Here is a 71,643-nt window from a genome sequence, read left to right as displayed (position 1 = left end):
CACAGCACACTTTAGATCAAAGCACACTGCAGCTAAATAGAATTAGAGTTCCCCTCTTTCCCAAAAGGACAACATTGAAGTGGTGTCCTCCAGAATCTCCCCATGCAGGGACCGCTGCTTTCTTCTTTCACATCCATCAAGTAAAAGAATCACAAGCAAAACCTTAAAATTTCCCTTGTGTCACAGAATATACTCCCAAGGAGAATAAAGCCGTTTACTAAACAGTAGGAACTCGCTTCTGTAGGATGCGTGTGGGAGACTCTGGTGACCTGGCTCACCTGGAAGCAGGTCCTGATGTCTTCGGAGCCTGCCACGGGGAGGGAAAGAGTGCGGGGCGCAGCAGGCAGAGCTTCCTGGAGAAGAGGAGAGGCTGCTGGCTCAGAGGGGCGGGACGCGGTTAAATCTGCTACTTGGACACAGGCGATCTCCAGGTTTCCACACGTGTGTCGCCCACCCCACCCCAGGTGGCAGCTCCTGGTGCCAGACTGGGTTCTGCTTCGGGACAGCTTGGGAAGGTTGCTGTCCGCTGAGGTAGATACAGACCAAGCACAGTAAGTCCAGTCACCCGCGAACGATGTCTGCATGGAAAATGCCCGGGTATACATACAACAAACTGTAAGGGTGAATGTCTTTGGACTGGATTACAAATACTTTTTTTTGAGACTGGGTCTCACTATGCAGTTCAAGCTAGCCTTGAGCTCACAACAATCCTCCTGCCTCAGCTTCCCGAGTGCTGGGATTATAGGCCGGAGCCACCACGCTCGGCTCAAATTTTTTTTTAGATTAACTAACACATAAAAATCTAAAAATTGTACACATTAATGAGGTACCACGTAACATTCTGATCCATGTATCCTAAGTTCCATAAACTTTCTGTTTCTTCTTTCCTTTTCAGTACTAGAGATTACCTGAATTCATGGCCTTTACATTGAGCTACATCCCTAACCCTTTTTAGTTTTTATTTTGAGATAAGGTCTTGCTAAGTCAATAAATTGCCCAGGCTAGGCTTGAACTCACAAGCTTCCTACCTCCCAGAGTGCTTGGATTACAGGCATGTGCCAATGCACCAAGCTTCCTTGAACATTTTAAGCCCCATTTTCCTCATAGATAAACAGGATAACAATATATTCCTTCCTTAGATGAGATAATCCATGCAAAATTCTGTGGATAATGCCTTGGACGTAGGTAGACACTGGTTGGGGTATAGAATGGTGGGATACTTACCTAGTGAGAGCAAGGCTCCACGTTCTGTTTCCACTACTGGAACAAGTATCCATTGGTAGACATGGGATAAAGAGTAAAAATTGTTGCTGTTTTTAATAGTGACGTGTGAGGGTTGTTGTCAGATCCTGAAAATGATCACCTTTTTCTACTCATTGTCAGGATGTGAAGACAGCATCTGGCTTCTTGTCTACATCTTCCAAAGAACAAACAGAGTAAATTCAGCTGAATTTTGTCCCAGTCCAGTTAAGCTTGTTAATTTGATTGGATTAAGAGTCCCCTGGAGAGGAGACTGGACATGGGGTACTACATTAATCAGTGGATTATGATGATGTCCACAGCTGAATGCACCATGAGGAGGTGGGGTCCAGTTGGAGGAGGTGGGTCACTGGAGCAGTGCCTTTGGAGAGCCCACCTGCCTGGTGTTCTTCCTTTGTGCTCTGCTTCCTGGCTACGCAGAAGTGAGCAGCTTCCCCCCCCCCCCCATACTATTCTTGCCTTGGAGGCAGCTAGCTGACCATGGACTGAAGCCTCTGACACTGTGAGCCTCCTATAAGTTATGCATGTCAGACATTGTCTCAGCAACAGGAAGACTGACTAATAGGTATCCTTAGCACCATAAATCATACCTGATATTGTCATTATAAAGAAAACATTTTTGAGTACTTACTGTATGTGAGTCCCTTAAGTTCTGTGTAAATTAAACACAGTTAACATGGCCTCCATGTTGTAGCTGGTTCAATTCAGGGCCCTAAAGCCCAAGTCTCTCAATCCTTAATTAAAAACATGCTAAGGATGGGCTATAATTAGGACTGTGCCCACATGTTCTTAATTCCCAGTGAAGAATATACATTGCATTTCAGAACGTCTACACCAGCCAGGGTGTTCTGATGTGGGGTTTGGGTTCCTTAGCGCTGTCATGTGACTGGGTTTTGATGTGGTTTTTTTGTTCCAGTAAGTTAAACTCAGGCATCTCGGAGGAGGCCCAGCCTGTCTCACTGAAGATGAATTCTGAGTGCAGCAGAAGGCTGAGTCTGCATGCCCACAGGCAGATGGGACCACAGACTGCCAGGGGTCAGCCAGCCAGAGGCCGTCGTACAATTGGGCCCCACTGCTCAGGGCTTGTGGCTGGCTTGGCTTCTAAAATGGTGGTGGTCCTCACAGCACTTTTCATCTTTGACCTTTTTGGTGGGAGAGGAAAAGTGTTCTGCGCTTTCAGTCTCTTGCTGGGGGCCACGGAGGAAATCTGGTAAGGATTCATGAACCATCCATGGTGCTCAGGGGAGACCGTCCCTGGGGTGCTGGCATTTGCTCATTTGATTAAGCAAATCCTTTATGCCTGTGGCAAAAGCAGAAGCAATGTAGTAGATATCACTAATGTTCACTGAAATCTGGTTCTCCTTTCCAGATGTGCAGAGGACCAGCAGTGGGGGTCTGGATGTGACCCCCTAAAGGTTCGTGGCTGGAAGTTGGGTGCACTATGGAATAGTGTTGTAAGGTTGAGACTGAGGCAGGAAGATGGTAAGGTTGAGCCCAGGCTGAGTTACTTAGCAAGACTCTGTCTCAAAATAAAAAAATTAAAAGTGAGCTGGGGGTGGAACTTAGTGCAAAAGCCCTGGGTTCAATCCTCAGTACAAACAAACAAACAAACAAAACCAGAAAAGAGGTTGACAGGTGGCAGACTGTTAAGAAGGAGAACTGATGCAAAGTACTTAGGGCACAGGGCACTACCCTGGGAAGGGACCAAGGCCCATCTTGTGGCAGAGAGTTTGGCCCAGGCCTTACCGAAGTTACCATGAGAACAGGCTGTTACACACAGGGCATCCGCCCGCTTGGTCTCTATGTTCTGCCAGTGCTGCTCCACCAGACGGGAACACAGAGGATACTTACTTGAATGCAACACCATGCTCCTTAGATTTTCCAGTCACCAGAATCATGCACTAAGCAGACTCCCATTTTCCTTTTTTCAAATAAAGCCTCTGGTGCTTTGTTATAGCAACAAAATGGCCTAAGACACAGCCCTACCCATCCTCTTACACTTGGATGGAGCCAGCCACTCCACATCAATGGAGAGTGAGTCAACTTGACATTTATCATGCTTAGGCTAATGTGAGGTAGGACTGAGCCACAAGTGAGAGATCAGGGTCTCTCCCAGGCATCCTGTGTTCTAGACCTTGCAAGTGCAGGTGGAATAGCTTCTGAGTGCCTGGACCCCTGAGTGACAGATGGAGCAGAAGGACCTAAAGCACACACAGCCCACTTCGACTAGCAATGGACATGTGGCAGAGGCACAAAATACACTTTCTTTGTGTACAACTTTGGAACCTGAGTTAACCTAACCCACTTTTTTTTTGGTACCAGGGATTGAACTCACGACCTTGTGCTTGCCAGGCAGGTGCTTATGCTGCTGAGCTAAATCCCCAACACCCAACTCACTCTTATGCAAGTGTATTGTTAACTTCAGGTGCATAGATGTTGGTCTGCAGATTCTCCACAGTACCTGTCTCTGGGAAAAACCAGGCTGTGGCTGTATGTAATGCAAGGGAGGAGCAGTTCCAAATTATCAAGTTCAAGGGGGCTGGAATATGAACTCTGTCCTGAGGTGGCTACTGGCAGAACACAGTTTTGAGGCCACACTCATTTGCCGAGGTGCTTGTCCCGGGAACCCCCAAGCAGGCCAACCCCGCTGCTGTGGGATGGTTTCTGGTGCACCTATTGAAAACATTCCAGATCCTCCTCACCTCAGCCAAAGAAGTGGCCGAGATAAGCTGAAAACAGTGTCGAAAATTCATTTGGAAAGTGAGGGGTGAATGGGTTTGGGAGAAACCAACTCTGCAGAATGAACTTGGGCAAAACAAGAGAAAAAGAAGGTAAACATAAAAGTCCACACTGCCTCAGATAAACACAGCATGGGCAATTGTGGAGCATGGGCATGTGGCAATCGCAGAGCAGCTTCCCGTGGAGTCCCATCTTCTTTCATGCTGCCCGCGTCTCCTAGGAGCCTGGGTTCCGCATATTCTCCGGCACTGTCCTTGGATCTTATGATTGACCGGTTCCTCTCCCCAGCCAGCTCGGCCAGTGCTGCCTCCTTCCTATCTCACCAGCAAAGGTTGGACCCCAAAGCCTGGCCATTGGCTCAGCCCCTGCATCAGCTGGTGGTGAGTGTCAGGTCCCAGACAATGAAAGTGACTCAGAGGTCATTTTGCAAGGACAGTGATGAGAGTTTATGATCTTATCCCATGGGAGGTAAGACCTGCTCAGCCTCCCTGAGGCTCTCAGCAGTGCACAATAAATTGTGAACACCCAACTACTAAAGGCAGAAAAGTCACATAAACTGGATGGGGAAGCACTGGAAAGGGAATGAGAGCCTTTTTCCTCCTGCCATCAGTGATGCTGTGGTGTGCAGTGACCGGAAGTCTGTTACCTTTTATCTCCTGTCTGGCTCCTCTGCAATGAAGTGGTATCAGCTGATAGCCGGGTGGTCGCATCACCACATTCCTCGGAGGGTCAGCTGTCTTCTCAGTGGAACCAGAAGCCAGAAGGGTGAAGAAGGAAGCTTCTCCTGCCTCCTTGGGCTGGGATTGCTGCAGTTTCTACTTCTGTGTAATACTGCCTCTGCAGAAATGCCCTGCTCTGAACCAGGCGAAGATGCAGAGCCCAGAATTCGGCCGTGCTGGCATGAAAGAGTTCACTGGGACCAAACTCTTTTGCCGCTTTGCAAATATCTATGCTAAATTCTCTCCAGGTTTTTAATGTTTACAAGATAATTACCTTCAAAGTCAAGAAGGTGCCATTTCTCTTATGGAAAACCTCTAGAGAATGAGCTCTTGTTACAAAATGACTTAAATTACTCTGCTTCCTCTATCCAAATGGCTGTGCCAGATAGAATAGCTGGTTCCCAGGTAGCTGGTGTAAAATAATTAAACCAGATGTCAACATGGCGAATCCATTTAAACAAAGATGCGTTCAAAATGCAAATATATTTTTACTTTGAATACAAAACACTTTAAAAAAATGCCTTTGCTTTTAAAGCAGAAGACAGATTTCCTCCCCCCTCCTCCTTCTCCTACTCTAATTAAATAAAGAATTTGGAAAGGGTGAATAGCATCGGTTGAAATGTATGCCAAGAAATGATGAGTGGTTCCCTACCTTTTAAATCCATACTAATGACACTAGAGTGTACTTTAACTGTGATTGCCAGATGTCACTTCCACACTCCATGAAGCAAAATAAAGCTCCACCTTCTGAAATGTATCAAAGCTGCATTTTTTTCAAACACTGTCTTCCCAAAGGTCAGTCCTCCAAGGATCACCGGGAGCCGGAAGTGGGAGCCTGACCTTTAGCCAGCTCCACCTATTACTATGCCCCAGGTCGAGGGTGGTCTTGGTACACACCACTGTGAATTACACCTTGTGGCTGGAAAATGGATCCTTGACTTTAGGTTGGCTCCATGCTGAGTGGTCTTCTTTCCTTCCTGCAAGCAACAGGTATCTTCCTCCATAGATGCATGTAGTCTCTGAAAGATTAAAACTTCACAAACAAACAACAAAGAGGGAGAGGGGCTGGGAAGCCAGGCCCATCCTCCTCATACACCAGATGAAGGGATGTTGACTCTACGTCTTTGCTCTTTCTGTCCAGGCCCTGACTGGGTTCTGTTCTGTAAAGGAGCATGAAAAAGCCAGGGATTCTAAATGAGCTCACATGATAAAGGCTCGTCCTTGCTGTCTGAAGCATCAGGCCTGATTGAAGGGTGCCAGGAACTCTGCTCCATCTTGTCAGTTTTCCATCTGCACTCTCCACCCCAGGCTCTGAGATTGATGGGCAGGGGAAGAAAGCGGGCTTCAGGAGCGTCTTGAGGTCAAGTAAGAATTTGTTTCTGTCCCGCCTTTCAGAGCTCTGCTCTCTAATGGACCATCCATACTAATGACTCAGTGCCACTCAGCCACTCACAGTTTTATAACTGACCAGGCTCCTTTACCTCCCATTCCACCAAACTCCACTCCCACCCTATTGATTGCCCTAACCAAAATAAATAACGAATGTGCAAAGCTTGACAGTGATTTTATCCAGAGTGCCTGCTGCCCATTTTTGGAGTCTGGGCCCAGGTAGAGAATTCTAAGGCTTCACTTTTTTTCAAGGGATTATTTGAACATCCCCATGGCAAGTAAATCACGGAAGCCAGGTGTGTTAGTCAGCTTTCTGTCACTGTAGCAAAATATCTGAGATAACTAGTTTAAAAAGAAAAAAGGTTCATTTTGGCTCATGGTTTTAGAGGTTCAGTCCATAACCAGGTGGACCCATTGCTTTTAGGCCCCTAGATGAGTATGTAGTAGATGACAATGACAAGGAACATGTAGAAGAATGAACTGCTCCCCTCAAGGCTAGGGAGCAACAGGGAAAGGAAGTGTCCTTTAACCTTCCTGAAAGTACACCCCTGAGGAGCTAAGGACCTCCTCGTGGGCTCTCCCTACTTCCTAAAGCCTCTACCACCTCTCAGTTCACTATCCTGGGGATCTTGGGGACATTCAACATCCAAACTATAGTACTGTACAAATCAGATTTATACAGGGTGCTATTCTGAGGCACAGTAAAACCATTTCCAAGGAACTGAATGTTCATTTTGACCATCACACATCAGCGAAGTATGGATTTCAATACACTATATGAATAATGATAGTGGCTAATACTTTTCTCCTGAAAATTATTTATACTTACAAAATAGTTTTACATGAATCATCTCTTTCTGTTTTCAAAACCCTATGGTAGGTAGGTAGAATGTAGATTATTATTTGTAGTAACTGTAGTCAGAAAATTGGGACTTTTTGAAAGTTAAGAAGCTTGTCTTAGGGCTGGGGATATGACTCAGTGGCACAGTACCTGTCTGGGAAATGCAAGGTCCTGAGTTCAATTCTCAGTACAAAAAAAAAAAAAAAGAAGTTTGCCTTGTGTAACAGAACTAATTAGCATCAGGTGTAGGATTCAAGCCAAAACTTCAATACTTCTCTCCACCCTCTCCCAAATGCTATCTCTAAAAAGATTTCCTTTTTTGAAAACTTCATAATTTATAAATTGTTTTAGTGTTTAGTTTATTTGATGAAAGTAATAAATAGCTAACATTTATTGAGTCATTACTAAGTTGAGTCATTACTAAGTTGAGTCATTGTGTTGAATAGCAAGCACTTAAGACAAATTATCTGATTGATGAGATAAGTATAATTATTCCCATTTTTACGGATGAGAAGATTCAGGCACAGAGAACTTTCGTAACCTCACATACCCTCAGCAAGCAAATAGTGGAGCAAGAATTGAAAAGTCAGCCTGACACCAGAGAGCTGCTCGTAGGGCTCTGCAGCTTGCATCCTTACCTCCGTCTGTGAAGTGGCGGTTCTTGAGTTCTTTAACTGATCGCTGAAAACCAGTAAGTGCAGTTGCTGGTGGACAGAGCCATTTAGATCTATGTTGACTGTGTCAGGTAAGCAGTCAATTCCCAGATAACCAAAAAAATGCTGATCACTCCTCTTTATGTGCTGTTCTTCCCTGCAATCCTCCACCCATCACAGCCCTCCCGTCCTGTCATCTGATTATTTTAGCCACAAAGAGATTGCCCTTCTTCCTACTCTACAATACCAAAAGAACTTTGAGCTCTGTTTCCTTCACTTGCTGTAGTCCTTATTTCTTTGCTTATGTACAAAAGATCTTACTTTCTTTTCTCCTGGTGCCACTACACAGCCTAGCCAGATAACTGGACAAGGCCTTTCCAGCTTTAGATATCTTCTGTATTATAGTTTATCTTGTTCCCCCAAAGCACAGCAATCCTTATAAGGATCCCTGCTGCGGACTACTGGGCTGTCATAGCAAGCCCTGACTCTTAGATTCTCCATTCTTTCGCCTCCCCCCATCAAGCTGGTCTCTTCACAGTCCCCAACATATGTCTACTTCATGGTGGCCAAGAAGGAGGAGGAAGAGGAAGGGGGCAGAGGAGAAGGAGGAGGAGGAGGAAGGAGCCAGGTTCCATTATCTTCAAGAGCCCACCCCTACTCACCTAACCTGTTCCCATAAGACTGCCACCCCCCAGTAGCATCACAAGCTGAGACTAAGCCTTTAGCATATGGGTCTTTGGTTGGGGCTGGGGTAGGGAGGGAGTGGGTGTCTAAGATCCAAATGGTAACAGCTTCCTTCTTGGATTCTCACTGTTTCTGTAGAAGGTGCCACAGAGTTTAGGGGTTCATGCTATCTTCTGGTTGTCTCAGTGTTAAGCTGATCTCCACTAAGAAAGCGGATCCGCTTCTGTGGTAGAATTGTCTGCCATCTTCTTGATCAGCTAAGGAAGCCATTTGTGTTGGTTACTTTTCTTTCATTCCTGAGACAAAATACTAGGCGCCCAAAATGAAGAAAGGAAAGGTTTATTTGGCTCACAGTTGTGGAGCTTTCAGTCCATAATCAGCCGGCTCCACATCAGAACAGCAGCGCAGAGGAGCAATAGTTCACGGTGGTGGAAGACAGCAAAAGCAGAAGAGCGAAAGAGAGGGCAAGAGAAGACTCTTTCTGTCCCTATATTACATGTAGGTTACCCACCCTCGGGTGGGCATAGCACTCACACCCATGATTCCAGCACTGGACCATGAATCAGTCACAAACTAGAAGCCCACCCCAGGGGCTGTATGAGGCTTTAGGGGGACATCCAGACACAAACCATAACCCCATTGCTTTGATTTGTTTCCCAGGTCATGGTGGCTGGTTTTTCTCAGCAGGTAGAACAGTAGGGCAGGGATGGGGATGAAGGGTCCTCTGCATGGAAGACCACAGAGAGTGGAATCTGATTAGAGTCTGGGAAGTAATACATTAAAGTGGAAAGTAGCTCAAGATGGATGCCTCAGAATAATTCATGAAACAGTTTTACCAAAAGAGAAGCTGCTGGAGGCTACTAAGTAAGCATCATTTGGAATCAGCATGGGAAATAGTCATTCATCAGAGGTAAAGTTGCTCCAGGCCAATTTCTGAGCAACTAGCACTTTGGAAACATAATAATGAAGTTAGTGTATAAGTGCAAACATTTGAAAGGTATATCAGACTTTCCCAACTGCGTTTTCAAGTACTATCTTAGGAATCAAATTCTTTTGAGACGAAAGGAGCGCTGACGGTCATCTGTTGAAATAATGATAATGTTTTCTGAAGAAGAATATACTTCACCCTTCGGTGTTTCATTGACTGATCTACCCCTTCCCCCAGCCCATTCTGCCAAAGACGTGTCTCACCTTATAGATTTTCACCTGTGCACCTGCACGTTCCTGCAGCATGAACGTGCGCATGTACCTGCACAAATACACGAAGGTGAAAAGCGTTAACGCTGAGGTCCTCCCAGCCACAATGGCCTTCCCCTCACTTTGGTTCTCTTCTCTCTCACCCCTTCTCTCTCTCCCTTTTTTTCTTTTTTGTAGACACAGTAGTTGCAACAGCTAGGTTTTATTGAAAGAGAAATAGGATTACTCTAAATTTCTTTAGCTCCCATGTAACAAAACAAGAAACAAAGCCTGTGGGCTGAAGGGAGCACTCAGATCATAGAATTACTTCCAGGCCTGCCAGCACGGGCCCTGTCTGTGGCCACTCGGCTGGGCGGCTAGGTGCTTTAGGATAGGGGGAGAATGATAAATCCTAGAGGCAGGAAGCCTCGAGTTCCTGGTCCCCTGGGATCACGAAAAGGAGAACGGAGACCGAAGCTAGAGAGATACTGCTCTCAAGTTTGTCTCTGGCCTGTGCAGAGGGGAAAGTGTGTGTGAGGTTCAAATCGTCCTGGAATCCTTTCCCGTTTGGTATTGAAAGCTCTGTATGGAAACGGGCTTGCCGCGCCAGGCCGGCAGTGGCCACATCAGAGTAACCTCCTTGGTGCTGTGTGGTTAACAGTGGAAGGCCTGAGTTCAGCTTTCCCAAGCTACCCTCAGTTCCTGTGTGGTGTGGCAGGGACTCAGGCTCTCCTGCGCATCCTCCGTGGGGTAGGGACCAGACACTGGCTGCGGGTGGCTGGAAGACTTCCCAGAATGGGATGGCTGTGGTGGGCAAGGTGGTGCCAGGCCAAGGGCTACAAAGCGAACTTCCAGAGAGCTGACCACACTGGGACTGCAGCCAGACCCTAAGGGCCCGTAGGACCGAAGGGGAACCAGGGGAAGGGGTTCCTTTAGGTAGAAAAGAGGCTGGGCTCTAATTGAGCCAGGAGAGCAAACATACCTCAGGCCACTCAACCATTGTCTCCAGCAGCAATGCCAAGGGCTGAAGGCACCTGCTGCCCATCAGTGGTCGCCAATCCAAGAATAAGCTCAGCTCCACACCCTCCCACAGACATGATGAAGATCCGGAAAATGCTAGGCTCTTCTTCTCCTGATGTGCCCGGGTACCACATTGGTGAGAAAAGGGAAGGAGAGAGATGTCTGGAACTCTGGGCACTGCTCCAAAGGAGACCGAGTTAGTTGAAGAAAAATTGTTCCAGAGCATGGGAATGGACCGAAATTGGACGGCAGGAGTGAATTTAGTTTTTCACATAACTGTGGAATGAATGGGGGTTCATGGGGTAAAGCAGAGCATTTCTTCAACTCCTCCATGATCCATTTCCACAGCAGGGCTAGTGTCAGTGACCCAGTATGTGCCTAATCTGCTTTCTGAGTGCAGGGAAAGGCTCACCTGGAGCAGGCACCAGCGCAAAGACAAGCAGAGTGATCTTGCCATCCCCACCTTACACACGCAGAAACCAAGGTGCAGCCACGGTCTGGAGTAAGGCCACAGCAGGAGCTCAAACCATCCATCCCAGCGCACCTCCTGCAGAGCTGTGAGTCTCTCCAGCAACTCCACAGGGATGGCCGTGAAACCGTGGCAAAAGAAACCAAATGTGAGGGTCCGGGGGGTCCCTCTGTTAGCTGAGCTCTGCAGCCCCACCCTCCTCATGTCTCCAGTCTTTTCAAAGGAAAATCCTATGGCCGGAGACACTCCTCTGGCATGGTCACAGCTGGGTGTGGTGAGACCCGTGTTGCACTACATCAAAGGTTTGCAGTGGTACAGAGCTGATGGGACAGTGGCTCAACCAAGTGCTTCTTTTCCTTTCTTTTTTCTTCCAAGTATCACCTACAACAGAAAGCTTTATTGGCTGCAATTCTCATCCATCTGCAAAAACACATTAAAAAGAGAAAGAGGTTGGCAACTGACTGTAAGCTCCCAGCCACACACACACCCCAGAGTGTTCCTTACCTGACTTTAACCAGATGCTGGGCTCAGCTTCTCTCTCCCCTACATGCTTAGCGTGTTAAAGACAGAAGAAATACAAGGAATGCTTGTTATGCTGTGGACTCTCTCCCGTCTCCCCCACCCCTCATCCCAGGACCGGATATACAAGTTCCAGAAGAAGAATATACATCCCCAGAGTCTGAAATCAAATCTGGAATTCATATCCTCTGTAAATGTACTTTATTAAAAGCAGGAATTGAGAAAGGTTTTAGAATTATTATATTGGAGAGCTTGATTGTATGTATAGAGGACGTAGAATTAAGGATAATTTTAGACATGTTTTGCAGGCAGCTAACTGGATGAATGAAAAAACTGGGCACTTTGGCATCAATCCTATCCCAACAACTTTAAAACAGCCCTTGAACCCAGTTGGAAAAGGAAAGAAAACAGGAGACTGTAGTGCGGTTCATTCATCCGTAATTATCATAACCAGGAGAACTGAAATTCTTCTTTTTTTTTCTTTTAAATACTAGGGATTGAACCAAGGCCTCATGCGTGCTAGGCAACACTCTCCCCCTAAGCTCCACCTCTAGCCCTTTTTTCATTTTCAGTGCTGAGACAGGGTCTTGCTAATTTGCCCAGGATGGTCTTGAACTTTCAATTCTCCTGCCTCAGCCTCTCAAAGTGCTAGGATTGCAGGTATGCACCACTATACTAGGTTTAAATTAAAATTTTTGCAGAAACATATACTAGGTAAAAATTCCAGGCATCCCACTGTTGGTTTGAGGTTAATCTCTGTAAAATCTGCAGGCTGACATTTATGGTATTTCAGCCTTTATGATCTTGCAACCTGTGCCTGCCACCTGTGTCCTGGGTGGACCAATGAGAGTTTGTGTGTGCAAGCATCTGGGTGCTCCTGCGTGCACCAGCAGCTGCAGTATTGATTGAGGACCAGAATTAGAAACAATCGAAGCTACAGGAGAGAAGTGGGCTGGGCCACACTAACTACACCGGATGAGCTTGCAGCCTGTAATGCTGGGGGCTTTCTGGTCTAGAACCCTTAATTCCCTCAATGCTCGGGGGATTTTTATACCAGTCAACTGACTCTGAACAGCTCCCTTCACCCCCCAGGCTTAGCATCCTTGGTGCCGAATAAATACCATCGCAGCTCACAGTACTTCTCTGATGAAAACCATCATTTCCTGGGGATCAGCCAACTCCACAGCAGGAGCAAAGTGATTATGGGATTCACATTCTGATAATAAAAGAAGAGTTAAGCCATTTAACCCATCAGAGAAAGGCAGGGGCCTCTCGTGACCCAGAAGAAACTCTTGGACTCTGAGAGGTCCCAGAAGAACAGAGAGGGCGTCAGTACTTCTGAGCTCATGTGAGAGGAGCTGTGATGGCGTTTGCTGGAAGGCTCTGAGGGGAAGGCCTGGAATGCTTGAGCCAAGGCTCCAGGGAGGCCACGGGCTGGCAGCCCGCCACTGTCGAGTTCGAGCTGTCACCTGTTCTCCCTTACACTCCGTTCCTAGGCAATGCTTGTCCTATGGCTTTGTCTGCAAAGGACGTGTGGAAAGGCACCGCGAACACGTGGCTGACTTTTCATGTTTGCTGCTCTGCTAAAACTTCTGAGTTATCATCTTAATTACAGAAGCCATAAAGGAGATTGGAAATCACCCCTTGGTGGCTCCCAGGAAAAACAACAAGGGGATCATTTTCTGTGTCCTTGTCTCCTGGAGAGAGTGGGCTTGTCCCTCCTCCCGAGCTGCTCTTCCCTCCGCAGGCTCTGGCCTCCGGAGAAGCCCTGCAGGAAGGGTGGCTGCTCGCAGTGTTTGTCCATAAACTCTTACGCAACTGCATTCTGATGGGCCAGAAAAGGTCATGTGGCTCAAATGGAAAAGATGTGTGTTTTGTGGCTAGCAAGGGTCCCTGAGACTCTGCCAGGTAGCCACATTGACTGAGTTCCCTTCAGAAGAGAGACCGCTCGCCCGCAGCCAGCAAGAAGCAGCCCAGGTTGTTGAGTACAAATCAGTGCAGTCCAGAGAGCCCCGGCCCTGGCTTGTGGCAGGAACCCAACAGCGTACTGGTACTTCCCTCGGAAATGTCTCTCGGAGGGCACCAACCAGCCAGTGGATACGCCTACATGAAAAGCTGCCTTCCAGAGTTCTCAGGCTCCTGGTCGGAGAGTCACAGGGGGCCTGCTGGTTACCAGCTCGCTCAGGGCTGTGTTTGTCATTATGACTTCAGCTGGGCCTCTGGGTCTCCTCCTCACTTCGGCTCAGTCATCCTGTTTATTTATACTTGGGGAAAACTTACAAAATGCATCGAAACCAGCAGCCTCTGAAGGACTAGAAAGAACTGGGCTGACATCCACTGAGGAGGGTGAGGGGAGCTGTAGTCCAGGATCCCGAGGCTCAGTCTGCTGCTGAGGCCTGCACCCCACACCAAAATGCAGCTGGCCACTCTCCCTTGGATGGACGTTCTCATCTGCTGGTGTTTTTCCTTTTTTGTTGTGGTGTAATTATATTTTATAGAACAAAATGCACAGATCTTAAGCATACCATAATGGAAAGAATTTTGACAGTATGTATGTGTGTGTGCACGTGCGTGAGTGTATGATCAAAAACTATGGTGAATGTTCATATTTTTAAAAATTTATTATAGTAAAAGCGATGTTGCCACTCATCCTCCCCAAATACTCCCCCCCCCCACTTCAAACACACTTATCCTGTCATTTTTACCACTTTCTGGAGGTCTCCTTTCATGTCTTCCCGTTGTGCCTTGATGTGCTGACTCAATTTAAAATGTGCACCTTGGCGAGGTGTGGTGGCACATGCCTGTAATCCCAGCACTTGGGAGGCAGAGGCAGGAGAATCATTGTGAGTTTGAGAATAGCCTGGGCTACACAGTGAGCTCAAGACCAGCCTGAACTGGGTGGTGAGACCCAGTCTCAAAAAAAGAAGCAAAAAACAAACACAGTTTACCTTTGACACTGGGGAAGAGCCAGAAGTTGCACAGTGTCAGATCCAGTGATGGGCACACTACAGAGGAAGACATGCCACCATGCTTTTTGGGCCTGCCTTTCCATTGGATGGACTGGACAGCTGAGTCCGCTGTATTTTTATTTTATCTCATAAAGACACTTTTAACAGAGGACACCCGGAACTGCTTCAGATCATGGGAAGAATGATGGGAAAAGGGCTCAGAAATGAGAGGGAGTTCTGAGGAAGAATGAGGCCATGTGTCTTTTGCTGTAATAAAGTTTTTAAAATTTAAATATACACCATATATTTTGACCATACGTCATACATTCATTTAACCTCACCTGACCCAGGACTAAAGACCCTCACCAGTACCCCCTTGCCCTGCTGCTGCCTGTATTTAAGGAACTGAGTGAGCTCCCGCTTCAGCTGGAGCTTCTGTCACTCTGTGGTCCCCATCTGCAAAAGCTACAGCCTTTCATCCCTTTAGCCACCCTTGCCACATCTGGGTGATGGGACTCGTGCTGACCCCATTGCCTTTTTAAAAAAAGTTATCAGCTTGCAGTTCAGAGGGGTTAAGCAATTTGCTCTTGGCCACACAGCAGTAAGGAATGGTTTGCTGGCTTGAAACCAGCCGATGCAGAAAACATTTACCCTCAGTGCTCTTTGATCTGCTCAGGGTTTGTTCACAACTCAGACATGAACATTTTCAGGAGGGCGCCAGAGTGAGTGTGATCAGCATGCCGGGGCAGGAGGAGCAGGTTTCCAAGAACACCTCCGTTCAGGTCAGACTCGCACAGACCCCTATGTCAAGGCTGCTCTCCCTGGAGTTACCCTTGCCTGGCAAGCTTGGACAAATGCTGTCTCCTCACACTGTGTCCCCTTTACATATCCCATACACAGGTGAGCACAATGCCAACCGCATCTTTCACATGCCCTGGAATCAGCCAGACCACACCAGCTTCAGGCCCGCACTTGGACAAAGGAAGTAGGTGACATTCAGCAGTTTCCAGGGGTCCACACTACCAGCACCCTCCATCCCTCCCGAGAACCCCCTGCCCCAGCCTCCTCCTCCTTCCAGCACCTCAGCCAGTCTCCAGGGTATTGGTGCCTTTGGACCACAGTCCTATCATCCACCCTGCGTGTCTAATTGCTCGTCCTTTCCTGAATTGTGCACTAATCTGTAGATAGCTGTGTTTGTGTCCATTTAATGCAGCACACAGGATGAACACACAGCCAAACACACCTTCTGCTGAGAACCCCTGTGCAGCTCTGCAAGGGAGTCCACACTCCACCGGGGAGTGCGTGGGCACCCGAGGTGGGCTCCTGAGCACCTTTCTGGCTGTCTTTGTTTTGCCTTCCTGAGCCATCTTCACACCTCTCTGGCTCTGCTCTCTCTGCTTGGACAAGCCCTGCCCTTGGTCTGGTTGGGGAACACCTCACAGTGAAGGTTCCTTCCCTCAGAGGCATCTCAGCCTCTCGTAGCCTTCGCCTCCTAACAGATTCATGTTTTGTGGCCGCATCTCCTCTCCCTAACTAGGCCAGCAGCCATGTACCCTCAGAGCGCAGGCAGCCAGGGCAGATTCGCCACCCACACTTTCTGCTGAGATCATGTACCAGCAAAACTGTGCACTGAGTGGTTCCCCTATGCCAGGCACTGAAAGTGTTTTTTTCCCCTAGTGGCTTGCTTTGCATGGAAATATATTTTTCCCTAATAATGATTATTTAGCAGGTCTTTGGGTCTGAACAGGGCTTTAGAAGGTGCAACAAAATTATTATTATCATCATTATCATTATCTTGATTTTGCTGTGCTAGGGAACTCGATTCAGAGCTTCACACTTGCTAAACAAGTGCTCCTCCACTGAGTGACACCCCCATGTTAATTTTGGGTGTGGTCTGTGAGAGTCAGCAAGGGCAAATCGCCTCTCATTGATTCAGGGGTGACACTTCCCTGGCAAGCAAACTGAGGGAGGCATTGCTGGTTCATTCATCTCAGTGGGATTTTTTTTCATAGATTATTTTTGTTCTGAGCTTTAAAAATGTCGACTATTTAAAGGACAACTTCATTTATTTTGTTGATCGCACTCTCATTATATATGAAAATGTAAATAAAAGGTCAACCAGAAAAAAACTTATTCTAGATATACAAATGATTTGCTTTAAAATTTGTTTTTAAGCAAACTCTCAAGTCTGCATCTGCTCACTCCCAGGCACCCACATGCCACGGCATGGGAGGAATGGGCCTAGGGAAGGCGGAACCAGGCTCCCCTAGATTTATGATGCAGGACAGAATGGAGGCGTCAGGACAGAAAGGAGAGGCAGCCTTTTACCCATCACTGGGGAGTTCTGGCATCTCTCAGGAGACAACTAGCTTAAAGCCAACAACATTTACTTTCTATTCATTAATCTCTTAGTCAGGATGGGAGCAGAGACAGGGAATTCTGCTCAAGCCAAGCACAAAGTGCAACAGGACTTTGCCATCTTCTAAGGGGCCATCATTCACTCACTTGCCTCCATCAGCCCTTAGGAGGATTAAACACTACAAGACAGATAGCTTCAGGTTCAAACGGCTGCAAATCTGAGAGTGACGATGCACCCCACTGTGAGATCCTGGTGGGAGAGAAAGAAGCTTGCTGGAAGGGGCCCTGTGGGGGGGCACAGGGGCCAGTGGTGATCCTGCTGCTGGTCTCAGGTGACTCCAGAGCCAGGCTGCAAGGAGGCACACAACTCTGCCTGACTCAGAGCCCAGAATAAAAACAGAATTAAGTGACAAACCAGCACAGCAAGGCCGATAACTAAGAAAGAGCCTCAGCATTGTTTCTTAGCTTCTTAAAGAGAACAGTGGGAGCTGGGCAAGGTGGTGCATACCTGTCATCTCAGCACTGGGGGAGGCTGAGGCAGGAGGATTGCAAATTCCAGCTCAGGGTGGACAATCTATCAGCTTAAAAGACCCTGTTCCGAAATTTAAAGAAAAATAAAAAGGACTGGGTATATAGCTAGCTCAGTGCAAAGGCCCAGGGAAAGAGAGTGGGGCAAAGAGTGGAGGGGCATGTCCTCTGAAATTAGATGGAAAGGCCTAGAGTGAAGTTTGACAGCTTTGTTTGAACCACCCCCCTGTGCCTAGTGACCCTTCCCCACCTCAGGTCTTCACCCCTTCCCATCTCGGCTTTGCATTGCTCCCAAGGCCTCTGCCCTCTGACCCTCTCAGGAGGGATCAGATGCAGCCGCTCACACCTCTGTGTAAACAGCAGTCCTCTGGCATCTCCCAGGTATCCTGTGTGAGCCACTGACCCTCAGCGTAAAAGTCTCCTGTCTATCACAGGGATGGCAGGTGGGCCAGGAAGTGAGCTGTTTTTTTTAAAATCGTGTGTGCGTGTGTGTGTGTGTGTGTGTGTGTGTGTGTGTGTGTGATAAAAATCACATTTTGAGGGAGGTACTTCCATAAAACATAAAGCGTATTTATTTGCATCGCCTTGGTTGCGGTGCTGGGGATCAAACCCAGGACCTCACGCTCTGCAGCAGCGCTCCAGGTGCGGCCCCACCTGTCTCCCTTAGTCTTCTGTGAGCTTAGTCTTGGCTTAGTCTTCCATGTGCGCCTCACAACCAGTCTCAAATGACCTCCAGCTTGTTCTCCTCACAACAGAGAGAAATACCTTGAGAGAGGACCAATTCTCCTGCCCTGACGCCCCTCCTCAGGCTGTTCTGGGAGAGCCCTTCCCTGTCATCTGGTGTTTCCACTCCTGTCCATTTTCTTTTCTTCTTTTTTTCACTGTGTTTGTGGAGTCAGTGTCCCATGAACTTTGAAGAAAAGAGACATGACCATAAAGTTCTTGAGACCTTGACTGTAAATATTCAGTATCCTCTCCTGGAGAGAGTTTGGCTGATGTGAAATCTTAAACTGTAAATAATGTACCCTCAGAATTTTGAAGGTTTTGCCACATTATGTTGAAACTTTTGGGGTTGATAGTGAAAAATGCAAAGCTATTCTGATACCTGCTAATTTGCACAGAACTTCCTCTCAAAATGCATTGGGTCTTTTTCTTGAGCTCCACGTCCTGAAATTTCAGGATGATGTACTTGCTGCCACTCTGCCTTGATCATCTGTGACGGGCAGTAAAGCTTTCTGCCAGGAGACAGCCCTGGAGTAGCAGAACTTGAATTATTTCATTTATGACCCCCTCCTCCTGTTACTCTGTTCTTCTATTTATTTGATGTTGAATCCCATGGATTTGTCTCTAATTTTTTCTTACTTCTCCTTTCTTTTTCTTCTACTGTTTCCTTATTCCTTCTTTTTATTTTTCTCAGTGATGTCTTCATGTCTGTTTTCCAACTGCTCTATTAAAAATTTCTTCTTATTATTTTTAATTTCTGGGATCTCTTACAGTTTTCACAATGTCCCTCACATGAAATGACCTGTAGTTTCCAGAGTGTGGTATCTCATCTTGGACCTCAGAATCTACCACAGGGCGCACTGTGTGCTGGGGGCTGATGCGCAGGACCCTCTGAGAAAGTGGGGGGACTCATTTGCAAGGGGGGGAGAAGGTCTCACCTGCTGCCTGGGAGCAAAGATTGCTCACAACCCAGAGCATGCTGCGGCCTCCATTTATTACTAACTGGCCATGAGGGCCAGCAAGGATAGAGTATGATGGCTTTGATAAGACCAGTACCATGAGTTCTAACTTACAATCCATTCATAAGATGAAAATGAAGGAGTAAGTTCTGTGTCAGTACCCCCTCTCCTCTCCGGGCACCTTCTCATCTTACCCAGGATGCTCCCGGAGGTTTGGTCCTCCCAGAGCTGGAGCAGACAGGATGAGGCTCCCACTGACAAGGAGGGAAGCGCTCTGTGCTTCACAACGCCAACTTGGCGAACCACCCACCAGCTGGGCAGTAACAACTGGCCGCACATATTGCCAGTGAGATGGGCACGACCTTGTGAGTGGGAATCTAGAGACCGTGATTTTAACCTAGACTCTGCCACTAACTAGTTAAGTGACCTTGAGTAATTCCGTTCTGTTCCATTAACATTTATTGTACACTTCCTCTGAATGTGCCTGGGGTTGCAAGTACCAAAGTGGAGGAGATACATTTCCTGTCCTTCAGTTGCTTGTAATTTAGCTAGAAAGACGCAGAAAGCGAAACAGCAGTTTTCTACAATCACTCTGAAGGTAATCCAGGAGTCAGGCATCATGCTTTCTGGGAACTGAGACAGAAAGTTCTCGAATTTAAGCCCAGTCACTGCAAAGACCTGGGATTCAGTGCCCAGTGCCTTGTTTCCTTGCAAATTGTGCCTGACTGGCATAGCTCAACTGTAAAATAAGTTTTGTCTTTTTGTTTTATTTTATTGATATGATTATTTTGAGACAGGATCTTGCTACAATGCCCAGTCTGCCCTTAAATTCCTGAGGTACCATAAGATAGGGCCAAATCTATCTAAGCAGATACCAGGCATCTAAAAGAAATTTGCAGCCAGGCATGGAGGTACATGGCTGTGGTCCCAGCACTAGAGAGGCCGAGGCAGGAAGATCACTAGAAGTTCGAAGTCAGCCTGGATGAAAGAAGAAAGAAGAAAGAAAGAAAGATTAACTTACTTCAAGGGAAACAACCAACAGAGTGAAGAGACAACCTACAGAATGGGAAAAAGGTTTTGCCAGCTACGGCCTGGACAGAGGACTAATATGTAGAATATACAAAGAACTCCAAAAATTAGACCTCTCCCAAAACAAAAAACCCAATCAAAAAATGGGCATTGGAAATGAATAGATATTTCTCAGAAGACGTACAAATGACCAATAAAAATGTTCAACATCTAATGGCCATTAGAGAAATACAGATTAAAACAACGAGATTCCATCTCATTCCAGAAAAAATGGCTCTCATTAAGAAATCCAATAAATGCTGACAAGGCTGGGCAAGGCAGTAGGGGGCACTCTTCTGCATTGTGGGAATGCTAACTAGTGCCAGCTCTACGCAAATCAGTATGGCGGGTCCTCAAAAAACTATAACTGGAAAGCCCATTCAATCCAGCTATTCCTCCTCTGGGTTTCTTCCCTAAAGAGTTAAAGGCATTACATAACAGTGATCCATGCGTACCCATGTCTATAGCAGTACAACTCATAATAGCTAAATCTTGGAAGCAGCCTGTATGTGCCTCAGCAGATGAATAGATAAAGAAAATGTACTACCATGCCATATAGAAGGATAAATTCGAGTCATCTGTAGGAAAATGGATGCACCTTGAGACCATAATGTTAAGTGAAATAAACCAGGCACACATGCTTAAATATCACATGGCTTCTTAGATGAGAAATCCAAACGATAAAGAGCAAAATAAAGGCTGGAAAATAGGAAACAAAGAGATAGATCTGCATCTCAAGTAGATCAGAAATGCAAGATTCCTCCCCATCCACCTTCTAGATATTAATCAGGTTGAAAGTGCACCAGAAAAATCTACGAACCCTTAGCAAGCAGACTGGTCAGTGGTATCATCTGCACCATGTGGGCTGCTGCTGTGGTTTTAGTGGGTGACAGCTCATTTCCAGCAGCAAGAGCCTGGCCATTATAGTCTCCGGGTCGGCTCTGACTCAAGCTGGGTTGACGATGGCTGTGCTGGTCAAACTGAGGCAATCCTGCTCATTCCCATGAGCCCCTGGGTCCCACACCTCTTGGATCTGTAGTTGGGTCTTGCCTTCTTATCACTCATTAGACACTCTGTCCAACACAATCCCACCCAAAAGGGAGAAATGAAAGAATATGGAGAGGAAGGAAAAGAGCAAAAGTGGGAAAGGGAGGAGATGATTACTTCACAGGGGAGGAAAGGTGCCGAGAGTTCCGGTGATGCTTCTGTTTGCCCAGGGCACTAGGACCCAGGTGGTGGAAGGCAGGAGTGAGGGCATGGATAGTTCTGGGGCATGTTGGGGAGATGACCAGTGATGGGGTGTGATGGGAGAGCAAATCTGGGGAACAATGGTAGCCTCTGAGCACAAGAAGCAAGGCTAGACAACAGGATACAGTGGTAAAGCAGACCTGGCGGGTGGAGCGGTGTGGCAGACTGACCAGCGACCTCCCCCGGTCCTAACTCTGTAGCCATGTGGACCCTGCCTCGCATGGCTGAAAAGGGCTTGGTTAACTTAAGGACCTTGCCAGGGGAGTTGTCCTGGGTGATATGCACTAAAGTCAGTGTCAAGGAAGATGTGACACCATAAAAGAAGGCCAAGTACCAGCAGAGGCAGAGACCAGAGTGGTGTGGTCCTGAGCCAAGGAAAGCCAGCAGCCACCAGGAGCCGAGAAAGACAAGGGTTTCCTTCCGGAGGTCCAGGACACCCTGACTCCAGCTCGGTGGTACTCACTCTGGGTTTCTGACCTCCAGAACTGTGAGAAGAGGAATTTCTGTTGGTTTAAGCCATTCCACTCTGTGGTCTGTTCCAGCAGCTGTAGGAAACTAACACCGTGGGTCAGGAAGAGTGTGGCAGAGGGGATTTCCAGAGTTCTGCATCACAGGCGGAAGACTGCTCTGGGTAAGAACAGGGTCTGATGGTAGCCTCGTGGCTGCTGAAAGTGGACCTTGTTCTTTTTTGTTTTATTTTATTTTTCAGGCAAGAAGGCTGACTTGCAGAGTCATTAGGAACCACATTGAACACAGAAATGGGTTCTGAAGTCTCGCGTGTTGGTCTAAAGTCTCAAGTGCAGATGGCACATTGAGCTCAATGAGCACAATGAGCGGGGGCCCTGGGGAGGATGCAGTCTGTGTGGAGAGCAGGCGTAACTGTCTGTAACAAGCACCAGCTCTTTTGCCTAATCCAAGCTGCGTGCGTGTTTTGGAAAGGGCGAGGTGAAGGTCTCAGTGTTCAGGGATGGGGTCTCATCAGGTGCAGCCAGCAGCCCTGCTGTGATGGGGAACACGCAGGGAAGGAGGGGCCGGGATGCAGGGGAGTTTACTGGCCATGCAAGTGGGAATCACAGAGGGTACTGCAAATGGTGTCAGAAAGGGAGTCTGAGACTCTCTGACCAGGCCAAATTCTCGCAGCAAAGCCGTGAAATCCTGCTGCACAAACATACAGATTTTATAACATTGAAAACAACAATAACAACAACAAAAACTCTTTTAAGATGCATGGACAACAACCACAAAAAACAGCCTAATTAAAAATGGGCAGGGAACTCAGTAGACATTTCTCTAAAAAAGATAGACTGCCAATAAACATGTAAGAAGAACAAAAGTAGTCATTGGGGAAATGCAAACCCAAACCACAGAGAGACACCATTATATCCATTAGAATGGTTGCTATCACAAAATGAAGGGAAAAACCCACAAAAACAATAGTTCCTGGTGAGTGTGTGAAGAAATGCACTGCTGGTGGGATATGAAAAAACAGTGTGGCAGGTTTTCAAAAAATTAAACCTAGATTACTCCAGAGGCAGGAAGATGCCGATTTCCAGCCCAATCTGGGCAACCATCTCAAAATGAAAAATAAAAAAGGGCTGGAGATCAAGCTCAATATGAAAGCCCTAAGTTGGATCCCCAGTACCACAGAAATTAATTAATAATGAAAAGCAGGGACTCAGAGAGAAGGATCCATAGACCATGTTGCTCCATTATTCACAACACTGGAAACATGGTGGTGACCCAAGTGTCTATCAGCAGACAAGTCACTGAACAAATTATGGCACATACACACACAGCGGAATAGCCGACCTTAGACAGGGAGGAAATGCTAACATATGCTGCCGCCCAGAAGAACCCCGAAGATGCTTTGCTAAGTGAAATAAGGCAGCTGATATGGAACAACCGTGTCTGATTCTACTTTCATGAGGCCCTGGAGTGGTGAGGTGGAAGGGTGGTTACCAGGGCTAGAGGAGAAGACGGGAGGCTAGGGCTGTGCACTGCTCAATGAGTAAAGACTCAGTTTTCATGATGAAAGAGCTCTGTGGGTGCTGGTCATGAGAGTTGCTCAACCCTCTGCAAGTGCTTGTATCACTGGACCATATGTTTAAAAAACGGGTGAGGTAGTCAATTTGGGGTTATGTCTATTTTTACCACAATTTAAAAAATAAATTTAACCAAGGAAGTACTGCATGGAAAACTTGCAAAGTGGAAGAAAAAATTCCCCCCACTCATGTTGAAGTGGAGAAGAAGCCAGAGAAGCAGGCTGTGGACTTCATGGGGACACATCCACGTTGGGGGTGGCCAAGGTGTGGGTCTCTCCATCTATGAGGCAGGAGATGAGCTCAGCCTGCATGAAAGGAGGGTTGCAGTTGAGTCTTCTACCTGCAGCTGAGCTGCTCCTAGTGAAGCCAGAGTGCGGCCCTCTCCACCCTGGGCCTAAGTGGGACAATATGCCCCCAGGAGAAACCAAAAGGCCCACCATGTGGATGGCACACACACTGAGTCCAAATACCAAGGAAGTAACACAAAATCAACCCGTGGGCAGCGATACCCCCGGGATATCTGGAAGAAGGAAATACAAAGCCACTTTTAAATGAAACTCCAACACTTCAGGCCATGGAGAATTCCCACAGGAAAATATAAAGCCCAGCTGACAATAAAAATGGTGACTACAGAGAGCTATAATCTACCACTGACAGTAGTCAGCAGTCAAAATAAACAGCAGGATCAAACTCTTCAGAACCTCACATAGAATCATTAGAGATGCACAATTAGTATTTTAAAATGACTTTTAAAATCAAAGCTATTCCTAAGAATTGTTCACTATTTTTATTTCTTTTTTGGGTACCTTATTTTTAAAAGAATTTTTTAAAAAAATCTAGAATGAACCGGAGAGAAAGTCTAGAAATAAAAGACGTGGTCAGTAACATTAAAAGCCCTGTAAGTTAAATAGCAAATCAGACCCATGCAGGGCAGAGAATGAGTGGAGCGGAAGAAAGCTCTGGGGAGACAGCCCAGCGCGCTCCACGGAGGACAAAGAGGCTGAGCAGACAGAGACAGCTGAGCAACAGGGGACCGAGCGACAAACCCCGACACAGGCCTCACAGGACTACCAAGTGGGGAAAACAGTAAGAAGAAACACCCTAAAACCTAATATCTGGGTTGAAAATGAGGGCCTTGCTAATTACTGAGCAAATGCCTTAGCTTTTCTGTGACCCACATTCCCTAGCTGTCAAGTGGGTATAGGGTTGTGCTATGAGAATTAAATGACAGCACAGAGTCAAAGCCCATCACACGGGAAGTGGCAATATCTATGCTATTATTCCTGTGAATGGAAATTACCCCCCAGTGGTAAGACACTCAAATCACTGTTTAAAGAATCATAGCGAGTCTCACGGAAGATAAATAATTAACACACATCTAGACACACTGCACCAAACTGCAAGATGTTAAAGATAGAAATAAATAATCTTTAAAACAGCCTGAAAGGAAAGACAGGTTGCTGTGAAGAAAATAATTAGGTGTCCAGCCAGGATCTTTCTAAATAGCCATGGAAGAGGCCGGAAGAGAAAGGAAAGCACCTTCCAAGTGCGGAGGGACCGTAACCACCACACACTGCCATCTGCCACTGAAGGAGACATGTGCGTGCATATTTTTCAAAGTCAGAGCAAATATTTGCTACTCACAAACTCTTCCCCCAAGAACCGCTGTGGGGTAAGTGAAAGGCAATGGTGAGAAAAGAGGAGGCTTTTGTTAGGGGAGGCGAGAGAAGAGAAGAATCCAAACCTAGAGTTGAGTGGCAGGGAGAGAGGAACGGTGGCCAGAGGAGCTTCCGCTGTGGGCCATCACTGTGGACTGGGAGGAGACTGGGCTGAGGAGGGTACGGAGCAAACCCGCTCTGGAAAGCTCGTTAGAATTTGGGGAGGGGACCCACAGTGCCTCTCCCGGGGGTCCTGGAGGAACTGACTAGCTTTGGGGCCTCAGTGTCCTCATCCGAAGGGCAAGGTCGCATTTAATGACTTCTAAGCTCCCTGTGCCCTAGACGTTTTGGAAGAGGAGAGGGCAGCCAGACGTGCGGGGACTTCTGAAACTTCGAAAGATGGGCTCGGTCCATACCCCAGCCACTGATACTGGGCATCTACAAGGAGAGGACCAAAGTGGAGAAGGGTCTAAGCACAGAACAGACATAAACAGCAGGGGCAGAGGATAGGGAAGTGCTGGGAAGCCACATCCTGCCTTCTAGACTGCTTTCCAAAGAGTGAGTTTGACAGAAATCCAAACATGCCTTGTCTCGGCACTTTCCCTTTAATTTTCAAATTGATGTACACTTAAGGGAAATTTAAGCCATGTGGCTCCGAATCACGTACAACAAACTTGATGCTGGGAGTCTTTGTGAGCTTGGAACAACTTGTCACAAGATGCTCTTTTCAAAAATTGTTAATTTTTCTGTTTCTAGTTTGGATTTCTCTACCCAAGCTCCAAGATTTTTGCCAGATCCTACCAACCTGCTGGAGGAGGACTCAAATTCCTCCTGTTTCTTGGTGTCCCAAGACAGCTCTTCGGAGCCATGGGGGCATGGGGCCTGGTTCTGTCACAGAAATAACGCAGTCCCTTATGCTAGCACATCCAAGTGTCATCCCCAGCACAACAGCTGCATTTCAGACAGGGCTGGCAGGCAGCACTCCGGAGACCATGTTTCCTTAGGTGGGAAGCAGGCTCCGCCCGACCTCACAGTAGCAAGCATCATAGGAGGGCTCCTTGTGAGCCCCTTGCCCCTGTCCCCAAGACCCCAAAGGACTGAGCCGGACGAGTCTTCCTTCCACGCTCTAGAGCTCCGCTGCTGAACAGCATATGGCCCCAGCCGAGTCATCCAGCCACAGTCTGTGGTTATCATTTCCCGGAATCCTAGCCAGTCTGAGGCACGAGGCAAAAGGTGTCCCTGTAAAATACATCTTCTTTCATTAATGCTGAAGCTGATTTTGCTCAAGGGTGGCCTGGACCAAAAGAAAGAGTCAAATCTTGCTGCATAGAAAGAACTATGGGATCTAAAGGGGATCCGCAACTTGGCAGGGTTTCTACCAAGCCTGCCCTCTTTCAGAGTCTGAGTTACTTGGAGTAACTGCCTCTGTGGCATAATTTGAGGAGCAACTTCTCCGAAATAGTGTGTCCCCTAATCCATCTGCTCTTCCACAGCTGTCAGTAACAATCCCATTTGTGTTGTTTGCTGGGAAAGAAGGAGATGTCCAGAATATTCTCAATGATCAAGGACCTCAAGTCCAGAACAGCTCAGTGTAGCTGATTAGAGCAAAAAGCTGTAAGGTGACAGGGCCTTTCTGCTAACAGAAAGCTTTCTGGTATGGTATTGGACTCTGGCTCTGCCCTCTTTCTCTGCCTTAGCTCTTCATCTTGAGTTTGGTGACAACCGTCTGCCTCACTGTGAGACTATGATCAGGATTTAGAATGCACATGTGTGTCCGGGCAGATTCTGCAATACTGGGGCGGTCTGGACGGCTAAGAGCCAAGCTTGGAGGACAGAGGAGGACAGGAGGACAGAGAGGACAGGGCTCCAGCGGTGGCCTGCTGCCAGGCCAAGCTTCTTCTTGATGATGCTTGAGAACCCAGAAAGGACTGAATTTTGGGGTCTCTTTTTGATATGCCCCCCAAGCCTGGCAGATGCAGCCCTGAGTCCTGGCGGGTTTTCTCAGAAAGTGGCTGGGCAGGACTGTAGCATTTTAACAAAGAACTATTCTACCTCAAGTGTAAATTTACTGACTCCAAGGACAGGAAGCCCTCTCACCCTCACTTGGGGCACCTTTCCTTTGGCTTCATAAAAAACCTTTACAAGCCAGGCCCAAATAAAGTTAAAACGTCACAACCAAGACTTTGGATTAAATGAGCAGATTCTCTGCGGCTATCAGGCCCGTCGTGAGTCACCTCCGTAACTGTTTTTCTGTTCGTTTTGGCAGGCTGTCCCCCAAATCCGCCCTGGAGCGCCCCGGCCAGGGATGGGGGATTGGGGTGGAAGGCAGAGCCCCAAGCCGCAGCCCTGGGATTCGTTTCACCTCAGGCCTGGAAACACAGCCTCGCTGTTGGGAGGGAGCCTAACTGATCCTACTGGAGGCTGCAGTGCGGTGGAGGCCCCCGGAAAGAATGAGGCTGAGGCTGGGCGCTGGTGCCCCGAGCGCACACACTTCCTTTCATTAACACCAGCGCGCTGCCAAGAAGCACACCGCATATGGCACGTGGAAGCGAGGGCCACCAAGAGCCAGGCTGCCAGACTTCCTCTGGGGGCGCCCTGCCAGCTGGGGTTGTTCCTTGTTCTCACTTCCTCACGGGAGAGCCCCTGTGCCCAGTTGGGTGGTTGGGTTACAGCTACTGAGAGACGCCCCCACCCTGCCTGGTGGCACAGCCCCAGCTGGTCACCCTGCCTCTCTGGCGTGGGGTCCTTCCCCTGAGTAGCTCATTAAAGACATTCAGAACAAGCCAGCGTACATCCGGGAGATTCCTTGGCCCTAAATGGTCATCTTCCGTCTCCCTTCTTTCCTCTCTCGCTATTCTGGGACTTTAGATTCTATCTACCCAAGTAACATCAGCTCCTCCGCGCCCCCAGACCTGCACAATCATCACCCAGCCTGAGCCCCTGGTGCCCTGCAAGCTGGGAGGGAAGACACCCAGCTGTACCCACAGCCCTCGCCTGGGTAGCAGTTTCTTCTGGGACCCTAGGCTCCGAGAACCTCTTTCTGTCATCATGTGGTGTGGATCCCTAGTGGCAGGTGATGTGTCGGTCGGACCTCGACAGGTTCTTGAGCCTGCCGACCCTCATCCCTGCAGTCTGACCTTTTTTCAGAGGCCTCTCAAGGAAGTCTCCACTTCCTTCCTGGGCTTCGTAGATGTTACCTGAGGTTTCTCATATGCAGATCCCAATGGCAGAGTGTACCTATTTTAGTGTATCGTCCTTGGGCTTCCAGGGCTGGCCACTGTCGTCTCTCAGTGTTAGTGGTCCTCCCTTCCACTCGGAGCCAGGCCTTGAGACCACTGCCAGCTCGGAGACGGTGTCCCCAGCAGTTCCTCTCTGTTCTCCGTCCCTGTCTCCAGCTTCAGTGTGACCAGCCCTGGCTGCTACCCAGTCTGGCTGTCAGCACTCTTGGGTGTTGCCAGCACTTAGTGTACCAGCTCAGCCTGCTCCACTCAAGATAGAAATCCTGAATAGGCAAAACGATGCCATCTGGAAAAGGCTTTATTAGGACTTCTGCCGCAACAGAAGGGGAAATAGTGCACAGACTGAAACTCAGAGCACCGAGAGGTTGTTTATAGGGGTAAAGGCAGGGCACAGAGTCAGACTCTGGGCTGGGTCATGGATAGGGAAAGCGCTCTTCATGGACGGGAACGAGAAGACTTGCAGAGGGCTGGAATCATCCGGAGAGGCTGCAGGGTGGAGCCGTGCAGAGAGTCACCTGGGAGGGTGCAGTCTGAATACTGAGGCAGCCAAAGCAGATACCTCCGGGAGCAACCGAGGGGCACCTGATACAACCGGGCCTGCGGCAAGGTGTTTGGGGCAGCTGTGGTAGAAAAATAGAAAACACCTCTTAGGAGCACCAGTCTCTTCTCTCTCATTTTAATAATTGCCAGCTGCAATACCATTTAAGAGGCAGCAATTCACTGGATAAGCATGTGTCAGGCACAGTGCTGGGTGCTGGGTGCTGGGATGCTGGGTGCTGGGTGCTGGGTGCTGGGTGCTGGGTGCTGGGTGCTGAGGCACCTATGCTGGCAAGCCCCTTTCCAGATGAGGAGCCAGGGGCAGAGACAGAGGCAAGAGGGCATGGTAAAACCCATAACATGCGTGTTTTATGGGCCAGGGACACGCAGTACAGGAACCATCCCAGCTGTGCTCCAACCATCTGAAGCCTATGTGGACTCCTTAAAAATTTAGGGTCCCAGTCTCATCTCAGACCTTCCAAATCATTGCCTCAGGAGGGAGGCTCAGGAATATGTGTTTTATTTTAGTAAGTTTCTTGGATGATTTTTATCTGGACCAAATTTTGAGTACTACTATCCACTGTGAGAACAATGCACAGAAGTGGCGGGAAGACGGCACAGAGGCAGGGGCACTTAGGGGTTTAATTGTTGTTTGTTTCTTCAAAAGTAACAGTCGATAGCAGCACAGTTTATAATAGCCAAATCTTGGGAATAACCTAAATGCCTATCGACTGAGGAATGGATAGAAAAGATGTATTTCTATATAATGGAATACTATTCAGCCATAAAGAATTTTTTGAGGATACAATCCTTTCTCCACTTAATTGCTTTTGCATCTTTGCCAGAAATCAAGTATCTGTTATGCAGGTATCTATTTGGGACTTTACATTGGTACTTCGGTGGTTCGTCTACCTTGATATCAAGGCCATTTGTCATGATTGGTGCAACTTTGTGATAACTCATGGGATTGGGGAGAGCTGGAGCTCTAACTTTGTTCCTTTATCAAAATTGTTTAGACTATTCTAAGTCTTTTTTATTTTTACATAAATGTAAGAATCAAAATGCTAATGTCTGAAAAATGATGCTTGCAGTTTGATACGGGATGGTGTTTTCTGATCTTTATTATTTTCTCCTATTTGTTTTTGGCTTTATTCTTTTATTTTTTAATAAAAATTGTTAAAAAGAAATAAAAGTAATAGTCTAAATTTTTATTCTCCTTGAAAGAAATCAGCAAAATTTTTTTATTGTTTACTACGTACTCAAGGATAGATCCCAGTTTCATGAGGCAAGAGCTTAGAAATATTAGGTGGGTGGCATTTACGGGTGCCACGCTGGGACCTGGAGCAACAGGAAACCAAGCAACCCCCACTCCACCCATGAGCAGCTGTGAGTGTGGCAGGCTGCAGCGGCCCAGGACGGGAGCCACCGGGTTTACTGAGACCTGTGCCATGCTGGGACCTGCAGTGCACCCCGCCCCATGAGCAGCTGTGAGCCGCCGGCACGCAGGATGAGAATCAAACATCACATCATCCCTCCCCCCAGGCCCCAATAGTAAGTGGGAAACAGTGATCTGGACATCCCTTGAGAGGCTGACCACAGGCAATGTAGCAAATGGGGGGGATTTCCTTCTGCCATCTCTTTGAAGGCAAATACTTTTATCCCTGTTTCACTTTGTTCTAATTAATGGTGTTATTTTAGCCTGTTTTGTTTTGTTGAACTTTAATATACATGAAAGTATGGACAGCTATTTTGAAGAGAATGAGAGACTCTACGACAGCCATTAGGGATTTCCCTATTGTCTGGTTTTGAAGATCTACAAGCCTTCCTCATTCAGTTCAGATCAGTTTTATACCATGTCGTTTTGTATGAATTCTCTGTATGTAAAGATATGGACAACTATTTGAAAGAAAACAAGAGACAATATGATAGACAGTGAAGATTTCAGGTCATCTAGCCTTGAAATTTATATCTCTTACATTGCTTTCTTATGTCCTATTGTGTTCTGTTGTGTTTAATTTTACCCCCTTTAAAAGGAAAAAAGAAAAAAAAACAATATAGACTTATCAAGTTCAGGGAGAAAGGAAAGAAGAAAATAAAAGGTTTTAAAAGAAAAAAGAAATTGGGTGGGCCTTTTTTACTTATTATTTTTCTTTTCATTTTAGGGCTAAATTTTAATACGGGAATACTGATTGGCTCAAAATGGTTTTACAGATAAATTAATCTGTACCAAAAACTTGGCATTGAGTGCAGAAGATGCCACCTTTTTTGAGCAAAGCATACAAAGTTTCCAGGGGACAGGACCATGAACTAAGGACTTGGACATCTCCGATGGCAGGTGTTTCCTTTTTTCTTCCTTTTCTTGACAGGAGGTGGGCAGAGAACTGCTTGGCCAGCTCCGTCAGACACTGCCTCGAGGCCCCGCCTGGCCGGGCAAGAGCTGAGCGCTCTGGGATTTTCCAGCACCGATCTCCTTAGCTGTGGCCAAGCCCTGTGGTCAGCGAGGGGGTCAGCTTCTCCTCTTTCAGCTTTGCCATTGTGTATTTACCATCCCTGAGGTCAAGTTTTGGTCCCACTAGGATGGTGGCATGTCGGGACAGTGGTGTCACACTTCTGGGTACCACTTTGCATGGACATTTTCAAATGATGCAAGACTCGCAGGAAAAGCAAATTAAGAACACACTTCTTTGTGGATAGGAGAAGAAACATAGTCTGTTCTAATCTTTGTGTCCGCCTGTATCCCACAAGCCTGTTCACTGGTTTTCCATCTACCATTGGCAGAATAGTTGTCAAAGCAGTGGGATTTATTCTGCGGAAAATGCATTGCTGGTGTACCTGATCAGGAGGCGAGTTTAATCCACTGCTCTGTCTCCCACCACCGCGCACTTCCTGGCCTGGTCTCGGCCCTTTGCTCTACGGTGGGCCAGCGGGCTCCGGAAGCAGTGGGGGGTGGTGGTGGTCACAGGGGGCTGCTGCCCTCACCGCCTTCCCCCTGCAGACTAGAAACGGAAGCCAGGCAGCAGCCGCCACCCAAAGCCAGGTACAGCTGCTGAGAAATAGGACATGGCCACTCCCCATTTTTATTATTTTTATTGTGTTAAAATATACGTAAAATTCTCCTTCTTGACCACATAACTGTACAGTTCAGGGGCACTGAGTACATTTACCAGAGTGCACAACCATCGCACTGTCCCTCTGCACAACTCTTTTATCTTGCAAAACGGAAACTCTGTACCCATTAAGCAGCATCCCCCATTCTCACTCCTACCAGCCCCTGGCAACCACCTTCTCGGATTGCTTTAGGAGCTCACGCGAGTGGACTGGCTCAGTACTTACCTCTGGGTCGCTGATTACCACCCTAGTGTCAGTTCTCATCCGTGTCACAGCATGTGTCAGGAGTGTCTTCCTCTCCAGGACAAATAACACTTGGCTGTTTGCAAGCATCGTATTTTGTTATCTGCTCATGTGTGCATAGATGCTGGGTTACTGGTATAGTTTAACTATTGCTGCTATGAATGTAGACGGGCAAGTATGTCTTCAAGGCCCTGTTTTGATTCTTTGGAATGTGTGTACCCAGCAGTAGAACTACTGAGCATGTGTGATTCTATTTTTTATTCTTTGAGGAACTGCCATAAAGTTTTGCACAGAGGCCCCGCCACTGTGATTTCCATCAAGACCACAAGAGCTCAACGTCTTTGCATCCTTCTCCACACTGTTATTTTCTGTTTTTGTTTTCGGCCTTTTTTGTGTGTGATCAGGACCTTTTCTTTTTGTCTTTTTCATTTTTATCAGTACCAGGGATCGAACTCACGACTGCCTGCTTGCAAGGCAGGCACTTACGCCGCTGAGCTAAATCCCCAGCCACTATTAGGATCTTTTCTGCAGTGATCAGGACCAGACGGAGGCCTTCAGGTAGTAAGCAAGAGCTGTATCACTGAGTTACTCCCTAGTGGGCCCAGGGTGATGTCTCATCATGGCTTTGACTTGCATTTCCTGAGTGATTTGTATTTTTGAGCAGCTTATGCTATATTTACTGGCCATTTGTATATATTTTTTGGGATATTTGACTTTTTGAAGGATAACTTGGAATTCTAAGGGAGGAATTAGAAAGGAATATGAAGAAGAAGAAATAAAGTAACAGAGCCCCAAGGGCATGAAAAAGTATGTTATAAGACTAGAACTTATGAAGAGAAAGGGAACAGCTGGTGTCAGCCCTGGAAGGCTTTTGTGTGTCACTGGTGTGGATGAGGTTTAAGTCTTTGATCGCCCAGTATCCATTCACCACTCCTAAGAGAGCCCCACAGATTGGGCACTTGGCATAAGCCAGACCCAGCTGGGAATGCTAAGATTCTCCTAGAAGTTTGAAGATAGGACAGACACACACACACACACACTCACACACACTGGAAAACATTCATTCCACTATCGTACCCAGTCAAAATCTTTCTAATCCATTTCCTTTGGCTTAAGTGAGCTACAGTTCATTTTTGTTGTTTTTAATCAGAAAATTTGATTGACCTGAGTACAGAAGGAGCTACAGAAAGAGATGGAATTCTTTGCACACATGTTATTTCTTTTTTTCCTGTTTCCTACTATTTTGTAGACATAAAATTTAATCGTCTCAGATGGGGCTGTGAGAGATATTGCTATGCTTGGCTAGTGACTGAGAAAGAATGTAAAATCCTTTTATTTAGAGCTTTAATTCAGTGGAAGAATATCTAATAAATTACTATCGGGATTGGCCCAGAATAGTTCCATCAAATCATAAAGGGTTAAAGTGTATGAGTTATGAGAAAGTAAGAGGGTGGAGAGGTCTGATAATAGCCAGGCAGACAGGCTCACTTGTCAAAGAGATTTTGGTAAACCTATAAGAAAGAAATATGTAAGATGTAGCAAATGAAATATCTCACTAGGAGCAGACAAGAAATATTATAACATGAAAAGAATCACTCAAGGACAAATAAGAATGACTGCAATATTTAAACATCCATGAAAAGATGGAGATTGGAATATCTAAGACATTGTTCAATAATAGCTGTAAGACTGAGGCCAGTCTGATCAACTTAGCAAGACTCTATCTCCAAATAAAAAAATAAAAGTGGTTATGGATAGTCCTCAGTGGTGGGGTTTGAGCCATCACACTGCACAACAACAAAGAACAACAACAATAAAATGCAATTCAGAAACACAGTAGGGCTGGGTTGTGGCTCAGTGGTAGAATATTTGCCGAGCATGCATGAGACCTGGGTTCCATCTCCAGCACCACAGTAACACAGCTGTAATCAAACATGTAACTCTCTCTTACACCTCTACCACATGCAAGGGCTATTCATGTTACACACAGCAGGTAAACTGATTGCCCAACTATCTGTACCGTGCCTACTCTGGGCCAGGCTTTGTAGGATAAACAGTATCTCATTTCACAAAAGAGAGAACTCGGGCTGAGATAACTTACTATGCAATAGAACCCGACTGGAAGTCAAGATCTTTACACAGTGAATGGGTAAAGCCTATTTTGATTTTTTAGGATTAGAACCAGAAGTTCACTCAGTATGTTCAAGAGCTTGCATTTTACCTCTGGACGATGTTTTTTTAGCAGAAATATTTCATTACCAAGTCTTTGCCTTGGAAAGAGAATTAGGATCATCAAATAAAAGGCAGCTGTGATACTGTGGACAAGATATGACCAAGGCCAAGACTAAAGCAACTGCAGGGGGAATAGCAGAGGGGAACTGGGGAGATAGGAGGCCCCCCAGACACGAGGACTGGATTCGAGGAGAGGGGTTCTCCGAAACAGCTCCCTCCCTTGGCTTTAGAAAACCGCATGAGGATGGCCTCTCACTAGAGCAGAGAACGACAGCAGAAGAGATAACTGCGGCGTGGAGATGAAGGAGAACTCTTGTTCTTCTCACTCCTCGTGCTCCGCTGGGTTTTCCCACCTAGCGCCCTCTCAAAGGACACCAGCCCTGACAGAGTCCAGGCACTTTGAGAGCACCATTGACTCAGCCCAGGCCATAACAAGATGTGTGTTTGGGAAGGGCTTTGCTCGTGGCGGGATTTCACCAGAACGTCTGTGGCAGCTTCACAACTCCTGCCCGAGACCATTCTCCCCGCTGCAGATGCCGCTGCATGCGCCCCGTCCTCTGCTGCAGCAAGGGTGGGAACACCATTCCGCTGCAGATTGTTTCCAAGCTAGTGTTTTTCACAAACCACATGGATGACATGCCCAGCCAGCAGGCTGAAGACTCAAGCCTGCCCATCCTCACTGGTAGCACAAGCTGATTCTGTCACTGGGAGAGTTTTGCAACCTGGCTTTGAAAGAGCAGGTGTGAATCTGATCCCAGGTAGGAATGCACTGCAATAAGATGCCCCACTTTACTGAGCCTAAAGAGGACAGAGTGCAGCCTGAGCTGAAGTTGGGGTGGCCTGAAACGGAACAGTGCTCCCTGATAGCAACCTAAGACAACAAATGCATATTATTCCACTTAGTTCTTGGGGGTCAAGAACCCAAGTGCGGCCTAAGTGGGTAGTTCCGGGTCAAGATCTCTCACGAAGCTATAGTTATGCTGTTGGCCAGGGCTACAGAATCTGAACACTTGGGTCCACTCATCAATTGACTCTCATGGGTACTGGTAGGAATCTCAGTTCTTCTCCATTTGCCTGCTGGCTTTTCAACAGGAGACAGAAAGGCAGAGACACAGATGGAAGCCAGAGTCCGATTTAATTTCAGAAATGCATACCATCATATTCCTCTGGTAACACAGTCCAGTATGATAGGAGAGAGGAGACAGGGATCTCTGGGCTGTCTTGGAGGACAGCTACATGCTCTGAAAGTTCCTGCTAAATGCCAGAAGGAAAGACATCCAGCCTACGAGCCTTCCTTCAGGTGTTCGTCCTAACTTTACCACAGTGAAGGAAACTTTGTGCATTTATGATGCCTGTATTATGATCTCCAGGGAACCCAGCATTTCACTCCACTCATAAACACTCCGCACTCAACTCCAGCACTCTAAACACAACCCGATTGTTCGAGACTCAACGCAACACAGTTCAGCACTTTATCATCCGACATGTGCTTCTACGGCTTACCCAACTACCCTTCAGAGTCCTTAGGAGAAGGAACCATATGTCTTCTTTTTATCCGTAAGGGACCACAGCAGCAAGCCTGATGCTAGACACATGGTGGTTGTTTAATCAAGAGTTATTCACCAACTAACTGACTTAGAAGCCCTCTGCAAATCTTCCTCTTTATAGTCTGGGAATTTGGGGAGTGAGCAAGGAAAAACTTGGTCAGATGAATCATGGGTCAAATCTGGAGCAAAACTCTGTAGACAGCTGCTTATCCCAGGGGAGGAGAGAAGGTGGCTCCTCGTTCCAGGTTCGGAGGCCGTCTGCGCCATTTAGCAGGAGCCAGCGATCAAGCCTATCTTGCGATGAGCTACCAGTAGCTCCTGACTACAGCCTGGGCTGGTTCTGTGCAGTCCGCCAGGTGGACGCTCCCAGAGGAAATGGTTCCTAACAAGCAGAACCCTCTTCCCAATCCATGATCCGTAAACCCGTTCTGAGATGGGAAGGGTAGCTCCTCTGTGGAACAGCAAAAGGGTCACTTGCTGTGCACAGTGTTACCTGCTCAGGGCAGCCAATCACAGGGCTCTAAGTCTGGCCTGCTGCTTAGCATAGATGATAGGCAGCCAGTGATTTGAGAAGGCACCAGGAGTCCAGCACTGAGCAAATCACGGTGCCAGGCACCAGCACTGTATCTCAGGTTGGGATCGGGCGGGGAGCCCCCATCCACTCCTGCCTGCTTTTCACTTGCCTTAGGTTTATCTAAGGTTAATTGGGTGCCTACCATTCGTCTGCTTTTTCCCAGTGACCTTTAGAAACCTGGGCCTTTTGTGCTCTTGGGGAATTTACCTCAGTTCCTGTGTTGCCTGCACCTAGCTTTTCCTATCAGTGGTTTAGCATTAATAGCAACTAGAGAGAATGCCTGTGAAAAATACTTTGTTATATTACATTGCCCCCTGGCTCCAAGGAATTGCTCTGTAAATCATGCTATTGTTAAGGTGTTCTAGGAAAACTAAACCACTTTCTAGGTCTCAGAGAACACAAGGATATTAATCAGAGGCAACCATTACAGAGGAAACTCTTTTTTTAAGGAAAAGGAAAGAAATAAAAAACAGTTTTTAATGTGTGACGCTTGGAGAAATGGGACTGAAGCCAAGCCAGAATATCTTTACTCTTTCATAAATACTCTGACATAGGGATGCCTTCTCTCTGAACACTTTAAGGCCACTTAGTTTTATAGCAAAAGAGTATCGAACACCTGCTGCATCTTAATGAGCTCGTCAAACAGCCCAAGGTGCGAACAGGGCTGGGGATGAGGTGGGCTCCATAAATCAGGCAGAGCTTTTGGTGGAATTTATCCGAGATCTGCAGCGACTGCTCAGCAGTGGCAGGTACCGGGGGTTTAGTTACTCCTGGGAGCACCTGGCCTTGCCTGGGGCACGAAAGGCGGGGCCAGCTCTGCAGGCTCCAAGTGCAAATCTTAGAGAGGGGAAGCGACAACAACACAACAGTGCTGGTGTCTCCGATTACTGTGTGCAACAAGAGACAACAGGCCAGAGGCCTTGATGGAGCTCATAAACCACTCTGCACTAGACAGGATGAGAAGACACAAGGACGGCTGAGGAAGAGGAGGCCGGTGCTACCACCGCAGACCAAACACCGGAACTTTAGATAAAGAGTTCAGCTCAGAAGAAGTTGGGCTTCTTTGTCTTTTTGCTTCTCTGATTTCTGGCTGTAAGATTTGGTTTCTAATGAAACAGGAGAATACTCATACCCTCAAATGACTTATCATCTAATGATCTACGATAAGCACAAAACCAGCACTGTCCCTAAGCATATGTTGAGACAAATCGTTTAACTCCCAGACGTCCACAGCAAGATTTAACAGTGGAGAGAGCGGGAGCCTTCCAAAGAAAACATTGCAACAAAGGCCAAACCCGTCCCATCCTATTTCTTCAATCCCCAAGCACACAAAGAAGATAAAGGTCATTTGAAATACCACCAGCCTTCTAGTATTTTGTTATATAATAATTATGGCTAGGCAGGTGGACTTCAAGGCAGGAAGCCAGGTGGGTGGACCAGGGCTCTAGGTGTCCTTGGTGTGATTTCTCTGGACTTTAGTGTCTCCATCTGTAAACAGTGGAAGTAATAATAGCACTGATATCATACCAAAGTGAGGTAATCCAGGGAAGGGGATCTTAACATCACTAAGCAAGGAGTAAGAGCTTGGTATTGTTAATAGATAAATATTAAAATATGTGAATAAATTATCACAAAATTATTTATGTATACAAGATTCACACACATTTTTGAAAAAGAGTATACTTTATGTACATTTTTTGATGGTCATTTTAAAACATAAAACGTATTCTGAACAGTTTTGGATTTCACTAATTTCCTAAAACATCAGCTTGAACACTGTAGAGTATGCTGTTCCATGAAGGTGCCTTCATGTATTGAGCCGGTCTCCTGCTGTTAGACAATGAGGTTGTTTTCAGTCGTTGGCAGTAAAAATACCCAGGGAGAAACTGCCTTGTAGAAAGCCCATGCACACATCATTAGTTGTTGCCTTTAGATGAATTCCTAGAATTAGAATCAAAACAAATACAATTAAAATGTCCTAAAAAGAATCCACATGGGACAAGAAAAAATACAGTGCCACCACATGAAGACAACTGATGTAATTTGAGCATCTTAGATATTCCCATGTTTTCATTTTTACTTATAAGAGTTGGACGATTCAATGAAAAGATGGGCAGATGTTTCTTATTTCTTTTTCCTTGCTGAAACCTACTAAAATGACAACAAGCAACTAAAGAAGCATAAACCCATGATGTTAAGGGGACCAGAATAGGAGACAGCAACAGCAAAAAGACATGAATAAAATTTTGAGAGCTGAAAAGCAGACCAGATGAATAACAACTGACTTAGTGGGTCAGTGGAAACTAAATCTATGCCCTGACTTAAACTCCACGACTGACTTTGAAAGCAGCAGCTGGACCCTCAGATCCCCTCCATGGTCCCAAATAAGAGACAATATGGCCTCTGGAGAGACTTCACCAACAGCCCCTGGGTCAGGAGTGCATCCTGCCAAGGGTAGGATGAACCGCCTAGTGACAGGCATGTATTTACATACATAGGTGGCATACCCAGTCACAGGAGAGACTCAGGCCCCTTCCTCAACCTGATTGCCCAGTGTTGGCTCCTGTACCCTCCTACCACACCTGTCCCTGCTTCCAGGCAGGAGGCTGTAGGATCCTTTTATGAGTAACTGATGTGTCCCAGAGAAAAAGACTAGACTGTCCCTCAGTGAAACCTCACACATAAGCGATAGAGAATGCTATCAGCTCACAAAATATGCCCCACTCCTTGCAGAAAAAATCCTAGATTTTTGGGGAAAGTTTCTAGCATGAAACATGTCAAAAGGAACTAAACTACCCAAAAAAGAGTCAGAAAAAAAGTACAGATGACAGGAAAAAATCTTTTAAAAGAATTACATTCATAAAACAAGAACAGAACATTAAGAAATTAGAAGACAAAAAAATACTCAAGTTGCTAAATATATGAAGGGAAGAATCAACTTTTCCTTTGAAAAGTGACTGAAGAAATCTCTCAGAAAAGTAAAAAAAAAATGATAGTTACAGTAGAGAAAAGATATAGAAAGAGAATATTGTTATAGATGTAAAAAATAAGAAAATTGAGGAAGATGCCAGAAAGAGAGGACCAATGAAACACATGGAAAGAAACCACTGTATATTACTGAATAATACTGAATCTGAACTGAAGTAGAGTGAAAAACAATGAAATGAATGAAAAAAGACACAGCCCAGATACATCATTCTGTAATTTTATATTACTAGAAATAAAAAGATCACAAAAGTTTCTAAGAAGGGTTGGGGATTTAGCTCAGCGGCATAAGCACCTGCCTTGCAAGCAGGCAGTCGTGAGTTCGATCCCCGGTACCGATAAAAAAAAAAAAAAAAAAGTTTCTAAGAAGAGGTTTAAAAATTAAAATATTGGTCACTTATAAAAGATAAAAAAATCATGATGTTAAATGAAGATAAGGTAGAAATCCCAAAAGAAATTAGAACGTAACCCAGAATTCTATACCCAGCCAAACTATCAGCCAAAGATACCAATACAATGAACAAAGTCTCAAGGAACTATCTTCTTTTCCCAGAAAGTTGTCCATAGATGTGCTTTGCTAAAATAAGGGCATAAGAAAAGAAAAATAATTTATTTTACAGAAAAAGTTTTACAGTGACACCTCAATTCACAAACTTAACTCTTTTCAAGATTCTGATTGCAAACTGAATTGGATAAGAATGAAATCAAATTTCCCCATAAAGTCAACATTAAACCAAACCATTGAATTTGACTTTGTTCTTATCCAATTCAGTTTGTGGCCAGAATCATGGAAAAAAATTAAGTCCATGAACTGAGTTAATGATTCTGGTCACTGTAATTGGAACATTAGAGGGAAGATAGGAAAGCATTTCAGTTTAGCTAGCTAGAGAGGACCTACTTTCAAACAGGGTCAGACTGATCCACCCCACAAAGTGGAAGGCCAGATTTTAAGGATTAGCTGGTGGGCTGGAATCCAGTTGATCATGACCTCAGCCCTGGTGTCATAGTTCTGGAATCTTTGTGGCTGAGGTAGTTTTGTTCCCAGATTGTCTCTGTGGTAAGCCCAATCATGTGGTGCTGGAATCCGGGTGATCACAGGTTTAGGACGATGGGTCCCAAACCTTCTGGGTGTAGCTGGACATCCCCCCAGGAGGATGAGATCATGAACACTCAGGGTTAACCAACTCTGTCTCACCAGCTTCTAGACAGACGCTCCCTAAGAGATCCATGCACCCCTACACAGTGCTGGAAAGAGATCTGACCCAAGATTTATAGTAACGAAGAATACAAAATGAAAGTTAAGCTTCATTCTGGTTTTCACCACTTATTGGTCATCCATAGGCCCAAGGGCCACCGTTCATAGCAAAATGGCTTTTAAATCCATGATTGTCCTAGGGGAAAATGCAAATCATGCTTTTGATGGGTAGCAGCAAGGGCCCAGGGCTCTGCCCAGCCCTGCAGTGCTGGCTGACTGCGCCATGACTGTCATCCCCCACCCCGACTTTGTCCTCCTTATCTTAGGGAATAGAGGACAAAACTGTTCTCTCGTGCTTCTTGGTTTTAATGTCATTAACTATTTTGACTGCTGTGATTTGAAAACCCCAAATAACCAAGTGGTTAATGAAGTTGTAAACTTGTGCTTTTCCTGTCGCTTGGAATAAGTTCTGTATTCCAGGAAGCAAGGCAACTGTGCTCCACTTAGTCACTGCAGGAACACGAGATGACCTTTATCTTGTTCTTATGCCACTCTTAAGTTAGAATCTCTTACAATGCAGTTCCCAGGCCAGTAACATCAACATCACTTAAGAGCTTGTTGGGAACACAAACCTTCGTGTCCCATCACCGAATCTAATGAATCAGAGACTTGAGGGAGTCAGCCCAGAAATCCGTCCTTTAATAAGACTTTGTGTGACTCTCAGACTTGGGGAAGTTTGAAAATGATTATTTTCAGACATTGTCCTTTTACGTAGGATCACAGTTTGTTTGGAGAGGTTTTCGTGTTCCAACTCGCCAGTTGGAAAAAGTGTCGAGGTTTTTGTGGAGCCGGCCAGGAAATGGCGTGCAATGCTTCCTCTTGCATTCACTTGGCAAAACCGACTCATGTAGTAACCCTTAACTCTGAGAGTGAATTGGGAAATACAGTCTTTGGTTAGAGGGCCAGATATTAGCTACTGTTCCATTACAATGGAAGATGAAGAGTAGATTTGGGAGAATAACCGGTAGTTTCCATCACAGGTGTAATTTAGGCACCAAAGACTCCAACACAAGATGACGCCGAAGGGATCCCCAGAGTGCCCTATTCCTCGGGTTACAGAGAACCCGTTAGCTGAGAACAGGAGACCTCAGAAGATCCAGGAAAGGCTGCCAAGGGGAACAACAGTACCAAGAGCACGCCTGTGTTTGAATGCATGGACAGGAGACTTAATGGGTGGATTTAGTAACAGGTACCTAGAAAACTAAACAAAATGCAAAAACAGGTCTTAATTCCAGGGAAAACAAAAGACTGGATGGGAAAGGAAACATAATTATACGTGTCTATGTGGTTTACCTGGGAATAATATTTATATAGTCAGGATGTAAATATTTAATATTGGTTTAACCAAAAATGGTGACAGAACTATTTCAGTAAGACACATGGAGGAAAAATGTATGCAGATCAATTTGACCTTGGTAATAGACAAATTTATACAGTGCTTACTGTGTGCCGGGCTTCATCCTATGTGCATGATATATTCAACTTGCAGTGCTCGTCATTACTTTATGAGGTAAATACTGCCGGCATCCACTAACGGACAAGGAAACCGAGACACACGGCAGGGAAGCATGTTGGGGGAGGTCTCGCAGCAGCCAGCACTGGGCCTAAGGTTTAAGGCCGGGTCACTTCCTCCGGAGTCCACATTCTCAGCTGTTATGCAGTCTTACTTGCTATGATAGGAAACTAAAAGGCCAAATCTAAAATCTGCAAGCCAAGAAAAACAGGACAAGCATATTCTTTATAAAGAAGGACATAAATATGGGGGGAAAAACCATACAGCTGGTAGTGATCACTTTTGGTCAAGGTGTAACCAAGGGATTACTATTTTCATTACAGTTGTTGCAGGCCTCGCAGGAATGTTTGACTTCTAAATCTCTTAAACATCTCTTTGATCAAAATTAATTTTTAAAAAAACGATGACAGGAAAACAATTGTGCTAAGTTAAGAAAGAGAATAGATAAAAGGGGTGAAGGGTGTAGCTCACAGGCAGAGTGTGGGCCTAGAATTAGCTTCCACCCCCAGGACTGGAAGACAAAGCTAGAAAACCCAGAGGGAAGGGAGAGGCCTGGCCCGAGGAGGTTTTAAAGGACCCTGATGGTAAGTTTACTAGGGAAAGTGACGGGAAAAGCGAGCTGAGCTTCCACAGAGGAGTGCAAACAAAAGGAGAATCTTCTCAAATGAGGAGCGGAAAGGAAGAAGCCAGAGAGAAGGGAGGAGGGAGGAAGCCGAATCAGAGCAGTCTCTTCAGCTGCCTCTTGAGGGGCCCCAAGTGAGCACTGCGGGGCTGAGGCTACCGGCTGGAACCACACCCTGACCTCGAAACTGAAGGCAGAGAGAAGGAGGGAGACGCGCAGAGCCAGGCTGAGGGGGCCGAGGAGCCTTGCTAACGTTTGTCCATTATGGCCTCGGGGCTAGGCAGCTCCTCTGAGCCTTGGCTTTCTCTTTCATGTAAAGTAAATCAAACAAAACAGGCATATGTAGCACATCATACCTGTCAAAGCCTATTCACTTCCTGTTACCCTGGGCAGACTCAGGTGATAAAAATGAAGTTCAGGGAAATGAGTAGCATGTGGCGACACAGCTCGTGACAAAACTGGGTTCTAGTTCCATCTTTAATTCTCTCCTCTTTGTGGATGTTCAGTGTCAGAGAACTATATGCAGTTTCTTTTTTAAAAAAGCTCCAGTTTATAATGGAGGAAACCAAAATATGCCTCACACCACCAGGCTCAATGGCGTCAGAATCAGGACCCAAATCCAAGTGCTTTGGTGCTGAACTAGCGGCCACTTCAAATGCACAGTGTGTGCTGTGAGGAGGCCCCTGGCAGGCAGGGGGAAGCAGGGCTGATGGCGCAGTGCTGTCTGGGTCTCTGCAGCCCGGCGGACCTGGGTGTGGCTATCTTCCTTCCCATCCCCTCTGCATGGTCCATCCTGTTTCAGGGTGTTCTTCCTGCTTGTTTTATTTAGAAAATTCCATCATAGGAATAAAAATACCTAAGGACTATTTCTGCACCATCACTGTTGGTGACCCCTATGTATGGATTCAGGAGAAGAGGAAGGATGGGGTAGGTGTAGCTCAGTGGTAGACAGCAGAGGAGAGGCCAGGCATGGCAGCACATGCCTGTAATCCTAGCACTTGGGGAGGCTGAGGCAAGAGGACCTCAAGTTCCAGCCCAGCCTGATGCCCAAGCAATGCAAAACTGAGTTGAAATTCCAACCAATGGGCTTGTCCTCTCTGATGTCCTCCATCCGAGTGACCTGATCCCCACACCTCCCTTGTGCCTGTGCTGTCCGGACTGTGTCCCCTGGACACGGACAAGCCAAGGGCAGTGGGAACAGCAGCCATTTGTTCTGGTTATCACTGCCAGTATTGAAGCCAGATGTGTGTGCGGCTGATGCTGACACGGTCCATCTGGCTGGGTTTTTGGTTTCCATCGCCGAGTTTACCACATCCACCCAGCCTGCTGGAAGACAGGAGGCAAACATCTGGAAGTCATCGCAGCTGTCACGCTTCAAGGGGATCCTGTACCATAGAGAGGGGAACTCAAGACACAACTAAGAAGAATTATCCAGCTTGTCTTGTCAGCCCCGATTTCAAACACGTGCAGAGGGATGGCAACCACGCTATGGTGCCCTGCTCTCCACTGCCTGGGCTGCCTGCAGATACTGAAAGTGCACACACATGCACACACGCATGCACACACGCTCACACACATGCACACACACGCATACACGCACTCTGGTCCAAGGTCATGTTTGTGCCTGAGTTTCAGCCTCTGCGGTTGTCCTGGTTGGGCCGTACTAAAAAGGCACTTTCTTTTCCTTTTTGAACTTGGGTTGCTGGAAGGCTTAAGTTAAACATGGCTTAGTCTTCCTCCCACTTCCTTTCGTCCTTCCTCCTCACGGCGTTCAGTGCTCTCCCTGCCCTCATCACATGGTACCCTGTTACCTTCCCAAGGTGAATACTCCTCCTTCACCAAAAATGAAATAAACCCTAATAAAGCTGATTGGAGCCCCACATTTCCTCTGCCTACAATCCTGTTCTCTTCATATTGATGCAAAGTTTTTCAACCCTTCGTGGTCTGTCTTCAGCTTATTTCCCTTGTGAAGGTCTTCCGAGCCTGTCGGACCCTCCTCTCTCAGTCTGCTCAGGAAGAGGAAATGTGTCCGGCATTCTTCTGTCTGCTGAGGTTTCCTAGGCCCTCCAAAAGCCCTACTTAAGCACAAGCATGAATTAATGTTTTTAATCACCTGTTCTTTGCACATAACTTTCTTACTGTTTTACCTTTCATGACAGGACTTAAAGTCTATGAATAATGTGTCTTGAACTTTTTGGAAAGATAACTCTAAAACATCCAGTAAATTAATAATACATAAAGAATTCTATCAATTGGAGATGCCATTAATTTGGAATTCTGCCCTCTCTGGTGAAATGATCACTGATTTTTAAAATTGTAATAAAAAATAAAAACAACAAGAACATGTCAGGGATCTGCCTCCTCTCCCGACATCCCACACTCGGGACCTTCTGCCTCTACTTTCCTTCTAGGAAAGGAAAAGGTTGTAGACAATGGCCTTGCGTTTGTCAGCTTTCCCAGGACTATGAGGAAACACCTGAGACAACTGATGCAGAAGGCGAGGAGATTTATTTTCACCAACAGTTTCAGGAGTTTTAGTCCATAGCTGTTTTGCCTTTTGGCTCTGGGCCTTCACAGCCCCGTGTATCGTGCAGCAGAGGACGGCTGAGAAGCTATGAAAGAGCAAGGTGCCAGGCTCCAGGGCACGTCCCCGTGAGCTCACGTCCTCCCTCCAGCACCCAGCTCTCAGTAGCACCACAGGCTGGGGGCCAGACCCTTACCACATGGCCAAAGTGCAGCGTGCCTCGTTCCGGTCATGGCAGGAGCTGTGCCCTTTCCCCGGGAGAGCTGGTTCCCGTCAGAGCAGCTGTTTTCCAGGATCGACAGGCAGCAGTCTCCACGGCTTCCTTCAAAACAGCATGGCTACCTGAATGACTGGAGGGAGAGCTAAGGGAGGAGCCGACAGGTGAAGCGGAGGGGTTCAGCCATGGTGAGCACCCACCTTTTCAAGCTCAGGGCCAGCGCTGATAGCAATCATTGAGGACAGGCGGCCCGGCTATGCTGGGAGCACCTGGGTTTGACTTTGCTTTGTGCACTGATATGGACACATGGCCCCCTTCCCCAGCCTTGCTGCATAGGACCCCAAGGAGGCAGAAGGATGAGTCTAGAAGCTAACAAGAAGAGACAGGGCAAGGTGAAATGGTAGCAGACCACGGTGGACAAACAGTGCCTCCACTGCTGCCACCCAGCCAATGGGCGCTCGACTTCCAGTGGAAGAAGCTGGCAGACTGGGGTGCAGACTGGACTGCTCCTTTGCACTTGGGGAGCCTTTTCCTCACTGATCCCCACCTATTAAATGAGGCACTCAGATGAGACCACCTCTAAGGTCAGTTAGCTCTGCAGTATAGGCTTCACTTAGGGACCACCTCTGAACCCACACCAGCGCATCATTCTGGCTAAACAAATCCCAGCCCTACTCTGTCCTACGCCTGGGGGCCTCTGAGATATTTAATTCCTGAAATCTCTTGCTTCATTCCTGCAAATGGAAAAAGAAACTTTCTGCTCTTCTCCCAAACAGGAACCAGTTGCAACAGGAAGGTTGCAGATGGATGACCTAGAATACACTTCTAGAATACGAATGATAATTATGCTCCATTAAATCATAACTCCTGGTTTCTAGCACTGGCCTCTGGCTATCAAGTTGAGAACTAAGTAATTTCTTCATCCTCAGGGCTGTTGAGTTAAAAGTAAGTAAGTAAGTGCTAGGGCGAAACCTGCTTACCTCTGCTGGATCTGCCGCCTCTCTTCTGGTGGAGGCACTTTCCAATCACCACTAGGCACACTGACCCCTGCAGAGAGAGGGAAGCCTTCTCTAACTTGCCTTTCTTTATGAGCAACTTGGCAATTTGACTAACTACTAAAAAACCTGGACCAAATCATCCTTTCATAAAAAGCTAATAAAAAAGGCTATTAAAGTAGCCCATTTGTGGGCTGAAAATCAGAGGCTATGTAATCATTGTCTTGGTCAGAAAGACAGAAGCTCACTCTCAGCAAGAGCTGAGCATACACCCCAGTCACACCAAGAGGCAAGTTCATATCTCTGCTCTGATTGGAGGGGTCGCCTAGCTATTGGATGCCCAGCTGCTCCCTTAACTGGGAAACCTTTCTTCTTTCTCAAGTGTATGTTTCTTCCTCTTCAACCAGTCTCTTTCCAAATTGCTCCTCTCTATAGACTTCTCCTGCATCTCTATTCTCCTGGAAACAAAGGTCTCAGAACTGTGGGCTGTGCTCAGCTGGCCCTCCACACTCAGGCAGTTTGATGGCTTCCAGAGAGGCCTTTCTTTCTCGGGGGGGGGGGGCCCTACCCTCTCCTTAATTGTGCTGACATATTTCATAGAGACCTTGAAGTTTTTCCACGATTTCCTAGTTTTGCCTTAAAGATCTCTGAAAGAGACCATGTGTGCCCTGCCCCTTACCCTGCAGAAAGAGGTCTTGTAGTTCTCTGCATTCTGTCCTGTCTCTGGCACCTTGCATCTGGTGACTTTCCTTGTGATCCTACCGCTCCGAGTGCAGCATGCTTGCAGTGACCCTGAGAAGTCCCACCTCGCAGCAGGAAAGGGCGCTTAGATCCAAGGACAAGTTCTGCCTGAGAGGACAAGGAGAAAGAACAAAGCAAAGTGTTTCTGCGTTTGATTCTAGCACCTAAAGATGCAGTGCCCAGCTCTGGATGCATCTTGTCTGTGTGTCCCAAAAGGATGAGGAAGGGACAGTGCTCTTTTTGAGGCCCTATCCACTTCCCTAGCACTGTCCAGAGTGTGAAAGTTAATGTGTCACTGGCTTAATCTTATGCCTGATTTACTTTGAATATGGCTCAAGATGTGTCCAAAGAAGGGATACAGCTGATGTGCTTCGTGATCCATTTAAATGAAATCCATCTGAAGGAATCAGAAGAAATGAATGATTTTAGGCATCAAAGATGTTCTGTTTCTGATATTTTAGCAACAAATTTGGCCTTTATTCTTCTGGCAGTTAATGTGTCACATGAGAAATTCCATGCTTTCTAGGCAAATACTGAGCTCAATAATTATTTCTTTAGTGACAATCAGTCACCCCTTGGGAGAGAAGGCAGAGCACTCACAGGGAAGGACAAAGAGCAGGTTGGTTGCCAGAAAGCGTTTTGGAAAAGAGAAAGCCCTAACACAAGCTTCTACCTTCCTTGCTCCAACTCTGCTGCTGAGGCCGGTCCCTTCTAAGGAAGTCACACGATGTACACAGGCCCCTTGTACAGCTGCAGACAGGAAGCATGTCCACGCCCGCTTGGGCCACTGGCCACATGCCCAGCTGCTTCCCTTAGTAACACCTCCCAGGAAGGAAGCTCTCTCTTCACCCATGGAGCAGACAAGTTTTTTCAAGCAAGTTGTAATATTTCTCTTTTACCCAATCCCACACCTTTGGAAGGAAAATAAAATAACACTCTATTTGTAGATCTTTAAGCCTGATGCTAACCAGCTCCAGAGCTATCCCAGAGAACCCTTCATTACAAAGCTTCTTGGCCTGGGGATGTAGCTCCGTGGTCGAGTGCTTATGTAGTACATGTGAAGCCGTGAGTTCTATACACAGCACTGACAGAAAGAAAGGAGAAACAACAACAAACCTGCTGCCACTGTCTTGGAATTGAATGTGGTACCCCTCCACTGGCAGCCAGCTCTTATACCTCAAATTGTCAAGCCATGTCATTTGGACTCATTCTTCGAGACCCAAGAATAACCAACTCCAACTATACTTGAGTATTAGCTACCTTTCCATCAGTAGTCATACAATGGAATAGCCGAGAATTTACAAACAGAGAAGTTTGGCTCACAGTTTTGAGGGTCCAGCCCATGACGGTTGGCCCTGTGGCTGCGAGCTGTGGGGAGGCAGCACCTCAGAGCCAGGAATATGTGGTAGGACAAAGTACTCACGTCCTGGCTGGGAAGCAAAGGAGCTAACATGGAAGGGATATGCCCCCAGTACCCAAAGACTTCCCAGCACGCCCCGCCCTTTAAAGGCTCCACCACCTCCCAGTATTGCAAGTCCCTGGACCAAGTCTTCAACGCATGGGCCTTTCAAAAAGCTTATGACTCAGCTTGACTTCTGAAAGCCTGCCAGTTTTACAGCAAACGGAATTTTCTTCTTCCTTGTTCCTCCGCTTCCATAGTCCCTTTCAATTACCACTTTAGGAAGCAGTCTCTCTGCCGCTGCTTTCCCAGATGCAGGCTTCTTCTATTGCTGGATCCTCAGTGTTGTTTCCGCTTCTGTCGGGGAGCTGGGTAGTGGTGTCTCCACCACCCACCTCAGCAGCTCAATTGCAGTTGGAAACCTGATTTGCGCTGCCCCAGGACTCCCTGACTGTGCATTTGGTAGACCAACAAACAATGGTAAATGGACTTTTGAGGCCACGTGGTCCCAGGCTCCTGCGTCTAGACAGGCGAGGCTCCAAAGCCTGCTGACGGAGCGCAGTACCCTCAGGGCCTGCTATCCCATCACCTTCCCAGGTGAGCACTTCCTTCCTAGCTGAAGCCCAGCCTCACTGCCCTGCTTTAGGCTCCAGTTCTCACTTTTTGCATCTACCCCACATGACTGATGAGTGTTTTTCTTCTGTCCTTTGTCCTAGAGAAAGTTTCCCTAGAAATAAAACTGTTCGGCTTCGTCCTCCCCACTTGCCTCTTCTAAGCACCCTCTAAATCAGACCTGAGGCTCCATCGGGAGTCATAGCCTCTCTCTCGCAGCTGGTCTGAGTTTTGTCGTCTGGGAGACTGGGCTTAGAACAGCTTGAAGTTAGTACAGAGGCGAATGGAGCTTTAAATCTCCACCACTTAACAGCTTCTCGGCAGCCTCAGAGGTAACCACATTGCTCACTTGCTTCCTCTCATCTCTATATATATCTGTGTAATCTCTGTCCACGGGAGCCTGACTCCAGGCCGCTGTCTGCACTGTCCTGATCGTGCTGAAAGACAGAAGGATGGGGGGAGAGAAATTAATAGACAGCGACCCATAAAAATAACAGGCTCACTGGAGCACACATGAAAAAATAATTAGATTAAAGTGGGGGTGGGGGGCGAGGGGCTTAGCAGGCTGAGCCTGACGCCTCAGATTTTCACTTCCAGAGGGGCCCTGGCTCTGTGGGAGGGGATTTCTGTGCTTTTCTCTCCATTTGGAGGGTGAGATTCATAGCTGAATATTGTTAAGTCACTAAGCTCTTTAAAGCCTGGGATGGGGCCTTTTATTTCTTTGGCTCTCCCCAGAGGATCCTCACACTGTGCTGCACCCCAGTGAGAAAAGGCAATTTGATATTTATTGAGGGTTTATTATGTGCCAGGTACAATGTCAGATGCTTTACATCCTGACTGATTGTGGATTGAGTGTCTCGAAACTTCAGAAATGAGTGCAATCTCTTCTCTACTGCCCAGGAGACCGCTGCTTACAGTGCTTGTGATTCTGAGGCCAGAAAACAGCTTGTCACATCTCACCCTGCTCTTTCCCTCACTCCCTTCAACCAGCAGGAGCTTTTCCTACACCGGTGAGGGAGGGAGGGAGGGAGACTGTTGTGTCCAGTCCTGAGTTCCCTAAAGGAAAGCCTGACATTAACTCACGTGGCTATCAGCGCCCCTTTCTGGTTTTCCAGTACTTGAAGACAGGTGTTAGAAGGGACAGTCAGAATGCAGGTGCCTTCCCCGGGGAAGGTAGACCCAGATGGGTGTCCCATAGCAGTGACTGCAGCAAGAATCAAAGCCTGGAAGGAGACAGACCAGACTCACCCTGAGAGCGGCACACGGCGTGTGACTGTGAGGCGCGTTTGCCTCCTCCTTACTTTCTCTTGAGAACGTCTCATAATTTTCTGTGAAGACACACAGCACCTTTTTCAGGTGTGTTTCTAAACGTGGTTTCCAAGTGCTGTTATAAATGGCACACGTGCCGGTCTCCTGATTATTCTGTTCTGTTTGCAGTGCTGAGAAACACACCCAGGGCCTCAGGTATGTAAGATCAATGTCCCATCTCTGAGCTATGCTTCCAAACCTTAAGGGTATGATTTTTAAACTTTATTTTCTGCTAGAATAGAGAAACACACTTGATTTTTGCATATTCCTCTTACACTAAGTGACCGTGATAAACTCACATTTTAATTTTAAATTTATCTGAGAATATTCTCAAATTTCCCGTGTATACATTCATGTAATGTGCAAGCCATGACAATTTAATTTCATTTCTTTTTTTTGAGACAGGGTCTCACTATGCAGTTCAGGCTGATCTTGAACTCTCAAGGGTCCTCCTGTCTCAGCCTCCCTAGTGCTGGGATTAAATATCTGGCAACAGTTTCATGTCTTCCCTTACTATTCGTTTACTTTTTATTTCTTTTTAGAGACTTTGGAAGTGACAAGTAAAAGAAATACCTGTATAATACCTAATATAGATATACAATTCCAAGTTTGTTGAATTAATCAATAAATGGATACGTGAATGGCCTATCCCTCAGCAAAAAAAATTATCAAGATACAGTTTGTTTATCTTTGTGTGTTCCTACACTGCAGGAGGGATGGCTAAAATGCAATTGGAGGAAGACAGCATGGAGGAAACGCTGGAAGACAGATGGAGCCATGCCCGGTCCCCCCACTTAAAAGAGCACAGACTCCCCGCCTACCAGCCCGGCTCTATCCCGGTGGAATCTGCCTCCCGTGGACTGTGTGTGCTGGCTGGAGAAAAATTAAAAAGGAAGTAATTTAATGTATTTTATTTATTTATTTATTTGGTCCTGGGGCTCTTGTATCACTGAGCTAAATCCTCAGCCCTATTTATTAATTTTTTGAGTTTTCTTTGCAGGAAATGTAAGCCCCAGTGAGCGAGCACTTCTGGGTGTTCTTCAGCAGGACTAGATGAACTGGGGACCCCGAGGGTCAGATGAACTGGGGACCCCGAGGGTCAGATGAACTGGGGACCCCGAGGGTCAGATGAACTGGGGACCCCGAGGGTCGGGCCCCTGCTGCTTCACAGAGGCATCTGGCCTGACTTTTGTACCTGCCTGAACTCTGCCTGCATGGAGGCTCCTGGCATTTCAGCAGGTTCGCCCCATTTTAGAAGTCCTAACGGCGCCATCCAGGTGACAGGCGATGGATGGGTGGAATAGCCAGCCCAACTGGGTGCCCCGGGAAGAGCCCGAGGCCAGACCTCAGAGTGGGTGCTGTGGGGCAGGCCCAGGATGCTCAAGTCTGCTGTCTCCCCAGCAAGCTCCGGAGGCCGGCGTGGCAAGGTTTGCTGACCAGGCCTACCTGGTCCCTTGCCATGAGTGCTGCTCTGGTGAACATGGATGCCCTCCCCTCCTCTATCCCAGGCCTGCTCTCCATCAGCCCTGAGGATGCCTGCACCACTTTTGTCATGGGGATCTAGAGTCCTAAAATAGTCCTTGGTAGCTAGACCTGATCTGTAAGATTTTTAGAGGTTCCTGGCCATGACCCTCACTAATTTTGAACTTCATCCTTATTTTTAAGGACACTCATTAAATCATAACAAGTTCCAAAGAGAGTTGGGCCAACTGGCCTGCCTAAGGCCACGCTGGTATTAGGCAAAAAGGATTCAAAGTCAAATCTTCCCGGAGAAATCTTCTGAGTTCATTGCTGCGGGGTGGGGAACAGTTCCCAGCAGGGATGTTTCGAATGCGAGACTTCCCAGGTGCAGTGACACTCTAGCTCTGAATAAAGCCCGTGTTTTGTGTCTAAGGAAACAGGATCACAATTTCCAGCCAGGGCTCTGGCTCACTCTATTTCTTGTGCTTTCCTATGGGTGTGAAAACTGGAGCCATTTCAGGGCCAAGGTGCCCGCTGTCCTGATGAATGACAGCCTGCTTGGTCTCCTGGGCTGGCCGAGGAGCCACTGCCAAGCCCAACCAGTCTGCAGGCCTCTCTTCCTGGCTGGCAGCAGGACATGGGGCACCCCTGCCCAGGGTGCAAGGCTGTCTGTCTGCACTGAACTATCCGGCTTGAGCTAATAAGCTGCTGGCATGGATGGGCAAAGTTATTTCAGTGCTTTAAACACATGCCAAGCTTGCTTTTATAACCATGGGCTTCCCCTAAGGACTCAGGCCTGTGTACAGAAGGCAGTGGCTCTGGCCTAGGATGTCCTCACTCCTGCCCCTACCTAGAGCCACAGACCAAGCGTGGAGTGCTACCTATCTCCAACAAGCCCTGACACTTCAGGGTAGAGTCCTGAGGAGGATTCAGGAGGTTTCCTGTTCCAGGAAGTCCCACCAGGATCCTGGACTCCCTGGACCAGAACAAGAGAGGGCATCAGCTGAGCTCCAGTCTTCTGCTTGGGTTAGGCTGCCTGGAGGCCTTTGAAACAGCTCCTTTAGGAGCTGAGCTGAGGTGAGCTGAGCTGAGCTGAGCTGAGCTGAGCTTTTCTGGCACAGCCTCCTTTTGCGCTGTCCCTTCCCCTACAATGTGGCCACAAGCTGCTCCCAGAGAGCACCCGAAGAACGAGCCTTTGTTCTTCGAATACTTTATCAAAAGAAAAGTTGCTGTTGGGGTTGGGTGCCAGGGAGAAATAGCAGCCCCCATAAAGCATGTGTCCTACTATGTGGTTTCAGGTAACTGGGCTGACACGGGCTGAGCACTCGCTGCAGACCTGCTGGGAGACAGAAGGACATCGGTCCTAGGCTAGTGTCTGTTTGCAGGCTGCACCCACATCTCTCTGCTCCCCTCACAGACTGTGCACAGTGTGCCAGAGGCCGTAGCACAGAAGAGGCTCCCTTTCTGCTTCCGAGGAAAGCCATGGTGTCCCCTTCTTTTGAGGAGATAATGGCATTGCTTCAGCATCTTTCCAGTTTACAAATCAAAATCCGTCCCGCCTGTGGCACACTCTCAAATGGCCCAGGGAATTGAATTTCCTCTTCCTCCACTGAATTTTGGGCTATTCTTTTGTTTTGTTTTCATAGTGTTGAGCATGGAACCCCAGGCCTCCCACATGCTGGGTGAGTGCTGTTCCCCTAAGCACCCCCCAGCTGGATATGCTCCAAGGTCCATCCTTCTCCCCCACTGTCCATTTTCTGTTGCTGTTACTGAGCACCACAGACTGGGTGTCATGTTTTAGGCTTAGAATGTCCTCTAAGTGTCTCATTCACTCAGAGGTGGAGGTCTTAGAAGACGGTTGGATTGTGGGGATATCGCACCTATCAGTAGATTCACCCACTGGCCAGGTCAGCAACAGACATGCTGGTAGGAGATGGGGCCTAGACACAGGAAGTAGGTTGCTGGGCTGTGACCTGGAAGGGTGTATTCCACTCCTGGCTCCTCTTTCCTCTCTCTGTTTTCTGGTAGCCCTGACATGAACAACTCTCTTCCAAGAGGAGTTCTTCCACCATGCCATTTCTGTGTTTAAACCAGTCAATCATGAACGGAACCCCCTGCAACTGAGCCAAAATAACCCTCTCTTCTGCAAGTGTCAGGTGTCAGGTATTGTGTCTTGGTGACAAGGAAAGTGACTGGGCGATTTATTAAAAATAGAGATTTATTTAGCACATGGGGTTTTGGAGCGGGGAAGCCCAAGTGCATGCTGCTAGCATCCTCTTCTCAGGATGTGATGAGGGCTCTTGCTGTCATAACACAGCAGAGGACATCGTGTGACACAGCAGAGCGAGGGTGCTAGCTCAGGTCTCTCTGCTTACAGAGCCTCTAATCCTGTGGTGAGCTCCTTGCTCCTGACTTCATCTAACCTATTTACCTCCCAGAGCCCACAGAGCCCAATTAACACCCCATTTGGGGATCATGTTTGCAATTCAGGCAGTTTGGGGGACACACGCAAACCACATCCTCCCTTCCCTTCCCCGACCCATTTTACTACTTTTCATAGTTGTATCGGTCTCTTTTTCTCGTTCCCTTTTTAGTTCTCTCTGCCTCCTCTACATTTTTTCTCTGCCCTCTCTCCTTGCTTTCTTCCCTCTCTCTTTTGTGCAGAGCCTTTCTCTGGTGGTCCTCCTTCATCTTGGGAAGTCTGGAGCCAACGCCAGGCCAGACCCACACAAGGTGCTCCTAGGTCTCCAGCCTAGTCCACGACCTGCATAGAGCAGGACCTTGAGGCATCAGATCCCAGCTGGCCTGCTATGAAATTCTCACTCCTTCCCTGCTTTAAAGCAGAGGTTCAGCTAGGACATGGAATAAGTCCATGTGTGGATGCTTCTTCCCAGGCAAGTGTTCTTCTGTGGATCTGTCTGCACACTGAGCCTCGCTCCTTGGCAAGCTGTGAGCATCAGGGGACAGGATGCCTGCAGCAGCAGCAGCAGCCGCAGCAGCGGCGGCAACAGGGCCGAGGTCACACAGAGCTCCCCATGAATCACTTTCTGTCTCTGTGACTCACACAAATTGCTCTAATCCTCCACTTGCTGCTTTGCAAAATTAAACTTCAGTCATTAAATGACCCAGTGCAGCTTGAGTAAGGCAGGCACATAGCAAGCTGTCAGGACCTGAGCTGAGGAGGAGGATGACGATTTAGCTCAAGGACAGAGGGAAATCCACCAGGCCCAGCAAAGGTAAAGAGGCACCCCACAGTGCCTCTGCAGGGCCCCACAGTGAGGAGGGAACTTCCTGGTGAATGAGGTACCAGAGCAGAAGTCGAGGCATCATGGTCAGCAGCTGTGCAGGGAAAAGATGAGGATCTTTAGTATGAGGAAAATGCGGAAGAGTCGTGAAGAATCTGGCCAGGCAGTTTATGCTTTCTGGAACCCTCTGCTTGCAGCTTTCATGTCAGACTGTACTGTGTTTGTGCACTAGACCACACCCCCTGCCTATCCCAGGATGTCCCCCAGCAGTGTCCCCCTCCTCACGTACCTCTTGCTGACCATTTCTCCTTTCCTGTCCACACACAAATGAACTCTCACTTCAGCTCTCTCAGGACACAAAAGTCCTCCCTGACCCAGCCCTCAGCTTCCCAAGGTCAGAGCTGCCCAACGTGAGCTACACTCCTGCTGGGCTTCCCTGGACCCTGCGCGACTCGTTCCGGCTTCCAAGGCCCCAGCACCCTCCACAGCTTCTGTCCAAGGCTCCTCTTTCTGCCCTGCCAGGGCCACACCTGCTGTCTTCGTAGGCTGCAGACACTGCCCTCTCCCAGGGCCTCCTTCCATCCTGCTCCTGTCCCCAGCCTGCTCTTAGCTGGGTCTCTCCCAGCCCTCGGCCCAGATCTCCTGCTGGTGCCGTGCCCCAGGGCTCTGACTTGGACCTCTTTGCTTTTTTCTTCTTAATCCAATGCTTGCTTATTTTAACTTTTTCCTTTGCAGTTCAATTTTTTTCTTGTGAAATATATATAACATGAAACATGCCATCCTGGGGCTGGGGAGGTGTTGCCCAGTGGTAGAGCACTTGCCTAGCATCTATCAAGCCCTAGGTTTGATCTCTGTACCACAGGGGGGAAAAAAGGAAAAATTTACCACCTTACTCATGTTTAAGGGTACAGTGCATGTTGTTTAAAAATGGGTCTCCGGCCTAGGGATTTAGCTCAGCAGCATAAGCACCTGCCTTGCAAGCGTGAGGTCGTGAGTTCGATCGCTGGTACCGATAATAAATAAATAAATAAATAAATAAATAAATAGGTCTCCAAGGGCTGGAGATTTAGTGCAGCAGCATAAACACCTGCCTGGCAAGTGTGAAGTCAAGAGTTTGATCCCTGGTAACAACAACAACAACAACAACAAAATGTCAAAAATGGGTCCCCAGAACACTTTTCGTCTTACAAAACTGTCACCTCTCGGTTGCTCTTTCCCCTGTGCCCATGGCAACCACCATCCTACTTCCTGTCCCGATGCATTTGACGGCTCTGGTGCCGCACAGAAGTGAGCAAGGCAGAATTTGCCTCGGCGCACTTCACTTAGCATAGTGTTCTCTGGGGTCGGCTGTGTGGTAGCCGTGACAGGACCGGCTGTCTTTTTGTCTGGATAGCATTCCTTTCTATGCACAAATCTCACTTTGCTCATCCATGTGACTTTACACTCAGGTGACTTCTGCTTCTTGGCGGTCGCCAGCGATGCACTGTCCAGACCCTGCTCTCGGCTCCTGTGCTGCACACCCAGAAGTGACTTTCTGGGCCATAAGGGAGGCCATTTGCCTTTCCCGCTACACCACTGTGGTCTCATCCAGTCTTGGATCCTGAAATTCGTTTGTTAATGACTTGCAGGTTCCCTCTCCAGCTGACCTGTGTCCATCTGTGGCTCAGTTCCTAACTTGTCAGCCCAGATATCTGCTTCTGCACCCACTTGGCTGTCCGACGGCCATCCAGACCTTGACATTTACCAGCCTGACCTTGTGCCCATTTTTCCCCAACTCTCCCCGTCTTCATGTCGTTTCGTGCCTCTGTCCCTCCACATTCTGCAGGGACACATGGGTTGTGCTGGAGCCTGTCTTTCCGTGACCTCTGCCCAAGCCCTTAGGAAGCCCTGTCGGCTCTGTCCATTGCTTGACAGCTCCCCCTGGGGCCTGAGTCGTGGTCCACAGCACTGTCCCAGCTCACAGGCCCCATGCTGGCCCTGTCTTCCTCCAGGCTGCTCTCCAGGCAGCGGCCCAGATGATCTTTGGGAAGATTTTAAGTTAACTGTTTCTTTCTTTGCTTTAAACACTCCAGTGCCTTCAGATCTCATCAGGAAAACGCTGAGGGCCTCAGTGGCCCGCCAGACCCGGGACAAGGTCAGCTCAGCTGCTCAGCCCAGTGACCTCCCTGCTGCTTCAGTCACCCAAGACCCCCCAGAGAAGGGTTTGAGACCCAGCAGCTGCCAAGCAAGTCCACGTGATCCTGCGGGTCAGGGTGGGCACACAGGTTCACCGCAGGCTCCAGCTCAGGGGTACTCACAGGGCTGTGGGCCGGTGTCAGCCAGAGATGTAGCCACCTCAGAGGACACTGGAGTGACCTCTTCAAGCTCATAGTCCGGCTGTCAGAAGGCCTCAGTGGGTCTCTGGCTCATGGACGCGGGAACCTCCTGTTTCTTGTCCAGTGGGGAAGGAGAGAAGCCAAGTAAGTCAGGGGTGGGGGCACAGAGGGTACACGTCTATAATGTCAGCTGCTGTGGAGACTGAGGCAGAAAGATTGCAAGTTAGAGGCCAGCCTGCACAACTCGGCAAGACCCTATCTCAGAACTCAACTGATTGACTAAGGCCGAGACAGGACGGAACGTTCACCTGGCGTGTGAGCAAAGCCCGGGTTTGATTCCCAGGACTGCTCAAAGTGAAAGAATGAGGGAAGCCGAGCTGGCCAGTCCTTTCTGAAACCACAGTCTCCACTTTTGCCATCTTCCACAGGTCGGAAGCAAATCAGTAAATCCACCCACACTCAAGGACAGAGCGTGGGCTTTCACAAGAGGCTGACTGGAGAGGCTGGAGTCCGGGGTCCCTGCACGGCCTGTGCCCCATCCCTCCACACAGACCTCTGTTCCTCGGACCCATGGGGTGCTCTATCCACAGCTTTGCACAGCATCTGGAGTCCGCAGGAACACCAGCCACTCAGCAAGGACTCTGGACTCCAGCGGTCACTTGTTTGCGAAGGCAGCAGCGTCTCTAGCCCCTGTGCCTGCTCTGTGTGTCTCCATGACTCTACCCCCTTCTCACCAAGTCCCTGGACTCACCGCCTGGCTCATCCGCTCCCCACCAGAGGACACACAGGAGCGGAAGAATTCAGCTCTGTTCAGCTGCCACACCCCTGGGACCTAGGGACAATGTCTTATCCGCAGTAGGTGCTCAATCAGTGAGTGAGCAGGATGCCAGTGACTCTCAACTTCTCAGGGTGACCCTTTCTCGAAATAATTATTATAAGAAGCTGGGCATCATGGCGTCTGGGAAGTCGAGGCAGGAGGACTGCAACAAGCCCAAGCTGGGCAGTTTAATGACATAGCAAGACTGTCTCAAAATAAAGCATAAGGCCGGGGTTTGGCTCAGCGGTATGAGTGCCTGCCTGGATGTGCGAGGTTGGGAGTTGAATCCCTGGTACAAAAAAAACCAAAAAAACAACAAAAAAAAAAAACCCACAAAGGGCTGGGGCCATAACCCTGTGCAAAGCCTGGGTGCAGCCCTCAAGACTGGGGCAGGGGCACTGTATGGAATGCCAATCTGTCAGCAGACAAAAGTAAAATTGCGTGGGTAGCCTGGAGGCAGAACCCAAGGCCCTGCTGCCCCAGCACCCTGTCTTGCTCCCTCTTGGGGGCCAGTCCCAGAGCCCTAGGGTTCTGCCCTAGCACTATGAGCAGCCCCATTGGGAGGTACATGGCAAGAGCTCTGTGCATGCTCTGCTTTCTGCTGATCTTCTGACCCACAGAAAGGACCTCTGCCAATATATTTCTATCTCTACCACAGCTACCTGAGCTTGACCAGCATTTACTTCCCCATCCATTCCTGGCCTTTGAAAAATTGGAAAATATTCAGAGAGGGTCATGCTATCAGTGTCCTGGATATCATTTAATGTTACCCTCTACCCTACGGTTTTCAGTCATTAAGTAATTCAAGAAACATATGCTACCTATGTGCCAAGCACTGTATACATGTAGACATGAAAAGCAGAATATCTATCCTCCAGATGCCCATGGGGAGACAGTAAAATACTGACACCTCCCTCTCCAAAACCTATTTGGTTTGAACACCTCCTTTGTGGAGAACTCACTACCTTCTGAGGCTACACATCACCTTGCCCAAGGACACGAGCAGCTAAACTGTTATTTTTATAAAACCCAGTCTCCTCTCACGACTTCCGCCTTGGCTTTTAATTTTATCCTTTGGTTCCACATAGAGTAAATCTGTCCTTTTTCCAAATGACAGCCCTGGAAGTATCTGAAAACAGTAATCAAGTCCCACAGAGAGCTCTCTATAGACTTGTGGCATCGCTGAGGCCTATGGTTTGCAGTTGCCCTGGGCAGAGCCTGGCAGCCCAGCTCATTGCCGACTGGAGAGTACCTAGCATCTAACACTCAGCACCCTGAAAGGGAAGTCCAGCCCTGGTGTCCTCTCCTCCAGCTCCCTCCTGATTTAGGTGGGGGGACAAGGCTGAGCAGGAGGGACACGGCAGGCAGCCACCAGGGAGGGAATCCAGTGGGTTCTGTGTGTGTTCTTTGTTTCAGCAAAACGCAGTTTTCCGAGTAATTGGCTGCCTGACGCCACAGGGCCCCTGGGCCTCCGGGGCATAAATCTCCTTGACTGGAGGCCAATTCTCCACTTTTCCCGCAAGGCCTGAGCCCTGCACTCTCTGGCCAGCCAGGCAGGGTTTGGATTCATTAGGGTCCGGCCACTGGGCTGCGGTCTCAGCCAGCACTGTGAGCCACTGGGCACAGTTCCCAGGTCCCGGCTGCCCCTTCCAGAAGGCCAGCGTAGGTCCAGGGTGGGAGGAGACCCACGTCTCGGGGTAGTGAAGAGAGAGAGAGGGAGAGGGAGACCAAGCGAAGCAGAAGGGAGGAGAGTTTTGCCCTTTGCCAGCTCCTGGGATAACCTTCAGAAACAGAGGAAAAAATCTAAAAAAAAAACCCCTTAATCTCAGAAGGACCAGGATCCGGGGGCCGCGGGGAGATGGACCTGGAACTGCACAGAGTTGTGTTCACAAAACTACCTGATGCCTGGCTATGGGAGGAACAAATAAACTCCTTGAACCCCACAGTAATGGGGACAGAACTCAAGACCTGTGTATGGTAAGCAAGCCCTGAGCCCGCCCTTAGCCCTTTCTTACTCTTTATTTTGCATTTTCCTGAGTTTCCCAGGTTGTCTGCGCTGTAATCTTAACCCTGCCTCAGCCTCCCACGGAGCAGGACTGTAGGCTAATGGTCTATTTTAGAGGGCTGGAAAATTCTCTGTACTACTTCGCCCTGGCTTCTATCCTGCTTTTCTTTCTCTCCATGCACTTGTTTCCATTTAAAAAACAAACAGATAAAAAACCCTCCCGTTTCCTTTCCCCTTCCTCTTTCTTCTTGATCCCCAAGTCCCAAGCTCAGTCAGACTCTACCCCAGCCTCAAGGTTTAGACAGGGTAAGCATAGCGATGGGTCTGCCTCCTGGCATCTGCCAGCCCTGGGGACACCTGGTGAGCAGGAAGGACCAAGTGGGTCAGGCACCCCTTGAGGGTTAGGGTCAGGGTGAGGGTGAAGGTTAGTTAGGGTGAGCTTAGCGTCAGGGTTATGGGAAAGCTTCTTCTGCTCCTTTTTAGCCGCTCCCACCTGGCTCTTCCCCCTTAGGGTTCTCTGGAGTCTCTGGAGCTCCATCCTCTAAGCGCAAATCACAATTGAAGACTCTATCTTGTAGCCTTTGACGTGAGCTTTTGATCCTCCCTAACTTCTGGATGAAGCATCTCACTTTCCTCTCATGAGCACCTACAGGGTTTCTTAAAGCCAGGTGTCTTTTTCTGGCCCCAAAATGCACTTGGCATGAGTGACCCTCCTCAGAGACCAGCCCAGCCCCTAGTCCTGCCCCATCTGACAAGAGTAGACTCCTTGTCAACTGCACCTCTGCTGGAGAACTCTGAGAACACAATAAGTTGACCTGGTCTGTGCCCTCCTGGGACCATCCTTGGCTGGACATCCTGGTGCCTGAGACTCAGGGACACACTGTGGCCGGCCCCACACTTTTCTGCCCAGGATGGAGAAGGCACAGCACTCTTCACTGCCACTTCCTCCAGAGCAGATCAAAACTGTGGCAGCCCTGGGTTTGGCCCATGCAGCAGGGGGTATTTGATGCGCATCTAGCTGAGGTTCTTTGGGGAGGTGTCATCATTTCCTATGTCACTATCCACGGGGATGGGTGGGTGGGGCTTTCTGGGGAATCCAGATGTGCAAGCTGTGAGCGGATAGCTCAGCCTCTCACACACCCAGGGGTTGTGTTTACCCAGCCATGCCTTCCTGCAAGTGTTACTGCCAACTGGAGACCAAATGAGCTTATCGCCTCCGGGGACCCCACACCCAGGGGAGCTGGCTGAAGCTAAACCAAGATGCTGTTGAATTTGGTTGGTGGTCTCTGCCATGGAGCTAAGAAGCTACAAACACTCTCTTCAAAGGGAGATACTGCCTGAGTGGACCTCGCCCAGAAGCCCACAGCCCGAAGCCACAGCAGCTCCCAACAAGGCCCTGGGCAATTCCAGAGCCTCCTGTGGAGAGCAGCATGGAACACAGCACCCTTCCTGGAGAAGAGGAACCACTCTGCTGTGCATTTATAGGTCTGCTCACGTCAGTGGGGGTGGGGACCTGAACCGTAAGTGCCAGTTATGGAGCAGCGAGGTCCACTCAGGCCCTGTGCTGGGTGCTCTACATGTGGCATTTCCTTTGTTCCTCTCTCAGATTCATTCTAAATATCTAGAAACTGGGACACAGGGAGGTCCTGCAGTTAGACCAAGGTCACCCAGCTTGTAGGTGGTGGATCCAGCCCTCCATCCTAGGCCTCACCGATGTGCGAGACCATACTTTCCAACATATGGCAAAATAATTGTATTTCTACAAAACCTTGGAACTAAGCCTTACTCCACATGCGTTTGGGACCCACGTGCTCAGGGCCAAGTAGAAATCAGGCTACGTCTGAAATAAATCGTGCCACGGGGGCCAACAAACCTCTCTAAGAGAAAATGAGAATGGGGAGCTCACCTGAGAACCAGCCACACATCTGTTTGCTGGGAAGATTTCAGCTTCTAGTGAAAGTCAGCAGATGCTTCTGAGTTGCCAGGTATAACATTCCTGCTTCCTAATGACTTCTGGAAACTAGCTGGTCTCCTGCTGGATTCCTGGGTAAGAGCAGCTCAGCGTCTATCTGGAAGGTGAGCTTTACACAGAAGTAAGGAGGAGCAAACTGTAGGAGCTGAACAAGACCAAGGGTAATCCAATAAGACTAGAATGATGATGTACTAAATGTTCGATTCTCATGGGGTAGGGACGAATCAGTTCATCTTCTGTTGCTATAACAAAATGCCCAAAGCAGGGTGATTTATAAAGGAAAGAGGGGAGCTCACAGTGTTGGAGGTCACAGAGCATGGCACAGGGAGGGCCTCTGGCTACATGACCACAGGGGCCATGGCACAATGTATATGAGAGGGAAAGATTACATGCTAAGACAGAAAGTCAGAGAGATTCAGGGATCATGCTCCCTCTTTATAGTAACCCATTCTCAGAAGCTAAGTGAGGCCCTATGAGAACCCCATTAATCCTTTCTGAGGGCTCTAATTACCTGCTTATCTCCCACCAGGCCTCACCTGTTAAAAGTTTATCACAATCAAGTATAGAAGCACAGTCCCAGCCCTGTGGGAGACTGAGGCAGAGGATTGTCAAACCCAGACTGGGCAACTTAGCTATTCAGCAAGACCGTGTATGTTAGTCATGTCCCCACTGGTGGAACAGAATACCCAGTATCTCATCTTAAAAACAAGAGGCTCAGGGCTGGGGATTTAGCTCAGCAGCATAAGTGCCTGCCTTGCATGAGTTCAATCCCTGGCACCGATAAAAAAAAAAAAAAAAAGAGGTTCATTTTGGCTCAGAGTTCCACAGTTTCAGTCCATGGTTGGCCAGCACCAAGATGGGGATGGCATGGCAGAGGGGCACCATGGAGAAAGCTTTCACACATGGTGGCCAGGAAGCAGAGAAAGAGAGGAGGAACTGCAGTCATGAATACACCCTTCCTGCCATCACATTTGTAACCTCAGCACTCAGGAGGCTGAGGCCAAAGGATCATTGTGAGTTCAAGGCCAGCTCAGGCTACATAAAGAGTATGAGGGAAGCCTGACTTACTAGTAAGATTGTCTCAAAAAAGAAGAAGACACCCTTCCAAATTGTGTCCCCACAGGCCCATCCCTTCCAACAACTCCCTCACCCCAAGCAAGATAATTGTGGGGAGATTTTAGATCTAGACCATAATACTCTGTCTCAAAATAAAAGATAAAAACAATTTGAGGTATAGCTCAATGCAAAGGTCTTCGGTAGAACCCCTAGTATCAAATGAAATATAAAATAAAATAAAATAAAATAAAATAAAATAAAATAAAAGGGGCCATCTCCTCCCAACCACACCACACTGGAGACCCACCTTCCAGCTCATTCACCTCTAGGAAATACAGTCATCCTATCCATGGCCATGTTGGTAAGGAAAGGAGAGGTTAAGGAACAAGAGAATCTGAGAAACAGAACCCCTTATAGCTCTCATAAATTAGCTGAAAAGAAAAGATCAAACTTACATATCAAGTAGTGGCTGAAAGCATCTTGTGCTAGAGCACGTGTAAGTGCTGGGTTACTCAGTACAGACCCAGCTGGGGCAGCAGCTTGGATGAGTGGTACTTGGAGTGGCAAGAAGGGGCTCCATGCCATGTGGAGAGCGCTTTCCTCAGGGCTTGAGGGTGCCATCAGGTGCTGTGGAAGCAGAGGGCATCCCACCGAGAAGCATGCCAGGAAGACCTCAAATAAGACTCAAATCACCTTCCAGGAGAACATGGCAGATAGATAACAGCAGCTACGGAGGCTCTCTGAGATAGCCAGCTTAGATTCCAGGAATGGTGCAGCGTGAGGAGTCCTAAGCAGGGGGAGATATATCCTGCTGACCCAGGAACAAACTAAGCTGAGAGAAACCAACAGGAAATGCAATCCCAGTGCTACAACTGGAACAGCTAAAGTCTCAGTACCAAAGCTGGAACCTGCGCCTCTGGAAACTGTGGCTTGAATTTCCTGCCACCACTGCTGCATCTGAATCAGCACAGCAGGGAGAGAGATGCAAAAGCTCTGAGAGCGGGAATTGGTGAACCAAATTGAGAGTAGAGCTGGCAGGGAGCTCTGCATCGACCTGCAGTGAGTGACAGGAACGGGGACCCTTCCATAGGCTAGGAGGCTCCAACAGAGGACATTCTGAGACCTGGCAGACTAGCCAGAACAGGACGCTGCAGTGACTTCAATCACATATTCCCCTCTCAAGTGGGATTGGTGGGGAGTGCTTGATCTGAGTGACTCCGTGGACTAAGACCCAGTAGGCTAGCCCAAACCAGGTCCCTGAGCCTGGCAGTGCACCCTAATACAGTGAAGCCTTCAGTAGGTTGACTGACCTGGAGGGGCAGGCCCAGCATAGGCTGCCCAGGTCTGTGTCTCCCTAGTACACTGCAGTGGGCGGGAACACCTAGCTGGAGCAATTCAAACAAACTATAACCAACAAAAAAAGAAACTAAACCTTCCATATACACTTGTATGGAAGGAACAAAAAGTATGGGAAGAGGGAGCAACAAGAAAGGGTCCTCAGTCCCCAATCCTGAGAACACTGATCCAGGAAGGTAAATACAAAGGAGAATGAGGACAGAAAACATGCAATATCAGGCATGGCACCAATAGACATAAAGCGATATCTCCAGGACCTCATAGAGGAGTTCAAAAGTGAAGTATTTAACCAAGTAAAGCAAGATATAAGTAGAATAGTTAAAGAAATGCTAAGCACCTCCCAAGAAAAAACAGATGGTGGAATGGAAGAACAGAAAAAAAGGGGAGAATTGTTTGATGGATAAAATAGAGAAAACATAGAATACATGAAGCAGGTTCAAAGAGATTACCCGGAAACTAAAAACTCTATTGAAAGCTGGAATAACAGCTTGAAAGAAACTAAGGATAGACTATCTGAACTGGAGGACAGCTTTGTAATGTGGGAGCATGAAAGGAAAAACTTCTTAAAATAATAAGGAAACAAGTAGTAACAATACAAAGGCTAGAAGATGATAAGAGGATCTATAATTTAAGAATTAAGAATGTAAAAGAAGAAGCAGGAATACAAACAAATGAACTGCAAAGGCCATTCACAGAAATAATCAAGGAGAACTTCCCTAATATGAGAAAAGGTAAAGATACTCAGATCTATGAGGCATACAGGACTCCAGCCATCTACAACCCAAACAGAGCTACACCCAGGCATATAATAATCAAAATTCCAGAAATCCAATAAAAGAACAGAATATTAAAAGCTTTCAGAGACAAGAAACAGATTACTTTCAAGGGAACACCCATCAGAATTACAGCAGACTTCTCAGCACAAACCATCAAATCATGAAGAGCGTGGGGCAAAATAATTCAATCTTTGAAAGACAATAACCTCCAGCCAAGATTGAGATATCCTTCACAACTGTCCCTAGAAATTAATGGAGAAACAAGGTGCTTCCAGGATAAAGAGGAACTGGTGGAATTTGCAACCACCAATTCAACTCTACAGAGAATACTGCAGGACATTCTAAAAGAGAAAAATACCAAGATTCCAGAAACAGTGGCAGAGAGGCCACAATGAATGGAGCAGAAAGCAAAATGAAGAGGACAAACTGACAACTGACAGAAAAAAGCTCAACAGAAATGAGACAGAGAAGGTTGGATGGTAGGAACAGCTATTTTGGAGAAAACAAAACATCATATTAGCTAGTGCTGATTTAATATCCTCTTGTTTTGAAGTCCCATCGAGCTTTTGTTCTTCTGTGTCCATCAGTCTTAACATGTTGTATCTTATTGGATTTTATTATATTTGATAATATAAACAAAAACTTTTATAGACACGGAGATAATACAGAAACCATTGTTCATTTTCTGTTAGTTGGTTCTAAATACTCTGTAATACTGTCATTCTCTTGAATGGTTTTACATTGTCTTGATATGTTTGATGCTACAGTATACAAAATTAAAGATTTCAAGGAAAGAGACACTATGGTAACTACTTTTATGTAGGGATATTTTGTGGTGAAACAGTATTTTGCTTAAATGGTTATGTTCTTACCTGTGCTGTTTTGTTGTTATGTCCTCTTTTATCTCAATCTCCTTTTTATATTATTTATTTTTTTCTTTTTATCTTTTTAACTAAGGGGAAAATACATAAAAATAGCAGGATATATTACAGTAACCCACTTTGATTTCCTATTAACTTGATTTGAAACCCTGTATTGCTCTCACCATCTTGTTTTGACTGATTTTACTCTATTCTGTTTTACTTGATAGTACCAAGTTTGAGAGTATAGGCAACAACTGTGAAGACAATAAGATTCATTATGACACCCATTCTGGTTTGACTATTATCTTCTTTTGAAGTCCTGTAATGTTTCCAATGTTTTGGTTTTATTGGTTTTGTTCTTTACTGTTTTGTTCAATTTTATTATAACTGATGATATAGGCAATTTTTTTAAGATAGCAAGAGGCATTATGGTAACCATTGTTGATCACTTTGTATTCTGTTTTTACATTATGTATTATGTCCATCCTTTTGACTTGACTGACTCTGTTTTGTTATGTCACATTTGGTTTTATTCTCTTCAAAGAAAAGTAGTAAGAACTGTGGGAGTAGTAAAACCCAAAATGTGTAATTGTTATTATAAAAAAGAAAGGAAAAGAAAGTGTTCTAAAGGATATAACTGCATGTATACTTAAGCATATAAGATAGATAACCATATTACTGAGTTTTTGTTGGATCATTGAACAGAACTGTTTGCAGTCTCACGGTTTGCCCACTTTATATGCTTTAATTTTGTAACTTGAACAACTATTTCTAAGATGACAATATGTAATCTATTAACTTGTGATTTCCTACTGTTTTTTTTTAAATCCTGTATAACTTGTACCCTTTTTCTGTTTTTTTTTCCCTTTTCTCCTTAAATAAAATTTTTAAAAACTCAGATCAGATCTGCATAATGCTTACAGTCACAAGCCACAGGCCAGCAGACCCTCAGAGGTCGTGTGGTTCAGCCCTTCCTCCCTCTGCAGACAGGAAAGCAGGCAGAAAGAAAGTCACAATGGAGAAGCCACTTAACTTCCAGGGCTTAGTGGCCATTGGTCTTCATGGGGCAGGGACTGCTCTTAGATGAGATCACAGGTAACCTAATAACACCCCTGAGAACCAGCCAGGGAGGCTGAGGGGGACAACAGCGGTGGTGGCAACCTGGTGCCTTGTGTCAGAACTGGTAAAGAACCAGGTTCTTCTGGACCTTTTTCTTGCTGTGTTTTCTTTTCCTTTACTATGGTGGGGATGGAGCCCCCGGCCCTGCCAGTGCTAGATAAGCACTGTGCCACTGAGCTGCACCCCAGCCCCTGCGGCCCAGCTCTGTCCTGAAGGTGGGCAGGATGTGCTGTAGGAGGGGGATTGGTCCCCAGCACCATCCGGCTTCCTTTCCAGCCATGCAGAATGGTGTAGCTGAGTATCATTTTGTACCACAAAATTCACTTGCTGTAATCACATAGTTTCATGAAGTAACTCTGTCAAATCTTGTGAGCAGGACATTGCTGAAGCTTTTATCACCATAAAAGCTTTTTGGGGGGCTGGGGATTTAGTTCAGCAGCATAAGTGCCTGCCTGGCAAGTGCGAAGTCATGAAATCAATCCCCAGTACCAAAAAAAAATATTTTTCTTACACAACCACTGCTCCAGGTGCTCTCCCCTCCTCTCACCCCAGGCAATTTCTGATCTGTTTTCTGACACAGTGCTTCTGCCTTTTCTAAAACTTCATATACATGGAAGCAAAGAGTATGTGCAGTGTATGATCTTCTGTTTTGATTGCTTCCACCATGTAGGATGTTTCTGATGCTTGCTGTTGGCGGCATGTTAGGGTTTAACTAGGAAGTGTCCCCCAAGGGCTCTGGTTTGAAGACTTGATTCCCAAGCTAGCAGTGTGCAGAGGCTAGGCCCAGAGGGGACTGACCTTGAGGGTGCTGGCCGCAAGGGTGGGTTAGTCCACCGAGGAGCTCATAGCTAGGCGCTGGGTGCTCCATTGTATATGTTCATATTTATTTCTACACCATATTGTCTCAATCACTGTTATTTTACAGTAAACTGAAAAAATTCAGATGGTGTTTGTAATGTAATTTACATTTTAATAGTCAGTTTTAAGAGATCTGAGCTCATGGTGGTTTTGCATTTCTCCAGTAGTTTGCCGTGCTGAATATTTTTCATACACACCATCTGTGGCCACTGAGTGTCGTCTTATGAGAAATGTCTATGCATGTCCTTTTCTCATTTTTAATTGCATTATTTCTTTCTATTGAGTTATTTATTTATTTATTTGTGGTACCAGGGATCGAACTCATGACCTTGCACTTGCCAGGCAGGCACTTATGCCGCTGAGCTAAATCCCCAGCCCCAGAGTTCTTTATATTTTTTAATGTTAACCCTTTCTCAGGTGAATGGTCTGCAAGTATTTTCTCCCATTCTGTAAGTTTTTCCTGTTGGCTTTTTAGCTTTCCTTCTTTTTGCGTTATGTTTAGTGGCTTCTCTGACATTTACAATTTTATATCCTGAGCTTCACAATATGCTTACACACCACACTTTTTCACATAATTTTGTTGGTTTATACTCCCTTATCTCACCCTAGCCTTTAGTAGTTGAAATATATATATGTAGAATTATGTATTTTTATATATTATATATGGGTTCAGGGAGTATTCCCTTTACTATTTCTTGCAGTGCAGGTTTCCTGGCAGTGAATTCTCTTTTCTCTGAAAATATGCATATTTACCTTTGATCCTTGTTGGGAGCCACCACATTGCTGAGCCGCCGCATATAGCGATCATGCGGCCTGTGGTAAAGAGTAAAGCCTGAGTTAGATTACCCCTCCCATCGAGCACGTTAGTTTCCTGCTTACCGCGTAAACAACCCGCTCAATAATATGTTAGCCAATCAGCTTGCCTTGCTTACTTTAACATGATTGGACACTGTATCCGTATATATACTGGTGCCACCCCTGGGGGGAAGTAGAAGCCCGGAAGGAGCCGCGGAGAGCGGACCGGTAGAGGCTTCGGAGCGAAGCCCAAAAGGAGCCGCGGAGAGCGGACCGGTAGAGGCTTCGGAGCGAAGCACGGAAGGAGCCGCGGGGAGCGGACCAGAGGAGGCTTCGGCTGGGAGCGATCCCAGGGCAGGCTGTACGGAGAAGGAAAATAAAAGAAAAGGTTGTCCACTGCCAGACTTTGTCGTGTGTCCTTCCTGCCGGCCGGGAGTGACACCGACAGATCCTTTGAGGACATTTCTACTGAATACAGAATTCTAAATTGAGAGACTTTTTTCTACATTTTAAATGTATTTCATTCCTCTGGGCTCTGTGACATCTGATGGAGATCAGCCCTAAACTGAATTGTCATTCCCTTATAGATAGTGTATTGTTTTTCTTTTGTTATTTTCACGATTATCTTTGACTTTCCACAATTCGACCTGATGCATTTCTTTACTCTGCCCTTTACCTAGGACAATTTCTATCCTTCTTTTTCAATTTCACTTATTATTTCCTCTGTCCTTTCCACTGGACATCAAGTCCAGCCAGTGGAATTTTACTTCTGACATTGTATTTTTAAGTTCTGAATTGTCCAATTAATTATATTTTAAAATTATTTCTCTTTGCCTGTTGAGATTTCTTATACTTTTATTCAGCATGAGCATACTTGATGGTATTTCCCAGAGGCTGGTTATGACAGGCGTTTGATCTTTGTTCTAATATATAACTAACTCATCTCAGGGTCATCTGCGCTGGTTTTCTTCTCTCCTGAGAATGCGTCCCGTGTTCACAACCATTGTACATAAAGTGAATTTGGGTTATATCCTGGTCATTGTAAATGTTAAGATGCAGAAAGCCTTGGCTCTCCTGTTCCTTTTCTCGGATAAGAATCACAATGGTTTCTTGGATGACAGTTCCTGTGTCAGTTCAAGTGCTTTCTCTTAACCCGAGTCACTTCTGGTGTGCTCTGTAGCTGTGTAGTTCGGGAGGCCATGGGGAGATACAGGTGCCCTGCATTTGAGATTTTCCCTGTACCTGTTTCCGTTTCCCTGATTTCTCCACCTCTTCTGCAGCTGCAAGCTCCCAGCTCGTTTCCTGGCTTCCTGCTCCAGCAGCACGGCAGGGCCCCCACCAGCACACTTTCCACCCGCTGCATCACACTGCTGCCCCCGCCCCAGGAAGACAGCCACGCCTCTGAGGGTGTGCACTGCTGCAAAGACTGTCTGTCATTCCTTACTTACCAATGGCTCTGGTTATTTATTCAGAGTTTCTGTTGATTTTCATAGGACAGTGGTCTGGTCAGATCTTACTGTGTCATTCCTAGAAGCGGAAGCCACAGGGCAATCTTTTAAAGAAGGAAATATCATCACACTTTCCAGCTACAATCTTCTAAAATATCTTATTATTGTCTTTAAAATAAAGTCCAAGCCCTTCGAGTGGCTGTCAGTCAGCTTCCTGAGCAGGAAACGGGTGGCACTTGCCTCAGAGTTTGCCAGGGAACCGGAACCAACATGGTATGCGAGATGCAATCAAAACGTAGGGTGAATGTTGAAGATTTCTAAATTATCACAGTAGAGGACACATTGTCATGATCTCCATCAGAACACCCGCATCGTTTGCAATACCTCTGATCTGCAGGTTGTGCCCCTTCCTGAAGCAGTTCTAGGAGTCCTTGTCCCAGAACATCTTACAAGGTGTGATTAAAATACAACGAACCTTGCTGCCCAGTGTCCTCCCACGGAAAGACAGGTTTGTAAAAGCATCAGGGAGACCTTGTCTACCTTGTCAGGCACCACACAACTTCTGTCTCCTTCCTGAGTCAAAAGGATCATGAAAGGGACACATTTAAAGTTGCTTCAGGACACTAAGGGGGCCACAACAGCACAACCACACAAACTCCATCAGGTGCCTGTAAAGAAATTTCCAAGGGACTGACTGGATCCTGTGACTACAGATTCTGAACAATCTCACAATCTTCCATTTACAAACTGGGGACTCAGAGAATTCTGGGTGTGGTTCAAATCCCTGAGAGCAGGAAGTTCTCAGGCACAAATTTCTACCCAGCTCTTCGGGCCTGCAGCCAGCAGATGAACATCCTAGCCTCAGGCGGTCGGCCATGAATGCAGTCCTCCTCTGTGCTTGGGTC

General features: G+C 47.2%; 2 long non-coding RNA genes and 1 pseudogene across 2 annotated transcripts; 1 reads left to right on the top strand and 2 right to left on the bottom strand.

Moving 5' to 3' along the window:
- Nucleotides 1–31,084: 31,084 nt before the first annotated feature.
- LOC100728296 (ras-related C3 botulinum toxin substrate 1-like) lies at nucleotides 31,085–34,944 on the bottom strand (annotated as a pseudogene).
- Nucleotides 34,945–38,182: 3,238 nt separating this feature from the next.
- On the bottom strand, nucleotides 38,183–46,701 carry LOC134474008 (uncharacterized). Its single transcript, XR_010044537.1, has 3 exons — nucleotides 46,578–46,701; nucleotides 45,577–45,742; nucleotides 38,183–38,422 (listed from the first exon to the last, which is right to left on the bottom strand). It is a non-coding gene; the product is annotated as an uncharacterized LOC134474008 (long non-coding RNA).
- A 2,202-nt stretch (nucleotides 46,702–48,903) lies between these two features.
- Nucleotides 48,904–51,560, top strand: LOC134473936 (uncharacterized). The gene is made up of 3 exons (XR_010044439.1): nucleotides 48,904–49,329; nucleotides 49,449–49,676; nucleotides 51,364–51,560. It is a non-coding gene; the product is annotated as an uncharacterized LOC134473936 (long non-coding RNA).
- The last annotated feature ends 20,083 nt before the right edge of the window (nucleotides 51,561–71,643 follow it).

The sequence above is a fragment of the Cavia porcellus genome, unplaced genomic scaffold (assembly GCF_034190915.1).
Source record: "Cavia porcellus strain 051 isolate PalLab524CR breed Dunkin Hartley unplaced genomic scaffold, mCavPor4.1 scaffold_29, whole genome shotgun sequence".
In the NCBI taxonomy this organism is placed as follows: domain Eukaryota; kingdom Metazoa; phylum Chordata; class Mammalia; order Rodentia; family Caviidae; genus Cavia; species Cavia porcellus.
The sequence above is the reverse complement of the archived record's forward strand: the minus strand, read 5'-3'. Positions and strand labels throughout refer to the sequence as shown.